Genomic DNA, 72,089 nt, shown 5'->3' on the forward strand with positions numbered 1-72,089 from the left:
TGAAAAATGGCATCGGAGCGCTCCGAAACCGGGGGTGGAATCCATAGTATTTTTGCGCAGATCAACTTTCTGCATTGGCGGCCTTCGGCAGCGCTTTTAAAAAATTGCCATGAGAGACCAAATCTATATCCGCGCAAAACACTTTTACCCACAGCACATTTTACCACAGGTACTCAACACCTTCAAAATTACAACAGCCACATGAAAATTTTCAACTTTGTTTGTAAATATATCTGGAAAGAAATACAATTTTCGATTTCCGTTTTCGGATTCTTGGTCCTGGGTCCAAAGTGCATCTTTTGACACCTCTCCCGATATTTTTGGACGAGTTTTAGTAGTTGTGAGCTAAAGTAAAAATTACCTAATAAATTTTCACATCAAAAGTAAATAAACAAAAAATGTAAACATAAACAAAGTTAGACATTTTATAACTATTTTCGAATGAAAAAACATGCAAAACGCTACTCTGATGCTTTCACCAAAATTTTTTGAATTTTTTGTCGTTTCTGCTTTTACCTGGTTATTGATTGTTTCATGGCATCAGGTGAGCGAGGCTGTTTGTAGTTTTGACGTTTATCGTTTATCGTTGACACCATAGTAAACAATGGTTGACACACTTGTATAGGTACACTATGTCCATCATTGTTTACTATATAGTTTGGCAGCTTAAGTAGAGGTTATGTTGCGAATAGAGTGGAAGGCAGTGGACTAGGCAGTCGAATATCATATAATGAAGGAATGGTGTTCGGAGTTTTTTCAAAGTTAAAAAAAAAAATGATAACAGCTGTAATATAAATAAAACTATTGTTTTAATAACAACAAAAACGCCATATATATTCTGTATACATAAATTTATAAGGAGTATCTCACTTTAAAATTTGAATTAAATAATCTAAAGTTTTTTTTTTGGAACTGAGTCGAGAACTGTGCGTGTGAATGTGCGAATTTTCACCGATCAGCTGTTAGTTGCGCTACTTGGTAAAATTTACAATGATGGTGTACCATGAAATGTAATCAATTTTTGACTGCGTTGGTTCAATGGTTTATTAATAATAGTTAAGAACTACTAACAATGAGTACATGTATCGTACCGGGTTGTATCAAGAAAAAGAAAAAAGAAAATGTTTGTTTGTTTAAATTTCCCAAGAAGGACGATTTGCTACGAAAATGGCTTGATGCAATACCGGGTATCAAGCCACCAATTAAGAGCTCTTGGCGCGTATGTCAAAACCATTTTAAAACAGAATATATCTTAAAATATTTCAGCCACATAATTGACGGAGAAGTGTATTTATTAAAAAGAGGCAGAGCCAAACTGGAAGCCAATGCAGTACCAACAGAAAACCTGCAACCACCTACGGATGTATGTAATGTGTTTATTCAAGGCTCAAAGGTATTCCAATAAAAATGTTTTTTGTCTAAGCAGATAGCAACTGAGGTACGAAAATCAAAATCTCAAAATACTGAACAGTCAGAGGATTCTACGGTTGAGGACAAGTGCACTCAAAATTCATGTCTGTCCATCGACCGTCAGTCTGACAGCATTATCCAAAGTTTGCAGGAAGTGTTTTCGCCACCACAACAGCAGCAGGGTACGGCCGAATTAATGCAAGGAGTTAATTTAGTATTTGATATTTCCAATGCAGAAATATCAAAAGAGAATATCAAAAGTGAATTGTCTTGTTCTCTCTATGAAGCAGAAGAACCATTCGAAAGTCTATTTGATAATGTTTTTGAAGTAGTATTGCCTACGACGCTTTGGGGTGTTCATCGTTCTACAAATCGAAATCGTGTAATGTTTGCATGCATTGATGAAGATCAATTAAATATAAGTAAGATGTTGGTCGTGGATGATAAAGGTAATTTGCAAATCTATATAAAAACAAAATTAATACGCGAGGAATGCTTACTGGCAAATATTTTAACCCCAGAACATATATCAGATACATTAGCGGAATTAGATGCCATGAAGTTATGCTAATGTAGCAATTTGTTAGAAGATAATTACACAAATAAATACTTATAAATATGTTGTATGTAATTAATAAGCGATGGGTGTATTTAGTATTATTGTGCCTGCTTTGCAATTTGTCATTTTGCCTGCTTATGGTTATCAAGCTGTCTGATGCTCAAATTATTAACCTCTAACTTTCCAAGACAGCCGGTTATATGTGCCGGAGATACTCGGGATTTTCCCGACCAAGGGCTGTTATATCAGTTTAACCCCGTTTAATTTGTTGCGTCCCTCTCACAAAGTTATCCTCCCAGCAGAACCTAGCAGGGGTTGCGTTTTTTTTGGTGTTGTAGCGGTGCTTCGCCCCATCCAATAGGTGCGACCGATCACAAATTGTCACCAATGTCCTCTAATGGGAGTCCGAGGAAACTGGCTGTTTCAACAGGGGTGGATCATAATGAGATGGGTGTTAGAGGCGTCGGCTCCACAATACAGTTAAAGAGATGGTTGTGTGTCATGTGGGGACACTTTACAAGCAGGACATATGTTTTGAATGTCTGGGTCGATTCTGGAAGGGTAAGAGTCTAACCTGTTACAGTATCCAGTTCGAAGTCGAGCTAGAGTGACTCGCGTTTCTCTGGGGAGTGTGCGTTCCTCTTCCGCAAGTTTTGGGTACTGTCCTTTGAGTACTGGATTCACCGGGCAATTGCGGGCATAAAGATCCGACACCTGTTTTTGGAGTTCACTGAGGACCTGCTTGTGTTTTTTGGCTTCATACGGCTGAGTTCTCAGGTGCCGTATTTCCTCCTAATGCTTACGGAGATGACTCCTTAAGCCCCTGGGCGGTGTTGGCTCATCAATCAGAGATGTCTGTTGGGATGCCCAGGTTTCTGGGTATTCAACAGGAACTGTTTAGTTAGCATTTCATTTCTCTCCCTAATGGGAAGTATTCTTGCCTTATTATGTAGATGGTGTTCTGGCGACATAAGAAGACAACCCGTGGCGGTTCTGAGGACTGAGTAGCTTCTTCCAGTGAGTAGTCTTTAGGCTTGGCGACCATATCGGGGACGCGTAGCATGCAATCGGCTGGCCAATTGCTTTGTAAGTGGTAATGAGCGTTTCTTTATCATTTCCCCAAGTACCGCCAGCAAGAGATTTAAGGATTTTATTACGGCTCTGGATTTTCGGTACAATTGCGGCTGCATGCTCACCAAAATATATATCCTGATCAAACGTCACACCCAAGATTTTGGGGTGTTAGACAGTCGGTAGCGTAGTGCCATTGACGTGGATGTTCAAAATGGTATACATTTGGGACATCCATGTTGTAAATAAGGTCGCCGATGATTTAGTCGGTGATGTCAGGTTTCGCGAGGTGGGACATCCATGTTGTGAATAAGGTCGCCGATGATTTAGCCGGTGATGTCAGGTTTCGCGAGGTGGAAAATATGGAGAGATCAGAGGGGTAGCCGTTTATTTTGTTGCAAAGCTCATCGATCTGTGGGCCTGGCCCTGGGCCATTATTGTGCAGTCATCGGCCTAGAAAACGTTAGTAACTCCTTCTGGTGGCGAAGGTAGCTTTGATATGTACAAGTTAAACAAAGGTGGTGATAGGACACCACCCTGTGGCACTCCTTGTTTAATTCTTTTTGGTTTTGATGTTTCGTTTCTAAATTGCACCGATGCTTGCCGACCACCAAGATAATTTGCGGTCCACCTTTTAAGACTTGGGGGGAAGGGTAGACCCTTCCAGGTCTTGCAGTAACGCGCCATGGTTGACCGTTTCAAAAGCTTTAGACAGGTCTAGCCTAACGAGTACTGTTCTATGGTGGGGTTTTGATTTAAGCCTCAATTTATCTGGGTGCTAATGGCATTTAGCGCGGTGGTTGTGCTTTGAATTTTCTAAAGCCATGCTGATGACAGGCTAGTTGCAAATTTGCTTTGAAATAGGGGAGCAAAATGGCTTCAAATGTCTTGGCTACTGGCGATAGGAATCTCCTATGTTAGCTGGTTTCCCAGGCTTTAGTAGAGCGGGACCACCTTGGCCATTTTCCACTTTTCGGGAATGACAAAGGTGGAAAGGGACAGGTTGAAGACATGTGAAACCCTCTTTTCCTAGGTTTAAAGCATCGGCATGGCTATGCCCTCTGGGCCCACTGCTTTAGATGGTTTAGCATGACTGATGGCATGTTGTTGTTGTTGTTGTAGCGATAAGGTTGCTCCCCGAAGGCTTTGGGGAGTGTTATGGATGTGATTGTCCTTTGCCGATAAACTGCGGGTTGAATCTAAAACTCTATAGGGCCCATTATTATGTATCTATTTTGAGTTTGTATTTATTTATTTCTTTGTTAAAGTCAACACAGACACAAAGCGGTCGACTACTGGATATATGATACAATACAAATAACAAGAAAAAAAACATAAGTGTAAAAAACAAAATTTAAAGTAAAAACTTAAATAATAAACAATCAAATTAATTAAGTTAAATTTTAATTAATACATAAATCAAATCAAAAATAAAAATTAGTTAAAATTAATATTTAAATAAAATTGACATCTTATTTAAAAATCTTTGAAAAACATCAGGCCAGGCGTGAAGGTATTTCCTTACGGATGGCAGCAATCGAATACTCAAAACTAATACAGTTGTACAGTTCATTATAGCGCGAGCGCCAATTGCGAAGCGGGCTATATTTGGCAAAATTACGCCGTAGAATGGGTAAATGAAAGAGTACATAGTGTCTTGTAGTTCGCGCAGGAACAGAAAAATTCAGTCTGCTTACAAGGTCAGTGGAGTCTATCTCACCGATAATCAGTTTATGTTGATTTGATTCCAATTAAGACCGCGTAAAGCAAAGATTAGAAACTGCTTCTGCACCGATTCAATTCGATCTATATGATTTTTATACCCCGGGAACCAAATACAGGAACAATACTCAAGCATTGGGTCTTGGTTAAATAAGGATCATCAAATTCTTTAGCCCATCTTTTAATAAATCCGATAGATGAAATCGGCATGTTAAAGCTCAATTTCACATCAAAAAGAACACCTAGGTCACATACTACAGATATACGCTCCAACGGAGCACCATCTAGCATATAGGATTTTAAAACTGGGTTGACTCTGTGAAATGTCATTAGTTTACATTTGCAGCAGTTCAAAACTAGTAGATTTACTGTACACCATAATTGAAATGAGTCCAAATCGGCCTGAAGTAAATCCAAACGGGAAGAGTCAGAAGGCAAGTATGTATAGCATAGTTTAACATCATATGCATACATTAGAGCACATGAATACGAGATAACCATTGGTAAGTCATTTATAAAGAGGGTAAAAAGTAATGGACCCAAATGGCTACCCTGAGGCACACCAGAAGTTACTTCTATCAACTCTGAGAGACTGTTTTTGAACATAACTTGTTGTTGTTGTTGTTGTGAATCGGAAACTCGTTTTTTGAAGTATTTTTTTGATGATGCTTATATTTTTCGGGTGATATATTCTATCGCTGATAGAGAGAACTCGCCTGATAAAATTTTTGGCCGTGTTTATTATTATACTCCTATCATGTTTCGAGTTAAAATTTATTAACCTCCCGGAAGCCGTAGGCTTTTTATATCAGTCAAAGGTTAGGTGGTTGTTATTTCTTATTACTACCGTGTCCAGAAACGGCAACATTCCATTATTTTCCATCTCAGATGTAAATTTTATTGAGTTATGAAATGAGTTCAAGAGGCCCAGCATTTCTTCAACGGAATCGGTTTTCACAATAGCGAATAAATCGTCAACGTACTTTGCGAGCAGACGAGGTTTGTGCCGTGATTCTTCCTCAAATTTCATTAGTAATTCCTCCATTACTATATCGGCTATTACCAGTGATGCTGGTGATCCCATAGGCATACCCGATCGTTGTTCATAAACTTTGTTGTTGTACTTAAAGTATCTGTTATCTTTTATACAGAAGCGTACAACACTTAAAAATAGCTCTTGGTTAAGGGTTGTGTGGGGTTTTATTTGGTCCCATTTGGACGATATGATCTCTATGGCATGGTCTACTGGGATACTAGGAAACAGGGACATAACATCAAACGATACCAGACTCTCATCATCACAAATATATGTATATTTAATCTTATTCTTGAACTCAATCGTGTCTTGAACATTGTACTTGGACTCTTTAGTGATATTTTTCAGAACATTAACCACGTATTTACACAAATTATACGACGGAGAATTAATGGACGAACATATAGGTCTAAGTGGAGTTCCTTCTTTGTGGATCTTTGGTAGTCCATACAATCTGGGCGCATTGGCCGTTCTGTTCATTAGTTTATATTTTTCTTTTTCATCTATCATTTGGTTTTTAAACAGCTTTTCTACGATCTCGTTATTCCTATCCTGCAATTTATTAGTGGGATCACGTTTTAAAACACGGTATGAGGAAATATCGTTAAATAATGTTTGCAATTTTCTATCGTATTCGGATTTTTCCATTACAACTGTTACGTTTCCTTTGTCTGCATTGAGAACTAAGAGATGGTTATTTTGTTTGAAGAATTTCTTTGTCTTTTGTAAGGTATCTAAAATATATTGTTACGAATATTAGCAAAACTAAGGGGTGCTGCTATCTCTAAGCCGATGCTAAGCAGTGACGTGAATTCACATCAATAATTCAATCATTATGTATCTACATAAACGAAACAATAATTGCGTCTACACATATGTACCATGTATGTATACGAGCAGCGGAGAGTCAATGCACAAACACATGCATATATCTTATCTGAGTTGTCACAAGAGAGGGCAATAATTTGTGCAAGTATTACTCAAATGAGAAATTATACATCTGTAGTTGTAGCTGAGAAATTTATAACTAAGTAAAATTCTGGAAGCGCCTAGAAGATGCCACGAAGAAATCACAGAGTATAAAAGCATCAGCGGTAGAGGCGCTATGTGCAAGTTTCGATTCAGACACTATCTAGCGAGCAATAGCAGTATTATTTTGATAGTTGAGTTTCATTTCAGCTATCAATAAGTTTGGCTATTAAGCCAGCTAGTTGCAAAGTATAAGTTTTATTTGAAGTACTTTAATAAAGGCCATTTTTCCTTTATTCAATATTGGAGTTATTTATTCAACAGTTTAGTGATTCGAACTTAGCAGAAGGGCAAATAAGAGGATTTGCAAGTAAATTCGTTACAATTGGTATCAGAAGAGGAATTGTTGAATAAATTCCGAAGATTGGGAATACAACTTGGACATGGCAAAGTTCAGTGAATTGAAGATCCAGCAACTGAAAAAGGAGTTGGAGAAACGTGGATTAAATACAACCGGCAATAAGATCGAACTTCAAGCACGGCTACGAGAGGTAATGGAGTCGCAAGGAATTGATGTGGACGAGTATGACTTTCATCTTGAAGGCGAGGAAACAACAAAAAGGGAAGAGACAGTTACGCAGACAGTTACGAGCACAGACTTGAACATGATTTTGGCTGCAATATCTGCTCAAACATCGACAGTGGCTTCTCAACTGGAATCGCAAAAGACAGATATAACATCTCAACTGGCATCTCAACTAGAAGAACAGAAAACTTATATGTCATCTCAACTAGAAGAACAGAAAACGTATATGTCATCACAGATGGAATCCCAAGAGACACGAATAACATCAAAAATGCAAACACAACTGAAAGAACAAGAGGCACGCATAACAGTACAACTCGAAGTTTTAAAATCCTATATGCTAGATGGTGCTCCGTTGGAGCGTATATCTGTAGTATGTGACCTAGGTGTTCTTTTTGATGTGAAATTGAGCTTTAACATGCCGATTTCATCTATCGGATTTATTAAAAGATGGGCTAAAGAATTTGATGATCCTTATTTAACCAAGACCCAATGCTTGAGTATTGTTCCTGTATTTGGTTCCCGGGGTATAAAAATCATATAGATCGAATTGAATCGGTGCAGAAGCAGTTTCTAATCTTTGCTTTACGCGGTCTTAATTGGAATCAAATCAACATAAACTGATTATCGGTGAGATAGACTCCACTGACCTTGTAAGCAGACTGAATTTTTCTGTTCCTGCGCGAACTACAAGACACTATGTACTCTTTCATTTACCCATTCCACGGCGTAATTTTGCCAAATATAGCCCGCTTCGCAATTGGCGCTCGCGCTATAATGAACTGTACAACTGTATTAGTTTTGAGTATTCGATTGCTGCCATCCGTAAGGAAATACCTTCACACCTGGCCTGATGTTTTTCAAAGATTTTTAAATAAGATGTCAATTTTATTTAAATATTAATTTTAACTAATTTTTATTTTTGATTTGATTTATGTATTAATTAAAATTTAACTTAATTAATTTGATTGTTTATTATTTAAGTTTTTACTTTAAATTTTGTTTTTTACACTTATGTTTTTTTTCTTGTTATTTGTATTGTATCATATATCCAGTAGTCGACCGCTTTGTGTCTGTGTTGACTTTAACAAAGAAATAAATAAATACAAACTCAAAATAGATACATAATAATGGGCCCTATAGAGTTTTAGATTCAACCCGCAGTTTATCGGCAAAGGACAATCACATCCATAACACTCCCCAAAGCCTTCGGGGAGCAACCTTATCGCTACAACAACAACAACAACATGCCATCAGTCATACTGTACACCATAATTGAAATGAGTCCAAATCGGCCTGAAGTAAATCCAAACGGGAAGAGTCAGAAGGCAAGTATGTATAGCATAGTTTAACATCATATGCATACATTAGAGCACATGAATACGAGATAACCATTGGTAAGTCATTTATAAAGAGGGTAAAAAGTAATGGACCCAAATGGCTACCCTGAGGCACACCAGAAGTTACTTCTATCAACTCTGAGAGACTGTTTTTGAACATAACTTGTTGTTGTTGTTGTTGTGAATCGGAAACTCGTTTTTTGAAGTATTTTTTTGATGATGCTTATATTTTTCGGGTGATATATTCTATCGCTGATAGAGAGAACTCGCCTGATAAAATTTTTGGCCGTGTTTATTATTATACTCCTATCATGTTTCGAGTTAAAATTTATTAACCTCCCGGAAGCCGTAGGCTTTTTATATCAGTCAAAGGTTAGGTGGTTGTTATTTCTTATTACTACCGTGTCCAGAAACGGCAACATTCCATTATTTTCCATCTCAGATGTAAATTTTATTGAGTTATGAAATGAGTTCAAGAGGCCCAGCATTTCTTCAACGGAATCGGTTTTCACAATAGCGAATAAATCGTCAACGTACTTTGCGAGCAGACGAGGTTTGTGCCGTGATTCTTCCTCAAATTTCATTAGTAATTCCTCCATTACTATATCGGCTATTACCAGTGATGCTGGTGATCCCATAGGCATACCCGATCGTTGTTCATAAACTTTGTTGTTGTACTTAAAGTATCTGTTATCTTTTATACAGAAGCGTACAACACTTAAAAATAGCTCTTGGTTAAGGGTTGTGTGGGGTTTTATTTGGTCCCATTTGGACGATATGATCTCTATGGCATGGTCTACTGGGATACTAGGAAACAGGGACATAACATCAAACGATACCAGACTCTCATCATCACAAATATATGTATATTTAATCTTATTCTTGAACTCAATCGTGTCTTGAACATTGTACTTGGACTCTTTAGTGATATTTTTCAGAACATTAACCACGTATTTACACAAATTATACGACGGAGAATTAATGGACGAACATATAGGTCTAAGTGGAGTTCCTTCTTTGTGGATCTTTGGTAGTCCATACAATCTGGGCGCATTGGCCGTTCTGTTCATTAGTTTATATTTTTCTTTTTCATCTATCATTTGGTTTTTAAACAGCTTTTCTACGATCTCGTTATTCCTATCCTGCAATTTATTAGTGGGATCACGTTTTAAAACACGGTATGAGGAAATATCGTTAAATAATGTTTGCAATTTTCTATCGTATTCGGATTTTTCCATTACAACTGTTACGTTTCCTTTGTCTGCATTGAGAACTAAGAGATGGTAATTTTGTTTGAAGAATTTCTTTGTCTTTTGTAAGGTATCTAAAATATATTGTTACGAATATTAGCAAAACTAAGGGGTGCTGCTATCTCTAAGCCGATGCTAAGCAGTGACGTGAATTCACATCAATAATTCAATCATTATGTATCTACATAAACGAAACAATAATTGCGTCTACACATATGTACCATGTATGTATACGAGCAGCGGAGAGTCAATGCACAAACACATGCATATATCTTATCTGAGTTGTCACAAGAGAGGGCAATAATTTGTGCAAGTATTACTCAAATGAGAAATTATACATCTGTAGTTGTAGCTGAGAAATTTATAACTAAGTAAAATTCTGTAAGCGCCTAGAAGATGCCACGAAGAAATCACAGAGTATAAAAGCATCAGCGGTAGAGGCGCTATGTGCAAGTTTCGATTCAGACACTATCTAGCGAGCAATAGCAGTATTATTTTGATAGTTGAGTTTCATTTCAGCTATCAATAAGTTTGGCTATTAAGCCAGCTAGTTGCAAAGTATAAGTTTTATTTGAAGTACTTTAATAAAGGCCATTTTCCATTATTCAATATTGGAGTTATTTATTCAACAGTTTAGTGATTCGAACTTAGCAGAAGGGCAAATAAGAGGATTTGCAAGTAAATTCGTTACAATTGGTATCAGAAGAGGAATTGTTGAATAAATTCCGAAGATTGGGAATACAACTTGGACATGGCAAAGTTCAGTGAATTGAAGATCCAGCAACTGAAAAAGGAGTTGGAGAAACGTGGATTAAATACAACCGGCAATAAGATCGAACTTCAAGCACGGCTACGAGAGGTAATGGAGTCGCAAGGAATTGATGTGGACGAGTATGACTTTCATCTTGAAGGCGAGGAAACAACAAAAAGGGAAGAGACAGTTACGCAGACAGTTACGAGCACAGACTTGAACATGATTTTGGCTGCAATATCTGCTCAAACATCGACAGTGGCTTCTCAACTGGAATCGCAAAAGACAGATATAACATCTCAACTGGCATCTCAACTAGAAGAACAGAAAACTTATATGTCATCTCAACTAGAAGAACAGAAAACGTATATGTCATCACAGATGGAATCCCAAGAGACACGAATAACATCAAAAATGCAAACACAACTGAAAGAACAAGAGGCACGCATAACAGTACAACTCGAAGCGCAGGAGGCGCGTATATCATCAAAACTCGAAGCGCGTATGGACGAGAAAATAACGCAGTTTGAAGAAAAAATCGAAGCCGAGGTGGATGCTTTGAGAGGTCGTATACAGGAGTTACAATTACATCGCCCAGATGTTTCAGCAAGCAATCCAAAGGTAAAAACACCATCCTTTGACGGTTCTGTTCCTTTTCAGGTCTTTAAGCTTCAGTTTGAGAAGACCGCAGCAGTGAACAACTGGAGTGCTGAAGATAAAGTTGCTACACTATTCGTAGCATTGAAAGGACCAGCTGCCGAAATCTTACAGACTATTCCAGAGTACGAACAGAACAGTTATGACGCATTGATGGCTGCTGTAGAGAGGCGATACGGAAGCGAACACAGGAAACAGATATACCAAATGGAGTTACTGAACCGCTTCCAGAGACCTGGTGAAACATTGCAAGAGTTTGCGTCGGATGTTGAAAGGCTGGCACATTTAGCGAATGCGGACGCACCCGTGGAATACACTGAAAGGGTAAAGATTCAGAGCTTTATAAATAGCATACGGGACGTCGAAACAAAGCGAGCTACATACGCAAACCCAAAGCCAACATTCGTAGAAACGGTGTCACAAGCTCTGATTCAGGAAACAGCGTCGCTTTTGTGTAAGCCAGTTTTCAAAGCACGCCGTGTGGAGGTAGAAAGGCCAGAGTGGGTAGACGCAATATTGGAGGCGCTGAAAGGATCGCAAAAGCGGAGTGAAAAAGTTATCAAATGCTTCAAATGCGGGAAGTCCGGTCACATTGCACGTCATTGCGATCTTGGCCCTGGTAGTTCCAACTTGGGTGGCCGTAAACTCAAAGCTGGAGGAGATGAGCAAGTGCAAATAAGATGTAGAGATCGAAAGCTAGCTCCAGCTATTGAATGTCCTGTGATATCTGTCTCGCAAATTGGAAGGAATTCAAGCAGTCTTACCGTCAGAGGGAATGTGGATGGCAAGGAGCGTGTTCTGACTGTAGATACGGGCGCATCTCATTCCTTGATCCGATCTGACTTGGTCAACAGGAGAGTAAAACCGTTACCTGGAGCAAGGTTGCGTACGGTCACTGGCGAGTATAACCAAGTCCAGGGAGAAGTGATATGTGAAGTCTTGATTGGAAAGGTCACGGTTCTACACAAATTCGTTGTGGCGAAGATCGTTGGGGTAGTCATATTGGGAGTGGACTTCTTGGTTGACCATGACATCCAGATCGATATGCAGAGAAGGGTGATGCGTTATGAGAACCAGGATATACCACTTAAGTTCAAGTTGGAGAAAGGGTTCAGTAGTAATCAAGTAATGGTGGAGAAGACTCGACAAAGGCCACGAAAGTCAAAAGAAAAGGTTGATGGATCGAATGGGCCAAATAAAGCGAAATTAAAAGTACCTACGAGAAAAAGACAGGCATCGACAAACCCTAATGGACGCACTAAAACGACTGAAAGAATTTTTCAGAAAGAATGCAAGGGTGGTTTCAAGCCAGCGCGCACTACTGTTGTGAAACGTCCAGACGATAATGATGATGCAAAGTCAATCTGTGAAGTGCAAGCTCTGCGAAGAAGTTCATTGGCCAAACAACAGAGTGCGAGGGAACGATCAAGGATAATGACTAGTAAGATGAAACACAGGTACGACAAGGAAAATAATTTGGAAGGTTTCCGGGAGGGATATTTGGTACTGCTATACAACCTTTACCGGCGGAAAGGTGTTCCATCCAAATATCGGTGCAGTTGGGAAGGCCCGTACAGAATTGTGAAGACGATCAGTAATGTCATCTACCGCATACAAGCAATTGGGAAATCACGAAATAGAAGAGTGGTACATTTGGCAATGCTAGCAGCGGTTAGATCGAGAGATTTGTCTGATCGGGACGATCAGACTTAGGTGGAGGGCAGTGTTACGAATATTAGCAAAACTAAGGGGTGCTGCTATCTCTAAGCCGATGCTAAGCAGTGACGTGAATTCACATCAATAATTCAATCATTATGTATCTACATAAACGAAACAATAATTGCGTCTACACATATGTACCATGTATGTATATAAGCAGCGGAGAGTCAATGCACAAACACATGCATATATCTTATCTGAGTTGTCACAAGAGAGGGCAATATTTGTTGCAAGTATTACTCAAATGAGAAATTATACATCTGTAGTTATAGCTGAGAAATTTATAACTAAGTAAAATTCTGGAAGCGCCTAGAAGATGCCACGAAGAAATCACAGAGTATAAAAGCATTAGCGGTAGAGGCGCTATGTGCAAGTTTCGATTCAGACACTATCTAGCGAGCAATAGCAGTATTATTTTGATAGTTGAGTTTCATTTGAGCTATCAATCAGTTTGGTTATTAAGCCAGCTAGTAGCAAAGTATAAGTTTTATTTGCAGTACTTTAATAAAGGCAATTTTTCCATTATTCAATATTGGAGTTATTTATTCAACAGTTTAGTGATTCAAACTTAGCAGAAGGGCAAATAAGAGCATTTGCAAGTAAATTCGTTACAACATTTATCACGCACGCTAATGTTTGTTCTATTGAGGTGGTCCCGTATTAATGTAGTCAAATTGTTCCTCTCAATCTCTTGTTGCTCTTTGTCTTTTATCGTCTGTATAAAGTCTTCGCCGTCTGCGATATTAAATAAGGGAAATTCTTTATTAGTTGTTGGTATGGAGTATTTCGGTCCCAGGGAGAGAATCCACTGTACATCCGTCGGTATACTAATATTTGTGGTATTGTGAAACCACTCGGGTACATTTTGTATGTTAAGTAATTGGGTTTGTTTGTCTTTGAGCCTCTCAAATTTGTTTATTTGTATATTTCTAATTTTGGCTCTGAGATTTTGAGACAATACTCTTTCACTATCGAAAAATACCTTAGAATCCTCCGCGTTAAGCTTTATTTGTAATCTATTGTTTAATTTATTTACCTCTCTTCCTTTTTGTTTTGAAGATCATGCTTAATTTTAATAATAAGATTTATTAGTTTTTTCTGCACAGTAGCCAAGTACGTTTCTATTGAGTTGGTGATCTTCTCTGATATCTTTCCATTGTTGGTGTTGCATTTTAAAGTGTATGAGATGTTCTTAGTAGCATTGCTAATGAAGTTGGGTATGACACCACTTTTTCTGCATCGTCCCGATCAGACTTAGGTGGAGGGCAGTGTTACGAATATTAGCAAAACTAAGGGGTGCTGCTATCTCTAAGCCGATGCTAAGCAGTGACGTGAATTCACATCAATAATTCAATCATTATGTATCTACATAAACGAAACAATAATGCGTCTACACATATGTACCATGTATGTATATAAGCAGCGGAGAGTCAATGCACAAACACATGCATATATCTTATCTGAGTTGTCACAAGAGAGGGCAATATTTGTTGCAAGTATTACTCAAATGAGAAATTATACATCTGTAGTTATAGCTGAGAAATTTATAACTAAGTAAAATTCTGGAAGCGCCTAGAAGATGCCACGAAGAAATCACAGAGTATAAAAGCATTAGCGGTAGAGGCGCTATGTGCAAGTTTCGATTCAGACACTATCTAGCGAGCAATAGCAGTATTATTTTGATAGTTGAGTTTCATTTGAGCTATCAATCAGTTTGGTTATTAAGCCAGCTAGTTGCAAAGTATAAGTTTTATTTGCAGTACTTTAATAAAGGCAATTTTTCCATTATTCAATATTGGAGTTATTTATTCAACAGTTTAGTGATTCAAACTTAGCAGAAGGGCAAATAAGAGCATTTGCAAGTAAATTCGTTACAATATTTATCACGCACGCTAATGTTTGTTCTATTGAGGTGGTCCCGTATTAATGTAGTCAAATTGTTCCTCTCAATCTCTTGTTGCTCTTTGTCTTTTATCGTCTGTATAAAGTCTTCGCCGTCTGCGATATTAAATAAGGGAAATTCTTTATTAGTTGTTGGTATGGAGTATTTCGGTCCCAGGGAGAGAATCCACTGTACATCCGTCGGTATACTAATATTTGTGGTATTGTGAAACCACTCGGGTACATTTTGTATGTTAAGTAATTGGGTTTGTTTGTCTTTGAGCCTCTCAAATTTGTTTATTTGTATATTTCTAATTTTGGCTCTGAGATTTTGAGACAATACTCTTTCACTATCGAAAAATACCTTAGAATCCTCCGCGTTAAGCTTTATTTGTAATCTATTGTTTAATTTATTTACCTCTCTTCCTTTTTGTTTTGAAGATCATGCTTAATTTTAATAATAAGATTTATTAGTTTTTTCTGCACAGTAGCCAAGTACGTTTCTATTGAGTTGGTGATCTTCTCTGATATCTTTCCATTGTTGGTGTTGCATTTTAAAGTGTATGAGATGTTCTTAGTAGCATTGCTAATGAAGTTGGGTATGACACCACTTTTTCTGCATCTCACTAGAAACTTTATGGATTGAGACAGCTTTGTGAGTTGTGTATTTTGGCGATAACGTTTTGTACACTTGTTGGTTTCTATGTCGTATTTATCTTTAACACGTCTGTAAATGTTTAATGTGTTTTTGTTGTTACGGTGTGCTCTCCGTTCCATAATTGATGTTGTTTTTATTTTTATTTTCGGCCTTTCAAAAGTTATATCAAGAAGAATTTCCGAGCTCTAGGCCACACATATATATTAGTAATAAAAATGCAATTGATTATACCATATATGTTGTATTTATTTATTTTGTCGATATTTCGATTTCAATTAGAAATCATCTTCAGGGCTGTAAAAAATACATTTTTCTATAAAAACCATAAATGCACAAACATAATCTAACACTTACACTTGTGAATGCACCTTGTCGACTAATTTAAAATTTCAATGCAGAACACAGAATATCATAAACAGAAACAAAGATGTATACAAATAATAAACAGTAATAATAAACAAAATATCTGCTAACAACAACGTATATATAAACTTATTGGACACCCTCAGCATTATTGTTGCTAACTTCTCTTCATTACCAAATGCCTATGCGTGAGCGACGTTGTCGGTGTCGCTCTTAAAATTCATGCGTATGTCATTAGGTGTATTGATAATATGTAGCATTTCGAGAGTGTACCGCTTGGAATATTGTTTTTCTTCTTGCAATATTGTAACATTCTCTAAGTCCGGAGAGTGTCCCGTGGTCTTGCAATGTTGCGATAAAGCCGTTTTGTTGTCGTTAGAGTGGTCGCGATTTTTGATGTTCGATTTGTGAGCGGAAATCCTTGCTTTAGTTTTGATTTAGTAGTACCCACATATACTTTGTTGCATACGTGGGACCCGTCGCCATTACATTTAATTTTGTACATTACGTCGGATTTCTCGTATTTTTCGATTTTGCTTTTTGTATTGCTGTATATTTGTTGTAGGGTATTTTTATACTGGAACGCGATTTGGAATTTTTCTTTGTCATACATGTTTGAATGTTTTATTCGGTTAGACAAACCAGGTGCAAATACGGCAGTCTTATATATTTTCTTTATGTTTTGTTCTTTGTTTTTATTTGTAGAATAAAATTGGTGGATATAACCATTGATAAGGTGGATCGGAAACTCGTTGTTTTGAAGTATTTTTTTGATGATGCTTATATTTTTCGGGTGATATATTCTATCGCTGATAGAGAGAACTCGCCTGATAAAATTTTTGGCCGTGTTTATTATTATACTCCTATCATGTTTCGAGTTAAAATTTATTAACCTCCCGGAAGCCGTAGGCATTTTATACCAGTCAAAGGTTAGGTATTCTGCACAGTAGCCAAGTGCGTTTCTATTTAGTTGGTGATCTTCTCTGATATCTTTCCATTGTTGGTGTTGCATTTTAAAGTGTACGAGATGTTCTTAGTAGCATTGCTAATGAAGTTGGGTATGACACCACTTTTTCTGCATCTCACTAGAAACCTTATGGATTGAGACAGCTTTGTGAGTTGTTGTGTATTTTGGCGATAACGTTTTGTACACTTGTTGGTTTCTATGTCGTATTTATCTTTAACACGTCTGTAAATGTTTACTGTGTTTTTGTTGTTACGGTGTGCTCTCCGTTCCATAATTGATGTTGTTTTTATTTTTATTTTCGGCCTTTCAAAAGTTATATCAAGAAGAATTTCCGAGCTCTAGGCCACACATATACGTTGACGATTTATTCGCTATTGTGAAAACCGATTCCGTTGAAGAAATGCTGGGCCTCTTGAACTCATTTCATAACTCAATAAAATTCACATCTGAGATGGAAAATAATGGGATGTTGCCGTTTCTGGACACGGTAGTAATAAGAAATAACAACCACCTAACCTTTGACTGGTATAAAAAGCCTACGGCTTCCGGGAGGTTAATAAATTTTAACTCGAAACATGATAGGAGTATAATAATAAACACGGCCAAAAATTTTATCAGGCGAGTTCTCTCTATCAGCGATAGAATATATCACCCGAAAAATATAAGCATCATCAAAAAAATACTTCAAAACAACGAGTTTCCGATTCACCTTATCAATGGTTATATCCACCAATTTTACGCTACGAATAAAAACAAAGAACAAAACAAAGAAAATATATAAGACTGCCGTATATGTACCTGGTTTGTCTAACCGAATAAAACATTCAAACATGTATGACAAAGAAAAATTCCAAATCGCGTTCCAGTATAAAAATACCCTACAACAAATATACAGCAATACAAAAAGCAAAATCGAAAAATACGAGAAATCCGACGTAATGTACAAAATTAAATGTAATGGCGACGGGTCCCACGTATGCAACAAAGTATATGTGGGTACTACTAAATCAAAACTAAAGACAAGGATTTCCGCTCACAAATCGAACATCAAAAATCGCGACCACTCTAACGACAACAGAACGGCTTTATCGCAACATTGCAAGACCACGGGACACTCTCCGGACTTAGAGAATGTTACAATATTGCAAGAAGAAAAACAATATTCCAAGCAGTACACTCTCGAAATGCTACATATTATCAATACACCTAATGACATACGCATGAATTTTAAGAGCGACACCGACAACATCGCTCACGCGTACAGACATTTGGTAATGAAGAGAAGTTAGCAACAATAATGCTGAGGGTGTCCAATAAGTTAATATATACGTTGTTGTTAGCAGATATTTTGTTTATTATTACTGTTTATTATTTGTATACATCTTTGTTTCTGTTTATGATATTCTGTGTTCTGCATTGCAATTTTATATTAGTCGACAAGGTTTAAGCGATGCGTCGGACTCGGGCAGCGATAGTAGTGCTGATTCAATGAACTCCGTGTTGGAGAAGCACACAAATGAAAACGGAGTAGAAGAGTGGAGAAGGGTACGGAGCAGAGGAAGTAAAAGAACTCTCTCGCAGTACCGTGCAGCACTAAGAATTGTTCAACGCTTGGGAGCAGTGGTCGACCCAACAGAAGTGGAGATCGAGCGCTTGGAATGGGCCCATGAAGCGGTAGAGGTAGGTCGAAGGCAGTTCAAAAGGTTTGCTGCGAGAAACCCTCGGTTCTGCAACCGGTAGAAGGAGGAAGAAGCGTCGAATGGCAGAATGAAGAGGCAACGTTCGGCGGAAGGCGACAAGCCTGCTTTCAAGAGGCATAAAGGACCCAGTCCTAGAGCCGCGAGGCAGGGCAGTCGCATAGACAAGACAAGTAGGCCCAAAGCTGTAAGACAGATGGGCTCCAATAGCGAGGTAGCAACTACCTCGAAAGCTGCGAGTCAGAGGGAAGTTCTAATTAAGGAAGTAGCCAAAGGGAGATAACGCTAAGACTCCGGCTTTCTCGGAGGCGATAAAGGGAGTTAACGCTAAGGCTTCGGCTTTCTCGGATGATGCGGGAACAACCAAGTAAGCCCCTTCCAACCTTTGATTCGGGGGGATGGTATAACGGTGTGAAGATGATAGCGTGCGACAACATCGCGAGCTTGCAGTGGCTGGAGGAAGTGGTTCCAAACCTCCAAAGGCAAGGCACGAAATCGCGGTTTGAGGTGTTGGATAAAGCGCAAATCCCCACGGTACCAAAAGTTAAGTTATGGATACCATGCGTGATGAAATCGGAGGATACACTGCGACTTCTGCAGAATCAGAATCCGAACATACCGACACAGGATTGGAAGGTACTTACTGTATCTCGGCCTACCGAGGATGGTCGGTTCTACATCTTCCAAATAAACAAGCAGGCGGAGGATATTTTGTACACGCAGCTTGGTAAAATGTCCTTTGGCACTGGCAAAATTTACATGCGACTCAGGAAAAGAAGTCCCGAGGATAAAAACCCTAACACGCTAGAGGTGGGCGAAGTCGAAAAGGACCTCAAAAGCCTAAAGGAAAAGACAGGTGGAGGTCCCCGACGTCACCACGAACGTGCTAGAAGAGGACCAACCGGTAAATGGTGCTGTGACTCACACAGAGGAACACCCTGCACAACAGTCACGAGAGGCTGAAGGGGGCCTCGAATACTCTAAACCAAAAGGGCAAGGGGAGGACGACGACGTCAAGACGAAGGTGCTGGAGGGGGACAAACAGCCCAATGGTGCTGCGAGTCCTACAGATAAACCTCCAACACAGTAAAGTGGCGTCGAGCGAACTCCTCCTAACCCTTGAGGAGGATTCGTTTGACGTGGCGCGCGGGTTTGGCGTTTACTACGCGCAAACGGAAGGACGGGTGCGAGCTGTAGTAATGGTAAGGAAACAGCTGCATTCATATATGCTGCCTACTTACACCACTGAGGATCTCGTAGCGGTGGCCGTTGAGCAAAAGAATAAGCAGGCATTTATCCTGGCGTCCTGCTACATGGCCCATGCTGCGGAGGTCCCACCGATGGAGTGCAAAAGGCTAGTACAGGAGGAAGGGCGCAAAGGGCGGTTGGTCATAGGCGCAGATGCAAATGCGCACCACAATGCGTGGGGAAGAGCAGATACGAACGAGAGAGGCGAATCTCTGTTTTGTTACTGTTGAAGACATGGATGAAAATTTGATCCAATTTGATTAACTTACCTGTAAAAATACTGACCTGTTAAATACTTACCTTAAATTGCATTGCTGAAGTTACACTAAAATTTGAATTTTATACTTACCCTTTATATCCACATTTACCCTAAAATCCTAATGTAAAACTCTTAAGAAGAGGTTGGAAAGCTACCGCTTCTTTTCTATTTACTTACCTTTGTATATGTTGATTTGTATGCTCACTGCACAGCTCAACGAGCGGTCATCGATGGCCGCGCAGACAGTTGTCTTTTAGAGCGCGCGGTTGAATTACCTAGTAGTGGTTCAAGTTAAAGTTTATAAAGTTTATTATATTATAGTACAATCCTATACTCAACCACAACCTATTGTGCGTAAGAAAAATAAAAAATCTTGTGAACTGAAATAAAGTTTGTGAACTAAAATTGTGAAACAAGAAACTAAAACTAGATTAAAATTAATTATTATTGTATGAAATTAGAAACCATATCGTGTTCTTATTTAGCAAGGAAAGTGCCTGCCAGTGGTGAGTGCCCCTACTCCCTCCCATTAATGTGAATACTTGAACATGGTCCTTCGGTGCCAAAAAGTGAACCAGCGAAAAAACCTATTATTTGTGTGAAAAAAAAGCAACATTTTAAATTGAAACTTGTGAAAGAATTTAAGAAAAAAATTTAAGCAAAGTGAACATCACAAGCGATCAAGTGTACAGTTCACAACCAGCTTCACTAGGGTGCTCTTAAAAAACAAACAAACCGATTTGAAAGTGACATAAAAAACAAAAAAAACTGGCAAGTGTGCTAAATAAGAAAAAATAAGTGAAAATAATCGGGAAGCTGGAAAGAGAAAAAAGGTTTAAAAATATTTGAGAAATAAAAATCCTGAAAAGAAAGGTGGAAAACAAAAAACCTGAAAATAGAAAATATATATAAAATTAAACAAAGGAAAAAAGCGATATAGGTGCTCCAAAAAACCTGTAAGTAAAAAGCCAGAAAATCAAATAAAATACAAAGCTATTTCGAAATCTGGTGCAAAAAGCAAAAGCGGTTGCTACATTAGGGTACCCAAAAACCTAGAAAAAAATTAATTAAACAGTTGAAAATTTTTTTTAAAAAACATAAAAATAATAATAATTGGAGTATTGAAAAACCTGCAAAGAAAAAAAAGAAGGTCGTTAAAAAAGAAATTAAAAAAGGCAATTATTCGGAAGATTATTTATAAACTTTAAAAATTATTAAGGGAAACTTACCTAAACTGAAGCATAAACTGGTGAAATTATAACCGCTTGTTAAAGTGCAAAATTTTCGCAAAACCCAAAAAAAAAAAAAAACCCAACAACAAAGTACAAAGTCCACCGAGGAAAGTGAGGTACAGTCAACCCAAAAGCAGCAGCAGGAACAACCACAACAGCAAAAAACCAACAGCCGTCACCAGAAACCCCCGTTGTCGAGAAAAGCAACAAACGCTCCATAGGACAAAAACAGGTAGTCAGTTACCAGGACAAAGTAAGTTCCGTTTAAAAACAGGTTCCTCATACACATACATAATACATACAGATTCAGATTTATATAGCTTAGCGGGGTTTTAAGGCAATAGATGAGAAACCTCTCAAGTTCTCGATCTATACTGTCATAAAAAAAGCTCTTATTTATATACTCAATCCCTCTAGTCGCTAAGACATATAAATCAAATTTCATATTTATATACATATTGATAAACTCAATATTTATATATACACACATCGCCTTTTCACCTTACCCACGTACCACAGACGATCCGCTATTAGTTCACAAACCTCACAGCCATATAAAAACCCCGCTATAAGACAACGCCGTTAAATATTTTACCCTATAAGCACATAGGCACGTATCCCTTATAGAACGAGCATATGAAGTAGCATACCTGAACCTCACGGATGAACGATCCATTGCATCTCTGGAAGAAAAATATGACACAGCGATGGGAACAAACATCAGCACGAAAGCTCGAATAAATGAGCTTCTCGCAACGTTGGAACCAACATCCAGCATTCAAATCCAGTCCCCACCTGTAGTAGCCCTGAATAACCGGGAACCCTACCTCAAAGTCCCCGCGTGTGATACAGAAGTGTTTCACGGTGGTTATGAGACATGGCCGTCCTTTAGGGATATGTTTACGGCAGTATACATAAATCACCCTAAATTGTCCCAAGCCCAAAAACTTTACCATCTGAGACAAAAAACCAGAGGAAAAGCAGCCCTCGTAATTCAAAAATACGCCCTCAATGACCAAAATTTCGAGCTAGCCTGGGGTGCACTCAAGTCTAGGTACGAGAATCGAAGAATTCTTGTAGACAGTCAACTTAAAACTCTCTTTAATATGCAACCCGTATTCTATGAAAGTGGGGAAAGAATTCAAGAAATTCAAACCACAATAAACAATTGCCTCTCTACCCTTAACACTAATAACGTACCCACTAGTAATTGGGACCCTATGCTTATTTATTTATGCTCTTCAAAACTCCCCAACGAAACTCTGGCTTTATGGGAACAATCTCTGGAGTCCAGAAAGGAACTACCACTTTGGTCGGAAATGGATAAATTCCTCACGACCAGATACGAAGTGGTAGAGCGACTAGGTACATACAGGCCAATCAAACCTCGAAACTCAAACTCGAGCTTCACCCCTCGATCATCGACACCTCAAAGTCAATCCAACTTTAAAAATAAATCTCACTCCTTTCATAGCGAACAGCTCCGACAAGTCTCATGCAAGTTGTGTAATTCAAACCACTCCATGATGAACTGCGTTAAATTCAAGGAACTCAGTGTGTCAGAGCGCAACAAGTTCGTAAAAGACAATAATTATTGTAAAAATTGTCTAGCATTCTCCCATTTAGAAGCCGAATGTTGTAGCAACTTCAAATGTGTATATTGTCAAAAGCGACATCACTCTCTGCTACACTATCAAACATCTCGGCCAGCGAATCCTAACACGTCCCGACAGGATCAGAGAAGAAATCAGTCCAAGACCCAAACCAATGATCAAGAAAATCCCTGTACATCAAAACAGGCAATGCAGCTCCAAGAATCACAAGCCCAAAACTCTACAAAAACGCAAGATTCAGGCAACAAAGTTCTATCTCACTTCTCCAGTAACAAAGAAAGAACGTTATTGCCCACGGCAGTGGTCCCGATACTCCATCGAGGAGAAACTTTCAAGGTACGGGCTTTGGTGGACCAAGGCTCCCAAAAGTCATTTATAACCTCTCGAATACAAAAATTGCTAGGTCTACCAACCAAGAAGACTAATTACCAGATATTAGGGATGGGCGGACAAATAGTCCAAAACTCCAATAAAATTTGTTCGATAACAATATGCTCTCGGGATTTAACGACACGAATCATTACCCAAGCCATAATTTTACCACAGTTAACACACTTCCTCCCTTCTTCCAAAGTGGTGATCGAAAATCTTGAACAGTTCTCCTCGTTAGCACTAGCTGACCCCAATTACTGTTCTCCAGGGAGAATAGACATGGTAATAGGTAGCGACATACTCCCACAAATCCTTCTGCAAGGCCTCGAAACCAACGTCGCAGGAAGCCTCATAGCTCAAAACACCATATTCGGCTGGATTTTGAGTGGCCCAATAACTGAACAAATTTCAACGTTTTCAACCCGCATAATTGAAAACCCCGACGACTCTCTAAATGAACTCCTTAAAAAATTTTGGGAGCAGGAAGAAGTTCAATCCACCACACCGCTCACAGATGAAGACACCTTTTGTGAAGATCTCTACAAAGGAAGCACCACCAGAAAAGAAGATGGTCGCTACATGGTAAAACTCCCATTCAAACAAAATTTCCCGGAAACATTAGCCCTCGGTCACTCACGACCCGCTGCTCAACAGCAGTATATTAGCATAGAAAGATCATTGGAAAAGAAACCAGAGCTAAAAGAAAAATATTCTGAAGTACTGGAAGAATATCTAACCATGAATCACATGGAACCCACTTCACCCCTCGAAATTATCAAGGAAGGCAAATACTACTCATTTTATTTGCCCCATCATGCTGTCATAAAGCCCGACAGCAAAACAACAAAAGTACGGATCGTTTTTAATGCCTCAAAACTCTCGCATTCCGGAAGTTCGTTGAACGACGTACTACACACTGGTCCGACCCTGCAGAACGACTTGATGCTGGTAATCCTACAATGGCGCCTCTACAAGTTCGTTTTTAATGCCCACATCGAGAAGATGTACCGCCAAATACTCATACACCCAGAAGATCAGGACTATCAGCGAATCATAGTACGCAGATCTCCAAAATCACAGCTCGAAGATTTTAAACTGAAAACAGTTACCTTTGGTGTGAACTGTGCCCCCTACCTAGCAATCCGCACCCTCCATCAGCTAGCAGCAGACACCAAAGATGAATTCCCCCTCGCCAGAAATGTTCTTCTAAACGAGACTTATGTAGATGACATCCTCTCTGGCGGATATAACCTACAGTCCACAATAAACTCCATGACCCAAGTTATCGAAGCTCTGAGATCAGGCGGTTTTCCTCTGAAGAAAATAACGGCTAATCACCCCGAAATGCTCAAATCCATCCCAAAATCTGATCTCCTCGATGCAGATTTTCTAAAATTCCATGATGTCAGCTCCACAAAGACCCTTGGAATAAAATGGAACGCTATCAACGACTCATTCTCATACTCATATGACCCTCTACCAGCCGCCGACTCAAGGACAAAGCGACAAATATTATCAGCAATAGCGAAATTGTTTGACCCGGCAGGATGGCTAGCGCCAATTATGATATTAGCCAAGGCTCTCCTTCAACAACTCTGGTTGGAAGGAACGGACTGGGACGAAGAGATCAAACCTCTGGCCTTACACAAATGGAACACCTTTCGGGGAAATCTCGCAGCGATAGGTGACATAAAAATCCCCCGATGGGTCGACTTTTCTCCCGACAAACCATTTCAAATACACGGATTCTCTGATGCCTCAGAAAAAGCATTCTGCGCATGCGTTCACCTCAGAGTGCAGAATAGCGATAATGATTTCACTACAAATTTGTTAGTAGCAAAGAGCAAAGTAGCCCCTTTAAAAACTGTAAGCCTCCCTCGCCTCGAATTGTGTGGGGCAGTACTACTCTCAAAATTAGTCAAACAAATATGCTCTCATTTAAAACTGCCCCCACATGAGCTAAGTCTCTGGTCAGACTCCTCAATCGTGTTAGCGTGGTTGGAAAAACCACCTTCCACCTGGAAGACATACGTAGCAAACCGCACTGCGGAAATTCTCAAAAATGTCGGCAATGTTACTTGGCGCCATGTGTCAAGCGGCGACAATCCAGCAGATCTTGGAACACGCGGATGCAAACCCCAAGAGCTAGCTGAATCCTCCCTATGGTGGAAAGGCCCGGAGTGGCTATCCAAGTCTCCCGATTTCTGGCCCAAAGCGGTTCCTCAAAACTCCAGTCCACCAGAACAAAAACGGGTCGAAGCATTACACACCGGAGAGGCCCTGGATCCCTTAGAACGTTTCTCTTCGTTCGCTAGGGCCCTCCGCGTTACCGCGTACATGTATCGGTTCATCCACAAAGCGAGAAAACAACAAGTCCCTTCAACACATTCTCTCTCTCCAGAAGAGATTTGCCATGCAAAGGAACGCCTTATCATCGTAACTCAACAGATGTACTATGCGGAAGCAATCTCTTTATTAAAAGCCTCTAAGCCGATAGGTAGGAAGAGTCCGCTACTGCCATTGAACCCGATGTTAGACCAGAAGGAAATATTGCGCGTGAATGGACGTCTAAGTTATGCCCCACTTAGTGATAATGAACGTCATCCGATCATCATTCCCGAGTCCTCAAAATTTTGTACCCTCTTCCTCGACTTTACTCACAATCGTCTATTTCACGCAGGAAAGCAACTCATGCTTCGGATGGTACAGCAAGAATATTATATTCCGCGCTTGAAACAAAAGATAAAGTCATATATTTTCCACTGCAAGACTTGCACGATCCACAAGCAGAAGATGAATTCCCAGATCATGGCAGCGTTGCCAGCCGAACGATCAACGTATACTGTCCCGTTCCACACGACAGGAGTCGATTTTGCTGGACCATTCCTCGTCAAAACCTCTACTCTACGACGCGCTTCCTACTCCAAAGCCTACGTCTGCATCTTTGTTTGCTTTTCAACTAAAGCCATACATCTTGAGGTCTGTTCAAACTTGACCACCGAAGCGTTTAGAGCAGCCTTTGCGCGTTTTGTGGGCCGTCGCGGAATGCCGCACAAAATCATGTCCGACAACGGTAAGAACTTTATCGGCGCTCATCGAGCGATGCAAAAGGAAATCCCTCTTTTTCTCCAAGAAGCAGGTCAAGGCATCGCCGAAAAATATGCTCCTCAAGGCCTTTCTTGGCAATTCATACCACCATACGCTCCTCACATGGGTGGGCTATGGGAAGCAGCAGTTAAAAGTTTTAAAACCCATCTAACAAAAGTAGCCGGTAATCATAAGTTCTCCTTTGAAGAATTAACGACCCTCATCGTTCGCATTGAAGGAGTCCTAAACTCCAGACCTATTTCTCCCATGTCGGAGGACCCTACAGACCTACTCGCGCTAACGCCAGGACACTTTCTCCGTGGTGCCCCCCTGCTGTCCCTGCCGGAAGCCAATGCAGAAAATCTAAATCCAACTCGTAAATGGCAATTACTTAAAGTCTTACACCATCAATTCAGCAACCGCTGGAAGAATGAGTATCTTCAACAACTGCATAAACGACAAAAATGGAAAATATCTCAGGCGAACCTGAAAGAAGGCGACCTAGTCGTTGTTAAAGATGATCTGTTGCCACCCAATGAGGGGCGCCTCGGACGCATTTCAAAACTGCATGCAGGTCCCGATGGAAATGTTCGCGTCCTCGATATTCGTACCCAAAATGGATTAATAACGCGGAACATCACCAAAATCTGTTTATTGACCCCATCCTAATTCTCTTGCCCCTTTTCTTCCCAGCTAGAATTATCCTATCCTCAGTTCAACCTCAATTTACCCTAATGCTGAGTTTCTTTTCTCTTTTTTCTTCTAACGCTTTTCTCCACAGATCTAATCATGGAATTGGGAAAATGCCGCCTATGTTGCCGCCAGCACGCTTTGCGCCAATGCCACGCATTTCTAATAATGACTCCTGCAGAGCGATATGAGTCAGCACGCGCCCATCGCTACTGTGTCAACTGCTTGGCCACGTCACATACCACCGGCGAGTGCAATTCCGCCGGCAGCTGCCGCCACTGCGGCCGAGCTCATCATACTTTGTTGCACCGTTCGTCCGTTCCTACGTCAACACGCAACCGACATTCGAGGTCTCCGCCACCCGCGCGTCATAGGCGCGAGGAACAACGAAGAACGCGACACCGTACAATTGAACGTCCAGCCGCTCGTTTGCAGAGCCGTAGTGGTAGCCAACGTAACATAAGGAAGCTGGTTAATCAAGCAAAAGTTACTTTACAGAAACTGCAAGAGCTTCTAAATTTGTCGACTCCGCAGGCCGGCCGCCATGTTGAAGACATGGATGAAAATTTGATCCAATTTGATTAACTTACCTGTAAAAATACTGACCTGTTAAATACTTACCTTAAATTGCATTGCTGAAGTTACACTAAAATTTGAATTTTATACTTACCCTTTATATCCACATTTACCCTAAAATCCTAATGTAAAACTCTTAAGAAGAGGTTGGAAAGCTACCGCTTCTTTTCTATTTACTTACCTTTGTATATGTTGATTTGTATGCTCACTGCACAGCTCAACGAGCGGTCATCGATGGCCGCGCAGACAGTTGTCTTTTAGAGCGCGCGGTTGAATTACCTAGTAGTGGTTCAAGTTAAAGTTTATAAAGTTTATTATATTATAGTACAATCCTATACTCAACCACAACCTATTGTGCGTAAGAAAAATAAAAAATCTTGTGAACTGAAATAAAGTTTGTGAACTAAAATTGTGAAACAAGAAACTAAAACTAGATTAAAATTAATTATTATTGTATGAAATTAGAAACCATATCGTGTTCTTATTTAGCAAGGAAAGTGCCTGCCAGTGGTGAGTGCTTTGGTAATAAACCAAATATTTATTTTATTTTTAAAAATTTATTTTTGTTTATTTTTGAGTTTAGATATTTTAATACTAATTAAAATTTTCTTTTTTTTTGAAGTTATTCAAAATTTTAAGTTAACACGAAAACTCAATTAAAATTATTTTAAAAATTAAAGTAAAGAGTACAAAGTAGTTAACACTATATTTTTTACTTTAATTTTTAAAATAATTTTAATTGAGTTTTCGTGTTAACTTAAAATTTTGAATAACTTCAAAAAAAAGAAAATTCTAATTAGTATTAAAATATCTAAACTCAAAAATAAACAGCAGGATCGCCAATATATTTGGTAATAAACCAAATATTTATTTTATTTTTAAAAATTTATTTTTGTTTATTTTTGAGTTTAGATATTTTAATACTAATTAGAATTTTCTTTTTTTTGAAGTTATTCAAAATTTTAAGTTAACACGAAAACTCAATTAAAATTATTTTAAAAATTAAAGTAAAGAGTACAAAGTAGTTAACACTATAAGTGCCCCTACTCCCTCCCATTAATGTGAATACTTGAACAGTTACATCCTGCAAACCAATTTGCAGATAGCCAACAGGGGAAATGTCCCTACATACATTGGTCCAACATCCAGCAATGTTCTGGATATTACATTGAGCTCCGAGCGTGATATATCAAGGTATGATTGGATGGTTCTTGATAGACCATCCTTCTCCGACCATGCGTATATCAGCTTCAACATCCCCCTAAAGAAGGTAGAGAAGGGAGGAACCTTTAGAAACCCTAGGTCAACGAACTGGACTAAGTTCCAGAAACATGTAGAAACAAAACTGGGACAACCCAAAGAGGTAGCTAATGTAGAGGAACTGGAGGAGTCGAATGAATTCCTAACAAGGACGCTTATGACTGCGTATAACAAAGCTTGCCCTCTAAGAATATTCAGAGGAAAAGCAAAGCCGCCATGGTGGAGCAATGAGCTGAGTCTTCTAAGAAGACAGGTTAAAGAAATATTTAAGCTCGCAAAAACCGCGGAAAGCGAAGCGTGTCGGGACGAGTACAGGGATCTACTGAGGATCTACAAGCGTGAAATTACCAGGGCGAAGAGAAACTCATGGAAAAGTTTCTGTACGGACATAGAGTGCTCCAGCGAAACAGCACGGTTGAAAAAAGTCCTAGCAAAGGGAAACATAGTCCAGGGACTAATAAAGAAAGAGAACGGGGAATGGTCACGTAATAGTGAGGAATCCCTTGAGGTGCTTCTCGATAAACATTTCCCATCGGGAGACGGTTTAGAGGAGCCAGCAGACATCACTCACACTCCGATCACGGAGCTAGTAGTGCCGGGCTTGGTGACCGATACCAAGATCGAGTGGGCAGTGAAGACGTTTTCTAAGTTTAAATCGCCGGGCCCAGATGGTACATTCCCGGCCATGCTACAAGTCTCAAGTAGGGCGGTCGTGGAATGGCTTAAAATAATATTCGATGGGTGCATACGACTGAATCATGTACCGCACTCTTGGAGAACTGCTCGTGTAGCTTTTCTACCAAAGGCGGGGAAGATCGGTCACATGTATTCCAAAGACTATAGACCCATTAGCTTAACATCATTTCTGCTCAAAACCTTTGAGAGGCTGATAGATGTGTACATAAAGTCCAACGTGGATGAAAAGCTGCTCTCCACAACACAGCATGCGTACACCAAAGGCAAGTCGGTAGACACCGCATTGCAGAGGGTGGTAATAAGCATAGAGAAATCCCTGAAATATAAGGAGTATGCTCTAGGAGTCTTCTTGGACATTGCCGGGGCTTTCAATAATGTTGCAAAATGGGCGATTATGGATGGTCTTAATTACATTAAAGTACATCCTGCCTTAATCAGATGGATCGGGTGCATGCTAAATTGCAGAAAGATTACATCACAATGGGGATTGTACGAGGCCACGAAATCAGTGGTCAGGGGCACGCCGCAGGGAGGGGTGCTATCACCTCTGCTGTGGACGCTGGTCATCAACCAACTGCTCAGGCAATTCGATGAGGGACCCGTAAAACTTACGGCTTACGCAAATGACGTTGCAATTGTCATAAGTGGAAAGTGCCTTCCAACGATTAGTTCTTTGATGGATCGGGCGCTTCGCGATATTCATACCTGGGCATCTAATGTCGGGTTGAAAGTCAATGCGGAGAAGACGGATATGGTCTTGTTTACAAAGAGGTACAAGGTCCCAAATTGGACCAGGCCTAAGTTAGGAGGGGTGACCTTACAGGAGAAACCTTGCACAAAATATTTAGGAATCATCCTAGACAGTAAGCTGTCATGGAAGCTCAACGTGGAGGAGAGGGTCAAGAAGGCCTCAACGGCGCTCTACGCATGTAAAAGAATGCTGGGGTGTATATGGGGCCTATCGCCCTCTCTTTCTCATTGGGTTTTTACAGCGATTGTAAGCCCTATTCTATACTATGGAGTTCTTATTTGGTGGAAAGCCACACAAAAAACAACATACCTCAAAAAATTAGAGGGGGTATGCAGACTATCGATGCTTAGCATTACGGGAGCCCTGAAAACAACCCCGACGGCTGCACTGTATGCCATTTTGCACATCCCACCTGTAGACCTGGTAGCAAAGAACAAAGCGTTAACGACCGCAACCAGGCTCGGTGCTTCGGGGCAGCTTGAGCGCCGACCATATGGCCATAGTAGTATAGCGTCATCAATCACAAGACGAACAGACTACATGATTCCCTATCTGCGCTTCGAGGGAGATCTTAAAGCCACAATAAAGGTGGACGGTTGGCGCAAGGGTGCGCAAATGGCGGACGAGGCGATACATGTGTACACCGATGGTTCCAAAGTAGAGGAAGGAGTAGGGTCTGCGGTATACTGCGCTGATCCGGAAATAAGCAGATCCTACAGGCTGCCGGATTACTGTAGCGTTTTCCAAGCGGAATATTAGCCGTAACCAAAGCAGTAGAAACCCTGGAAGAGAATAGCTTAAGCTGCAACCGTGTTAACTTTTATATTGACAGTCAAGCAGCAATTAAGCAAATAATCTCGCATAGCACAGCATCTAAATGCGTGTTAAAGTGTAAGCAGTCTCTGGAGAAAATCGGGACAGGGAGAAGCATACATCTATATTGGGCCCCAGGGCATATGGGAATAGATGGGAATGAAAAAGCGGATGAACTAGCTAAAAAGGGCGCATCCCTTGAAGCTTGCTCCGTAGATGTCCCAATTAGATTGGGCGAGATTAAGCGAAGGCGAGAGGTGCACATGATCGACCAAGCGGGAAAGGCGTGGGTTCAAGCGCGGGGCTGTAAAGTGTTGAAGATTATGTGTAGGTCTTACAACCTTAGACTAACACAGTTGCTCCTATCATTAAAAAGAGAGGACTGTAGACTCATGACGGGTATTCTGACTGGACACTGCCTTCTGGCGTCACATGCCTTTAAACTAGGCTTGGTCAGTGATAGCAGATGTAGGAAGTGCGGGTTGGAGGAGGAAACGATCGAGCACGTTCTGTGCTCGTGCCCTGCACTTGCCAGGCTAAGACTCCAGCTATTAGGAGTGATACAGCTGTCAGATCTAGAAGCAGCAAGTGGCTTAAGTCCTAGGAAGCTTCTAGTATTTGCCAAGAGGACGGAGTTATTTTATAACATAGGTCCTGGTTTTTGATAGGGTTTTTCAGTTTGGTCGTTAAAACAAACTTCTGTTAACACTACGGACTCAATCAGTCTATGTGAGGTCCTCATGGACCGGCCAGTTCAACCTACCTACCTATATTTTGCGTCAATAGACCAATACAATTACCATGTTTCATTCCTTTTTTCGTATTTGGTATATAATTATGGCATTTTTTTCATTTTTCGTAATTTTCGATATCGAAAAAGTGGGCTTGGTCATAGTCGGATTTCGGCCATTTTTTACACCAATACAAAGTGAGTTCAGATAAGTACGTGAACTGAGTTTAGTAAAGATATATCGATTTTTGCTCAAGTTATCGTGTTAACGGCCGAGCGGAAGGACAGACGGTCGACTGTGTATAAAAACTGGGCGTGGCTTCAACCGATTTCGCCCTTTTTCACAGAAAACAGTTATCGTCCTAGGAACTAACCCTCTACCAAATTTCACAAGGATTGGTTAATTTTTGTTCGACTTATGGCATTAAAAGCAACCTAGACATATTAAATGAAAAAGGGCGGAGCCACGCCCATTTTGAAATTTTCTTTTATTTTTGTATTTTGTTGCACCATATCATTACTGGAGTTGAATGTTGGCATAATTTACTTATATGCTGTAAAGATATTAACTTTTTTTTTAAAATTTGAATTAAAAAAAAATTTTTTTTTTAAAAGTGGTCGTTCTCCGATTTTGCTAATTTTTATTAAGCAGACATAAAGTAATAAGAGTAACGTTCCTGCCAAATTTCATCATGATATCTTCAACGACTGCCAAATTACAGCTTGTAAAACTTCTAAATTACCTTCATTTAAAAGTGGGCGGTGCCACGCCCATTGTCCAAATTTTACTAGTTTTCTATTCTGCGTCATAAGCTCAACTCACCTACCAAGTTTCATCGCTTAATGCGTATTTGGTAACGAATTATCGCACTTTTTCGATTTTTCGAAATTTTCGATATCGAAAAAGTGGGCGTGGTTATTGTCCGATATCGTTCATTTTAAATAGCGATCTGAGATGAGTGCCCAGGAACCTACATACCGAATTTCATCAAGATACCTCAAAATTTACTCAAGTTATCGTGTTAACGGACAGACGGACGGACGGACGGACATGGCTCAATCGAATTTTTTTTCGATACTGATGATTTTGATATATGGAAGTCTATATCTATCTCGATTCCTTTATACCTGTACAACCAACCGTTATGCAATCAAAGTTAATATACTCGTGAGCTCTGCTCAACTGAGTATAATAAAACGAGAACATCTGTGAATATTCGTCTACTATTCATTAACCTATTCAAATAGCTACTCAACTTAATCAAACATCCAAATTTCAAAATCTTGCGGAAATATATGCAATATTAACTATTTCTATATATATGTAAATATAAACAAAGCTAACGAAATATATTCAAATTGCGTAAATTTGACTATGTATATTGATAACTAGGTTAGGTTAGGTTGAATTGGCCGGTCCATGAGGACCTCACATAGACTGAATAAGTCCGTAGTGTTACCAGTGTTGTGTTGTTTTAACGACCAAACTGAAAAACCCTATCAAAAACCAGGACCTATGTTATAAAATAACTCCGTCCTCTTGGCAAATACTAGAAGCTTTCTAGGACTTAAGCCACTTGCTGCTTCTAGATCTGACAGCTGTATCACTCCTAATAGCTGGAGTCTTAGTCTGGCAAGCGCAGGGCACGAGCACAGAACGTGCTCGATCGTTTCCTCCTCCAGCCCGCACTTCCTACATCTGCTATCACTGACTAAGCCTAATTTAAAGGTATGTGACGTCAGAAGGTAGTGTCCAGTCAGAATACCCGTCATGAGTTTACAGTCCTCTATTTTTAATGATATAATATTGATAACTAAAACATGTAACAAACTTCTCTTGAAAATTGGAAAACTATTACAAAACTGCAAAAAAAATTTGCAACAAAGATAATCATACTTCAATTTATATAAAACTACAATCAAATTCAACCAGTGACTACTTCAGATAAACCCCAAAAAATTTCAACATTGCGGAACGAATAACGTGAACGCCATTGCTAATCATTTCAACAATCAAAATTTAAAGCATTTGTAATTTAAAATAAAATAAATTTTATTACTCTTTAAATATTATTAATTTAAATATAAATATATATACATTAGCATATTTATATACATATATATAATTTTTTTTTTCAAATGTTCAATATTCAACAAAATTAATAATTTAAATTTCCATCTTTTAACAATTTAATATTATCTATTATCTGCAATCTTACTATTAATTTCTTGTTAACTCCCTTTCTTGAGAAAGGTTACTCTCGTGAAACGGTGTTAAATTACGTAATATCGAGTTGGAAAGAAGAATTAAATCAAAAGAAAAGTATACTAGCGGTTTTTATCGACTTAAAGAGAGCATTTAAAACTATAGACAGAAGTAGAATGATTACAAAATTAGAAAAAATGGAATTAAGGGCAACGAGCTGCAGTGGTTTCAGAGCTTTTTAGGTAACCGAAGACAAAAAACAGCCATTGAGTCGGTTGTCTCGGATGAGGTAATGACAGAAATTGGATTGCCACAAGGATCGCTTTTGGCCCCGGTCCTATTTAACATGTTCGGCGTTAAAACATAGTAAAATAAGGCTGTTTTCGGATGACGCATTACTCGAAGTAACTGAAACGGATATCTTGTTAGCTAGGAGCAAAATCCAGGAAGACTTGAACTCCCTATACAGGTGGCTTTGTAACAATAAGCTGAAACTTAATGTTAATAAAACCCATTTTATGGTCATATCCAGAGCAATGAACAAAGAATCTTATAAAAGCTAAAAATAACGAACTCAAACATTAACGAAGTAAAAACTTTCAAGTACTTAGGAGTTCAGATTGATAACAAATTAAAATTTAATGATCATATTGTTTATATAGTTGCCAAAATAGGCAAGAAAATTGGCTTTTGGAAGAGGTCATGCAAATTTATCAGTAGAAAATACAAGCTGAAAGTGTATAAATCCATCATAGAGCCGCATTTCATATATTGCCCCACAATATTCTTTTTTGCCAATGAAACTCAGGTAAATAAGCTACAAATTATGCAAAATAAAGCTGTGAGATTTATACTAAACATGAGGTATGATACTCCCATTAATAACATGATAGAAACACTAAACTGGTTGAGTGTAAAACAGCTTATATTCTACCACAGCATGAAATTTGTATTGAATATCAAGCACGGTAGATTACCAACATACCTCAGTGAAAAACTTATATATGTAAATGATACACATTCATACGTAATCAGAGAAAATAATAGTTTTAGATTACCTCTTTTCAAAACAGAAGTGGACAAGCAAAATATATTGGGACGAATATTAGTGACACTAAGTGATACTCACATCACTAATCTGATACTAAGTAAATAAAGCCACAACAACAATAAAGCAGCTTGAGATATTTTTTTCAAACTCCACCCCACACATGGAAGACGTGAAATAAAATTTTCAACCCTGAAGACGGTTACCGTAGAGTAACCGAAATATATTGGTATCCAAAAAAACAACTTTTCGTTTTATTGTGAAAAACCTGACCTCGAGCCAGCATAACTACATAAAACTACATAAAACAATAAAGCAAGCTGCCACACTTGTATGTACGTAAACAAAATTATCATCATGTACACACATACATACAGCAGCAGATACTCACAAACGCATGTCATCATCAGCTACTACTTCGCTCACATATACACGCATATGGTTACACACTACAAATACACGCGCGTATGGCTGATGACCAGGTAGAGGATTCTAGAAGAAAAAACGTCTAGACATTTGGGCAGAGAGTATAAAAGCAGCAGAAGCTGAGTAGTCCATAATCAGTTTGATTTAAGCACGCTATTGGTTGCGAAGTATAAGTGTTATTGTGCAGTACTATCAAAGTAGTCTAATAAAGGCCATTTTTGCATTATTCAATATTGGAGTTATTTATTCAACAGATAAGTGATACGAAGGTTAGTAGAAGGTTGCAAATAAGCGGAATTGCGCTAAATACGTTACAATTGGTGCCAGAAGTGGGATTGTTGGATAAATTCCGAAGATTGCGAATACAACTAGGACATGGCAAAGTTAAGTGAATTAAGGATCCAGCAATTGAAAAAGGAGTTGGAGAACCGGGGGTTGCGTACAACCGGTAATAAGATCGAACTTCAAGCACGGCTACGAGACGCTATGGAGTCGGAAGGAATTAATGTTGAACAGTACGTCTTTCATCTTGATAGCGACGAGACAACAACAAAAATGGAAGAGACAGTTACGCAGACTTTTACGAGCACAGACTTGAACATCATTTTGGCTGCAATATCTGCACAAACGTCGACAGTAACATACAAGATAGAAACTCAAGTGGAAGAACAGAAGACATATATGGCATCCCAACTGGAATCGCAAGAGACACGCATAACATCCAAGATGGAATCACAAAAAGCGCGTATTTCAGAAATGTCGACACAGATTACATCCAAGATGGAAGCACAAGAGGAGCGCTTATCAAATGTCTTCGCAGTTAGAAGCACAGGAAGCAAGGGTAACATCAAAGCTGGAAGCGCAGGATACAAAAATTGTACAGCTCAAGGACAAAATTGATGCCGAGATAGAAGCTTTGAGAGGTCGTATACAGGAATTGCAAATAAATCGCCCTGCAGTTTCAGCGAGTAATCCAAAGGTAAAGACACCATCCTTTGATGGTTCTGTTCCTTTCCAGGACTTTAAGCCACAATTTGAGAAGACGTCAGCAGTGAACAACTGGAATGCGGATGATAAAGTTGCTGCATTGTTCGTGGCATTGAAAGGGCCTGCAGCTGAAATCTTACAGACTATTCCAGAGTACGATCGGGTCAGTTGTGAAGCATTAATGGCCGCTGTCGAGAGATGTTAAAAAATTTAAAGAGACTTTGCAGGAGTTTGCTTCAGATATTGAAATATTAGCTCATCTTGCAAATGCGGACGCACCCGTGGAATACACTGAAAGGGTAAAAATCCAGAGCTTCATAAATGGCATACGAGATGTGGAAACGAAACGAGCTACATATGCGAATCCAAAACTAACATTTGCTGAAACGGTATCCCATGCATTGACTCAGGAAACTGCCTCCCTATTGAGTAAACCAGCATACAAGGGTCATCGTGTGGAAGTAAAAAGACCAGATTTGGTGGACACAATTTTAGAAGCACTGAAGGGATCACAACAGAAAAATGCCGGAGTTATGAAATGTTTCAAGTGCGACAACCCAGATCACATTGCACGACAACGCAGCACCGGTCCCAATAGTTCCAACAATGTGGGTGGCCGTAAACGCAGAGCTGAAGGAGATGAGCAAATCTCCAAGTCCACTCAATCGTTAAACTAAAGCGGGTCAGCCGCAAGGGGCGACAGTTGGCTCTCTCAATTGAATGCCCCATAATCTCTATCTATCAAAATGGAAGAAGGTTAAACAATCGGGGGACACGTGGATGGAAAGGAACGTTTACTGACTGTAGATACGGGTGCATATCATTCGATCAGATTTAGTCAACAAGAAGATGAGACCATTGCTTGGAACAAGATTACGTACAGCCACGGGAGAGGACACCCAGGTAATTGGAGAAGTAGCACAATTTTATAGTGGCAGAGATTGTTGATGAAATCATAATTGGAGTGGACTTCTTAATCGACCAAGGCATCAATCGATATAAGAACATGGATGTGCCACTTAATTTCGGCTACGAGAAAGGCTACAGCAGTAAACGAGTGCTGGTGGAAGAAAGTCAGCAAATACCAGCCAAATCAGAAGTAGTCATCTAGGCAAAGGCTGATGGAGATTGTGGGACACACAAATTATGGGTTGTCGAGGCAGCAAACAGATCAACACCGAACGTACTTGTAGGAAAAACCCTGGCTATGACAAAACAGGATGGACGTATTCCGGTAAGAGTACTCAATGAGTTCAAGTCACCACTCAAACTGACCAAAGGAGCTATTTTAGGAAGATGCCAAGAGGCTGTAGTAGTTATTAACTGTGAACAGCTCCAGGAACACGTTTCATCTAGTAATACTGATCTTTCAAATGACATCACGGCATGGACGGAGGGACTAGAGGAAGCCTATCAGAGTAAGGCAAAACAACTGCTCCTAAAGTACGCCAACATATTTGACCAAGATGGCTCCAAACCAGGCCGCACCAACGTTGTGAAACATCAAATTGACACTGGAGATGCGAGGCCAATCCGTCAAGCTCCTCGTAGTGTTCCACTGGCGAAGCGGGAAGTTGTGAGTCAAATCGTGCAAGAAATGAGCGACAGCGGCGTCATCGAACCATCAGCTAGTCCATGGAGCTCACCTGTGGTACTTGTGAAGAAGAAGGATGGAAAAATTAGGTTTTGCGTGAACTATCGAAAGTTGAACGACGTTACGAAAAGGATAGCTACCCATTGCCAGGAATTGACGACACATTGGACTCGCTATCTGGTACGAATTGGGTTTCCACACTGGACTTAAAAGCGGTTACTGGCAAGTGGAGGTGAAGAAGGAAGACAAAGAGAAAACAGCCTTCAGTGTCGGTGATAGTCTTTGGCAATTTATAGTGATGCCTTTTGGACTTCGTAATGTTGTTCGGACAACAGCTACTTTTGAGAGACTCATGGACCAGGTACTGAAAGGACTACATTGGAAAACAAGCTTGGTGTACCTGGACGACATCATCGTGTTGGGCAAGAACTTTGATGAATATCTTAAGAACTTGGAGGAAGTTTTCCAGAGAATAACTGGCGCTGGTCTGAAACTAAGTCCCAAAAAGTGTGCGCTGTTTAAAAAGGATGTAAATTATTTGGGTCACAAGATAACTGTTGTATTAATCCAAGGATTTTCAATGGCGCATAAATTAATTTAGCCAAATAAGAATTGCAGTATTCATTCGCTTTTATAAGAAAAGAAAAAAGAGTGCTTTACAAAAGACCGATGATATATGCATAACTGGATCAACTAACTGAACTAACTTAAATAGCGCAAAAACCTGCTGAGTCATATATATGTATGTATAAAAAAAGGTTGCCATAAATGTTGAAATTGTATTTGACAGTGATATCTCAACAGTAACGACAGAGGGCATCTGGCCTGCGAACGAAAAGATAGAGGCTGAAAAGGATTGGCCAGACCACAGAACCTACATTAATTGAGAAGTTTCCTTGGGCTGTGCACATATTACCGCCGATTTGTACCAAATTTTGCCAGCGTAGCCCCTAGCCTCTATGAGCGTACAAGAAAAAAAGGACGTGTGGCACTCGGGGACTGCCGCGGTAAAGCTATTGCATATTATCAATTTATGCAATTATAATATTTATGCAACATTTTGTTTTCTTTGATATTAATTCAAGTTTTGTCTTAAACTTTAACTTTAATTTTATTTTTAATTTTAACTTTCACTTTAACTTTAACTTTAACAATTGTTTTGGTTTTTATCGGCCTATTGATAAATATTTCAAGGTTCGATTCGAGCTCAAGGCCTGAACAATAATTTTTTTCTAATGATAATTATTGTTATTTTTTAATTTTTCTAAATTTGAAAAATTGTATTTTGTTTTTGGAATAGTAAGTAGAAAAATTTTTCAGACAACCTGCCATAGCTACGCAGATAGATCCGTTTCGAAGGGTGCTAAGCCTTCATCATCAGTACGCTTTAGGCATGCTGCTCTAACCATTTAGCTATACAGTGGTGGTTTGTTTGACTGGCAAATTTGCTACTTCTATTCCTTTTTACCAACTATATTTATTCAGTGTTGCGCCATCTTGTGCAAATCACTGATAATGCTGGATTTTTGTTTATTGTCAATTACTTTGACATTCACAAGTGCTCATGGTTTATTAACAATTGTTTTTGTTTTTATCGGCCTATTGATAAATGATTCAAGGTTCGATTCGAGCTGAAGGCCTGAACAATAATTTTTTTCTAATGATAATTATTGTTTTTTTTTTAATTTTTCTAAATTTGAAAAATTGTATTTTGTTTTTGGAATAGTAAGTAGAAAAATTTTTCAGACAACCTGCCATAGCTGCGCAGATAGATCCATTTCGAAGGGTGCTAAGCCTTCATCATCAGTACGCTTTAGGCATGCTGCGCTAACCATTTAGCTATACAGCGGTGGTTTGTTTGACTGGCAAATTTGCTACTTCTATTCCTTTTTACCAACTATATTTATTCAGTGCTGCGCCATCTGGTGCAAATAACTGATAATGCTGGATTTTTGTTTATTGTCAATTACTTTGCTTGACATTCCCAAGTGCTCATGGTTTATTAACAATTGTTTTTGTTTTTATCGGCCTATTGATAAATGATTCAAGGTTCGATTCGAGCTCAAGGCCTGAACAGTAATTTTTTTCTAATGATAATTATTGTTATTTGTTAATTTTTCTAAATTTGAAAAATTGTATTTTGTTTTTGGAATAGTAAGTAGAAAAATTTTTCAGACAACCTGCCATAGCTGCGCAGATAGATCCATTTCGAAGGGTGCTAAGCCTTCATTATCAGTACGCTTTAGGCATGCTGCGCTAACCATTTAGCTATACAGCGGTGGTTTGTTTGACTGGCAAATTTGCTACTTCTATTCCTTTTTACCAACTATATTTATTCAGTGTTGCGCCATCTGGTGCAAATCACTGATAATGCTGGATTTTTGTTTATTGTCAATTACTTTGTTTGACATTCCCAAGTGCTCATGGTTTATTAATAATTGTTTTTGTTTTTATCGGCCTATTGATAAATGATTCAAGGTTCGATTCGAGCTCAAGGCCTGAACAATAATTTTTTTCTAATGATAATTATTGTTATTTTTTAATTTTTCTAAATCATCAGTGATTTGCACCAGATGGCGCAACACTGAATAAATATAATTGGTAAAAAGGAATAGAAGTAGCAAATTTGCCAGTCAAACAAACCACCGCTGTATAGCTAAATGGTTAGCGCAGCATGCCTAAAGCGTACTGATCATGAAGGCTTAGCACCCTTCGAAATGGATCTATCTGCGCAGCTATGGCAGGTTGTCTGAAAAATTTTTCTACTTACTATTCCAAAAACAAAATACAATTTTTCAAATTTAGAAAAATTTAAAAATGACAATAATTATCATTAGAAAAAAATTATTGTTCAGGCCTTGAGCTCGAATCGAACCTTGAATCATTTATCAATAGGCCGATAAAAACAAAAACAATTGTTAATAAACCATGAGCACTTGGGAATGTCAAGCAAAGTAATTGACAATAAACAAAAATCCAGCATTATCAGTGATTTGCACCAGATGGCGCAACACTGAATAAATATAATTGGTAAAAAGGAATAGAAGTAGCAAATTTGCCAGTCAAACAAACCACCGCTGTATAGCTAAATGGTTAGCGCAGCATGCCTAAAGCGTACTGATCATGAAGGCTTAGCACCCTTCGAAATGGATCTATCTGCGCAGCAATGGCAGGTTGTCTGAAAAATTTTTCTACTTACTATTCCAAAAACAAAATACAATTTTTCAAATTTAGAAAAATTTAAAAATAACAATAATTATCATTAGAAAAAAATTATTGTTCAGGCCTTGAGCTCGAATCGAACCTTGAATCATTTATCAATAGGCCGATAAAAACAAAAACAATTGTTAATAAACCATGAGCACTTGGGAATGTCAAGCAAAGTAATTGACAATAAACAAAAATCCAGCATTATCAGTTATTTGCACCAGATGGCGCAGCACTGAATAAATATAGTTGGTAAAAAGGAATAGAAGTACCAAATTTGCCAGTCAAACAAACCACCGCTGTATAGCTAAATGGTTAGCGCAGCATGCCTAAAGCGTACTGATCATGAAGGCTTAGCACCCTTCGAAATGGATCTATCTGCGCAGCTATGGCAGGTTGTCTGAAAAATTTTTCTACTTACTATTCCAAAAACAAAATACAATTTTTCAAATTTAGAAAAATTAGAAAATACAATAATTATCATTAGAAAAAAATTATTGTTTAGGCCTTGAGCTCGAATCGAACCTTGAATCATTTATCAATAGGCCGATAAAAACAAAAACAATTGTTAATAAACCATGAGCACTTGGGAATGTCAAACAAAGTAATTGACAATAAACAAAAATCCAGCATTATCAGTGATTTGCACCAGATGGCGCAACACTGAATAAATATAGTTGGTAAAAAGGAATAGAAGTAGCAAATTTGCCAGTCAAACAAACCACCGCTGTATAGCTAAATGGTTAGCGCAGAATGCCTAAAGCGTACTGATGATGAAGGCTTAGCACCCTTCGAAATGGATCAATCTGCGCAGCTATGGCAGGTTGTCTGAAAAATTTTTCTACTTACTATTCCAAGAACAAAATACAATTTTTCAACTTTAGAAAAATTAAAAAATAACAATAATTATCATTAGAAAAAAATTATTGTTCAGGCCTTGAGCTCGAATCAAACCTTGAAGCATTTATCAATAGGCCTATAAAAACAAAAACAATTGTTAATAAACCATGAGCACTTGGGAATGTCAAACAAAGTAATTGACAATAAACAAAAATCCAGCATTATCAGTGATTTGCGCCAGATGGCGCAACACTGAATAAATATAGTTGGTAAAAAGGAATAGAAGTAGCAAATTTGCCAGTCAAACAAACCACCGCTGTATAGCTAAATGGTTAGCGCAGCATGCCTAAAGCGTACTGATGATGAAGGCTTAGCACCCTTCGAAATGGATCTATCTGCGCAGCTATGGCAGGTTGTCTGAAAAATTTTTCTACTTACTATTCCAAAAACAAAATACAATTTTTCAAATTTAGAAAAATTAAAAAATAACAATAATTATCATTAGAAAAAAATTATTGTTCAGGCCTTGAGCTCGAATCGAACCTTGAATCATTTATCAATAGGCCGATAAAAACAAAAACAATTGTTAATAAACCATGAGCACTTGTGAATGTCAAACAAAGTAATTGACAATAAACAAAAATCCAGCATTATCAGTGATTTGCGCCAGATGGCGCAACACTGAATAAATATAGTTGGTAAAAAGGAATAGAAGTAGCAAATTTGCCAGTCAAACAAACCACCGCTGTATAGCTAAATGGTTAGCGCAGCATGCCTAAAGCGTACTGATGATGAAGGCTTAGCACCCTTCGAAATGGATCTATCTGCGCAGCTATGGCAGGTTGTCTGAAAAATTTTTCTACTTACTATTCCAAAAACAAAATACAATTTTTCAAATTTAGAAAAATTAAAAAATTACTTTAACTTTAACCTTAACTTTAACTTTGACTTTAACTTTAACTTTGACTTTAACTTTAACTTTGACTTTAACTTTAACTTTAACTTTCACTTTAACTTTAACTTTAACTTTACTTTTAACTTTCGCTTTAACTTTAACATTCACTTTAACTTTAAGTTTAGCTTTAACTTTAACTTTACCTTTAACTTTAACTTTGACTTTAACTTTAACTTTAACCTTAACTTTAACTTTAACTTTATTTTTAACTTTAACTTTAACTTTCGCTTTAACTTTAACATTCACTTTAACTTTAACCTTAACTTTAACTTTCACTTTAACTTTAACTTTAACTTTCGCTTTAACTTTAACATTCACTTTAACTTAAACTTTATGATCCGGGGTGGGCGTGAGCTTAGCACTTGCTAACAAGCCAACCTAATATAAACGCACGCAAGTCATTTTCTGTGGTGGTTTGTTTGACTGGCAAATAGAATAGAAGTAGCAAATTTGCCAGTCAAACAAACCACAGCTGTATAGCTAAATGGTTAGCACAGCATGCCTAAAGCGTACTGATGATGAAGGCTTAGCACCCTTCGAAATGGATCTATCTGCGCAGCTTTGGCAGGTTGTCTGAAAAAATTTTCTACTTACTATTCCAAAAAGAAAATACAATTTTTCAAATTTAGAAAAACTAAAAAATAACTTTAACTTTAACCTTAACCTTAACTTTGACTTTAACTTTAACTTTAACTTTGACTTTAACTTTAAGTTTAACTTTAACTTTAACTTTAACTTTAACTTTAACTTAAACTTTAACTTTAACTTTACTTTAACTTTAACTTTCACTTTAACTTTAACTTTATTTTTAACTTTCGCTTTAACTTTGAGATTCACTTTAACTTTAAGTTTAACTTTAACTTTAAATTTACCTTTACCTTTACCTTTAACTTTAACTTTGACTTTAACTTTAACTTTAACCTTAACTTTAACTTTATTTTTAACTTTAACTTTCGCTTTAACTTTAACATTCACTTTAACTTTAACTTGAACTTTAACTTTAACCTTAACTTTAACTTTAACTTTAACTTTCGCTTTAACTTTAACATTCACTTTAACTTTAACTTTATGATCCGGGGTGGGCGTGAGCTTAGCACCTGCTAACACGCCAACCTAATATAAACGAACGCAAGTCATTTTCTGTCAAAAATTTCTCATGCACATACAACTTGTATGAGAGCAACTCAAATTTAATTTGCTGCGTGAAAACCTAACTCGATTTCCAATTTTTGTTCTGCGTGACATTTAGATTTGACGTATGCACACATGCTTTACATTGTCGCAACGCACGCTTATTTCGGTTAGGGCAAAAAACGCCGATTGTTTGCGTGCGCTAAAAAAAACGCAGTGCGGTTTTATTAGGTTGGCTTGTAAGCGACCATATATGTATACGATAAGCGATAGCACAATGGCTACTTCGTGAAAATCAACGACTTCTCTCTTTTAGCATGGATTAGATTGATACGAATCTTTTGCTTACGCTCTCATATTTTCGCTCTCACGAGGGATTTATCTTCTAGTTGTTGCTAGCAACAATCACAGATAAATCCCTCGCGCCAGCTGAAGCGGGTGCCAGAACAAAAAATATGCCAGCCAAAACGAAAAACGTGCCTAAAATTTTGGTAAACTTTAGTTTGACCTACAACTGTAGAATAGCGTTCAAAAATTATGGGAAAAAGGATAAAAATACTTGTTTTAGTGTAAGTATTATTAGTTCGAAGGCGGAGGGTAAATATTATTTCCCATTCAAAAGTTATCACTAAAAATATGTTTTGTAAATATGAACTCCCGATGCAACCAATCCATTTTGATCACAGAACCTGGAACGCCAGACATGTAGGATAAGCCCTATCCATTAAAAAATGTTAACTATTATATCATACGTCCAATTTACTGAAATGTCAAAAGAATATATGGTTTTCACTGCGAGTTAAATGCGTTAGATTTGTTTATATTTACCTCTAACTAGTCGTATTGTTGTAAAATGACTTTAAGGAAATAAATATTTTACGACTATCATTTTATTAAATGATTGAAACTATAATCGCCGAAATGTATGTCAAAAATCCCCATTTTCAGATCTATTCATTTTTGTTTGAAGTGGCATCATTGATAAATGTTATAAAAAATGTGCATTTTGACAGCGCTCTCTCGAAACAAAGAGTTGCAAATCCATTCATCCATGGCGGAACGATACAAGGTGGCAGCATGGTGACATACCTACAAACATAAATAAAAGTTCCTTGTGCTTTGTTTTTGTAAATTCGATGGACAAATGTCAAAATCGTACTGCACCGGAAGTTGATGTATCAAATCAAATAAAAAAAGTTCATAATTAGCTGTCCCATGCTGCCACCTTGTATCGTTCCGTCATGCATTCATCTATGCTTTTAGCATAGATTAGGTTGATACGAATCTTTTGCTTACGCTCTCATATTTTGGCTCTCACGAGGGATTTATCTTCTAGTTGTTGCTGGCAACAATCACAGATAAATCCCTCGCGCCAGCTGAAGCGGGTGCCAGAACAAAAAATGTGCCAGCCAAAACGAAAAACGTGCCAAAAGTTTTGGTAAACTTTAGTTTGACCTACAACTGTAGCATAGCGTTCAAAAATTATGGGAAAAAGGATAAAAATACGTGTTTTAGTGTAAGTATTATTAGTTCGAAGGCGGAGGGTAAATATTATTTCCCATTCAAAAGTTATCACTGAAAATAATAATATTAACTCCCGATTCAACCAGTCCATTTTGATCACAGAGCCTGGAACGCCAGACATATAGCATAAGCCCTATCCCCCTACAAGAACACTGACTATCATATGACTATCATCTGATTGTCAGCAATGTCAACCTAACGATCAGCGCCTCATACAAACTTTATATCACAAACTTAAGGGGGCTTGCGCAAATGTGATGTAAACAAATGTGTACGTGTGAGTTTTTGCCTCCTTCTTATACACCAACATGGCCTACTGATTAAGTATATAGCCGTACTGCTCACTCTCATTCCTTTTCCTGAATCAGTGCTGACACTCTAACTATCAAAAAGTGTCATAAATGATAGTTTACTGTAGATATCAGGTTTGACTGTTATACTATCATAAATGACCATTGTTATATTCCGCCAAAAATGAAACAATGCTTTTTGCTTTTTATTTACTTTATTTCATTACGTTTTTAATTTTGTACGTGATAAAAGCATACGTTTTTCTTATTTGTTTAAAATAAATAGTTTTATAAGAATTCGAGTTCAAAATGTTCAATTTAAATTCAGAAAATAACAAAACAACAGAAGAGCGCTTTCCTCATGCGGAAACACATTTAAAAATGAATCACCACTAACCACTATTATTTTTCGCGTATAAATTTTTTGAGTGCGCCCCATACATTCCGCCAGCTTTTGGTATTTTTTAATATTATTTTAGATTTTTTTTTTCTTTTAGCATGGAGCTTTGAAATGCTCTCTTTTTCATTTTTTAAACTTATTTTTTATATGGTTTTCGTCGGTTGAAAATGGCGGAATTTAAAAAATAACAAAACAACCGTGATAATCATTTGATTGTCATATGACAGTCAGTAGTGACAACATGATTAAATCGGATAATCTGTTCTCGCATACATAAAATTCCGTTGAGAATTATGTATCTGTCTCACATGCATTATGGTATCTGCTGTATGTTCTTTTGTTCTGTACCAGGTGTCCGAAGCCTTCCCAGTTTCAGTCCTTTTTCATGATTATAGGCTGTCGTTGGGAACATGCGGACATGCGTGAGCGAACAAAGGAACATACATAAATTTGAGTATCAATGTTTACGTCATCGCAGGATCAGCATTGTCAATTACAAGTGTGAGTGTATTAGTAAAACTATCAGCGTTTCTTGTAGGGCCATTAAATAATGTTAACTATTACCCTACAAGAATACTGACTATCATATGACTATCATCTGATTGTCAGCAATGTCAACCTAACGATCAGCGCCTCATACAAACTTTCTATCACAAACTTAAGGGGACTTGGGCAAATGTGATGTAAACAACTGTGTACGTGTGAGTTTTCGTCTCCTTCTTATACACCAACATGGCCTACTGATTAAGTATATAGCCGTACTGCTCACTCTCATTCATTTTCCTGGATCAGTGCTGACACTCTAACTATCAAAAAGTGTCATAAATGATAGTTTACTGTAGATATCAGGTTTGACTGTTATACTATCATAAATGACCATTGTTATATTCCGCCAAAAAATGTTATATTCCTGACAAAATTAATTTTGTACGTGATAAAAGCATACATACGTGTTTGTAGGGCATTTAATAAAATGATAGTCGTAAAATATTTATTTCCTTAAAGTTATTTTACAATAATACGACTAGTTAGAGTTAAATATAAACAAATCTAAGTAAAATTTACATTTCGATTAAATTAATTAGTCAAATATTGTAACGCATTTAACTCGCAGTGAAAACCATATATTCTTTTGAAATTTCAGTAAATCGGACCTATGATATATATATATGATATATCATGATTGAAACTATAATCGCCGAAATGTTTGCCAAAAATCCCCATTTTCAGATCTATTCATTTTTGTTTGGAGTGGCATCATTGATAAATGTTATAAAAAATGTGCATTTTGACAGCGCTCTCTCGAAACAAAGAGTTGCAAATCCATTCATCTATGCTTTTAGTTTGATTTCGATGGTCGTACGATGAAGAAGCGTCGCACGCGCGCTTAAAACAGAGTACCAAAGAGTGCGTTTGACACGTATTCATCGTTCAAGCATTGAAATCAAACTAAATAAATAATTGATTTTGCTTTCGTGCTCGCTACGCGTTCGTGTTTACTAACACATTCTCAATTTGGTAACCGTGTAAATGTAGTGGTGCCCACCGCTGTTTATGATAGAGATCCAATTTTATGTATTTGGCCTGTTGCTAACACTGAACCTTTACGAACCTTTTCGAACCTTTTCGAGCCTTTTCGGATCTTTTTTGACAAATATCCGTTACGGTTTTTTTTTATTTAGTCGCCAAGCCCGCGATAAAATCTATGCAAGGTGGACCAGGGGTGACCCTAGAATTTGTTTGTACAATATGGGTATCAAAAGAAAGGTGTTAATGAGTATTTTAAAAGGGAGTGATCCTTAGTTCCATAGGTGGACGCCGTTTCGAGATATCGCCATAAAGGGGGACCAGGGGTGACCCTAGAATTTGTTTGTACGATATGGGTATCAAATTAAAGGTATTAATGAGGGTTTTAAAAGGGAGTGGTGGTAGTTGTATAGGTGGTCGCCTTTTCGAGATATCGCCATAAAGGTGGACCAGGGGTGACTCTAGAATGCGTTTGTACAATATGGGTATCAAACGAAAGGTGCTAATGAGTATTTTAAAAGGGAGTGGGCCTTAGTTCTATAGGTGGAAGCCGTTTCGAAATATCGCCATAAAGGTGGACTAGGGGTGACTCTAGACTTTGTTTGTACGATATGGGTATCAAATGAAAGGTGTTAATGAGTATTTTTAAAAGGGAGTGGGCCTTCGTTCTATAGGTGGTCGCCTTTTCGAGATATCGCTATAAAAGTGGACCAGGGGTGACTCTGGAATATGTTTGTACGATATGGGTATCAAATTAAAGGTATTAATGAGTATTTTAAAAGGGAGTGGGCCTTAGTTCTATAGGTGGAAGCCGTTTCGAAATATCGCCATAAAGGTGGACTAGGGGTGACTCTAGACTTTGTTTGTACGATATGGGTATCAAAAGAAAGGTGTTAATGAGTATTTTTAAAAGGGAGTGGGACTTCGTTCTATAGGTGGTCGCCTTCTCGAGATATCGCTATAAAAGTGGACTAGGGGTGACTCTGGAATATGTTTGTACGATATTGGTATCAAATTAAAGGCATTAATGAGAGTTTTAAGAGGGAGTGGTGGTAGTTGTATATGTGAAGGCGTTTTCCAGATATCGACCAAAATGTGGACCAGGGTGACCCAGAACATCATCTGTTGGATACCGCTAATTTATTTATATATGTAATACCTGCCAAGATTTCAAGGGTTTTTTATTTCGCCCTGCAGAACTTTTTCATTTTCTTCGACTTAATATGGTAGGTGTCACGACCATATTACAAAGTTTTTTCTAAAGTTATATTTCGCGTCAATAAACCAATCCAATTACCATGTTTCATCCCTTTTTTAACACGCTTTTATTAGCTTGGCCTGTATGTAACGGAATCTTTGAGCTTAATTTTCGCCGGTTTCTAGAAGTCTGATTAATTTGAAACTTTGCATACGTATCAGGGACCAATGGCAATGCATTAATGTGGTGGTGTGGTGACATAAGGTCAACGGCCATAAGGTCAATTGGCCTTATTACCACTTTGAATGGCCATAGGTTTGATTGAAACTTTGCACACGTATCAAGGCTCAATGGCAATGCATTAATGTGAAGGTGCGGTGACATAAGGTTAATTGGCTTATTACCACTTTGAATGGCCAAGTTTGATTGAAACTTTGCACACGTATCAAGGCTCGATGACAATTCATTAATGTGCACGGTGTGGTGATATAAGGTCAACGACCATAAGGTCAGTTGGCGTTATTACCACTTTGAAAGGCAATAAGTTTGATTGAAACTTTGCACACATATCAAGGCTCAATGAAAATGCATTAATGTGATGGTGCGGTGACATAAGGTCAACGGCCATACGGTCAATTGACCTTATTACCACTTTGAAAGGCCATAAGTTTGATTGAAACTTTGCACACGTATCAGGGCTCGATGACAATGCATTAATGTGATGGTATGGTGACATAAGTTCAACGGCCATAAGGTCAATTGGCGTTATTACCACATTAAAAGGCCATAAGTTTGATTGAAACTTTGCTCACGTATCAAGGCTCGATGGCAATGCATTAGTGTGATGGTGCAGTGACATAAGATCAACGGCCATAAGGTCAATTGGCCTTATAACCACTTTTAATGGCCATAAGTTTGATTGAAACTTTGCACACGTATCAGGGCTCGATGACAATGCATTAGTGTGATGGTGCAGTGACATAAGATCAACGGCCATAAGGTCAATTGGCCTTATAACCACTTTTAATGGCCATAAGTTTGATTGAAACTTTGCACACGTATCAAGGCTCGATGGCAATGCATTAGTGTGATGGTGCAGTGACATAAGATCAACGACCATAAGGTCAATTGGCCTTATAACCACTTTTAATGGCCATAAGTTTGATTGAAACTTTGCACATGTATCAAGGATCGATGACAATGCAATAATGTGATTGTGGGGTAACATAATATATATGACCACCCCAAATGACCATAGATTTGAAACCTTGCACATAATGCGAACAACGCATTCCTTTATTAATGATAGAAGTGGATGCATGGCACATCTACGAAAGAGCATACTGGAGCCCTTTTTAACACGCTTTTATTAGCTTGGCCTGTATCTATCTGTGTATCTATGTACCCATGTATGTATGTAACTGAATCTGGAGTGCAGCCGAGAGCCCCGGTAATGCAGAGCTCCGAACTCCGTTGCACCTTTTGAAGCATTTTAAGATAGGTACATTTAACTAGTGCAGGCCAGCAGACCAAGGCACCATAAAGAAGAATCGGGCGCACAATGACTGTGTAAATCCAGTAGGTCACCTTAGGGGAGAACGCCCAGGAGGTGGCAATTGCCCTCTTGTACATGAACAGCTCTGCTGCTGCCTTCTTGGATCGCTCCACTATATAGTCACTCCATAATAGCTTCCTATCCAGAATGACTCCCAAATACTTGACTTGATCGCTAAACGCTAAGAACGTACCCCCAATTCTTGGCGGTGTAAGATTTGGTACTTTGTACCTCCTCGTGAAGAGGACAAGCTCGGCTTTATCGGGGTTGACTTCCAAACCTGTGAAGGGTTGTACTCCTGGAGCAGCTCCAGGATGTCAGCTGGGTCCGTTGGCGTCACTGGAACCCAGGCTATAGCCCTTGGTCGTGAGGGGATATCACGCTCCTCCACTACCTTGAGACGCGCGCCCGGATATACCACCCCTGTCAACGTGACGGCGGCCTTATAGAGGTTTACCGACCTGGCGTCGTCACAGGCAATTAGCTTGACATTTCCCTAGAGCCACCCTGCATCGGTGTAAGATGGCGGTGGACCAAGGTTGTCTTTCTTAACCATAACGGCCACCGTAGCGAGCGCGGCCTCGATCCACTTCCACTGTTGTTTCGGGATCCTGCCATCTTCGCTGATCTCGTCTATAATGCCAATGATCTGCCGACCCTTGGAAATTTCGGCGAAAGACCGCGTCCAGCCTCCCTGCGTCTTGGCCCTCTTCGGTGCCGTGGGGTTGGTTTCATCCATGGACGCTGGCGTTTCGAGGTTTCATCACTTTCGACTAAAACTTTTAAAATTACTTGAACTAAAAAATTAAAAATAAATAATAGTTTAAAACAAGTAAGGAAGGTTAAGTTCGGGTGTAACCGAACATTACATACTCAGTTGAGAGCTATGGTGACAACATAAGGAAAAATAACCATGTAGGAAAATGAACCGAGGGTAATCCTGGAATGTGTTTGTATGACATGTGTATCAAATGAAAGGTATTAAAGAGTATTTTATGAGGGAGTGGGCCATAGTTCTATAGGTGGACGCCATTTAGGGATATCGCCATAAAGGTGGATCAGGGTTGACTCTAGAATTTGTTTGTACGATATGGGTATCAAATGAAAGGTGTTAATGAGTATTTTAAATGGGAGTGATCTTTAGTTCCATAGGTGGACGCCGTTTCGAGATATCGCCATAAAGGTGGACCAGGGGTGACCCCAGAATTTGTTTGTACGATATGGGTATCATATGAAAGGTGTTAATGAGTATTTTAAAAGGGAGTGATCTTTAGTTCTATAGGTGGACGCCTTTTCGAGATACCGCCATTAAGGTGGACCAGGGGTGACTCTAGAATGCGTTTGTACAATATGGGTACCAAACGAAAGTTGTTAATGAGTATTTCAAAAGGGCGTGGGGTTTAGTTCTATAGGTGGACGCCTTTTCGAGATATCGCCATCAAGGTGGACCAGGGGTGACTCTAGAATGTGTTTCTACGATATGGATATCAAATTAAAGGTATTGTAACGAATTTACTTTCAATCCTTTTATTTGCAACCCTCTGCTAAGTTCGAATCACTAAACTGTTGAATAAATAACTCCAATATGTAATAATGCAAAATGGCCTTTATTAAAGTACTTCACAATAACACTCAAACTGTGCAACGAATAACTTGCTTAATAACCAAACTGATTGATAGCTCAAATGAAACTCTACTATTCAAAATAATACTGCTCTTGCTCGCCTGATAGCGTCTTAGTCGAAACTGCTTGACAAGTCAAATCTAACTGAATTCCAGCGCCTCTACAATTGCCGCCTTTTACCCTCTTTGATTTCAACCTTCGCGTCTTCTAGGCGCTTCCAGAATCTACTACTATAGTTTTTCTCATTGCATACTTATAGGAGTATCTCAGATATATGCATGTGTTTGTGCATTGACTCTCCGCTGCTCGTATACGTACATGGTACATATGTGTAGACGCAATTATTGTTTCGTTTATGTAGATACATAATGATTGATCAATGGATGTGAATTCACGTCACTGCTTAGCATCGGCTTAGAGACGATAGCATCGCTCAGTGCTGCTAACATTCGTTACACTGCCCTCCACCTAAGTCTGGTCGTCCCGATCAGACAAATCTCTCGATCTATACGCTGCCAGCCTTTCCAAATGAACCACTCTTCTAATCCGTGGTTTCCCAGTGGTTTGTATGCGATAGATGGTATCACTGATCTTCTTCACAACTTTGTACGGGCCTTCCCAACTGCACCGAATCTTGGATGGAACACCTTTCCGCCGGTGAGGGTTGTATAACAGTACCAAATCTCCCTCCAAGAAACCTTCCGAATTATTTTCCTTGTCGTACCTGTGTTTCATCCTACTACTCATTATCCTGGATCGTTCCCTCGCACTCTGTTGCTTGGCCAATGAAGAACTACTTCGCAGAGCTTGATCTTGACAGTAGTGCGCTCTGGCTTGAAACCACCCTTGCATTCTTTCTGAAAATTTCTTTCAGTCGTTTCAGTGCGCCCATTAGGGTTTGTCGATGCCGGTCTTTTTCTCGCAGGTACTTTTAATTTCGCTTTATTTGGCCCATTCGATCCATCAACCTTTGCTCGATCTACTTTCCTTGACTTTCGTGGTCTCTGTCGAATCTCCTCCACCAGCACTCGCTTACTGCTGAACCCTTTCTCCAACTTGAAGTTAAGTGGTATGTCGTGGTTTTATAGCGCATAATTTTCCAAAGTCCACTCCCAATATGACTTCATCAACGATCTCCGCCACAACCAATTTGTGTAAAACCATGACCTTCCCAATTAGGACTTCACATATCACTTCTCCCTGGACTTGGTTATACTCGCCTGTGACCGTACGCAACCTTGCTCCAGGTAATGACTTTACTCTCCTGTAGACCAAATCAGATCGAATCAAGGAATGAGATGCGCCCGTATCTACAGTCAGTACATGTTCTTTGCCATCCACATTCCCTCTGACGGTAAGACTGCTTGATTTCCTTCCAATTTTCGACACAAATATCACAGGACATTCAATAGCCGGGACAAGTTTTCGTTCTTTACATCCGACACGCTCTTGCTCATTTCCTCCAGCTTTGCGTTTACGGCCACCCCCATTGTTGGAACTATTAGGACCAAGATCGCAATGACGTGCAATGTGACCGGACTTCCCGCATTTGAAGCATTTGGTAACTTTTTTACTCCGCTTTTGCGATCCTTTCAGCGCCTCCAATATTGCGTCTACCCACTCTGGCCTTTCTACTTCCACACGGCGTGCTTTGAAAACTGGCTTACACAGAAGCAACGCTGTTTCCTGAATCAGAGCATGTGATACCGTTTCTGCGAATGTTGGCTTTGGGTTTGCGTATGTAGCTCGCTTTGTTTCGACGTCCCGTATGCCATTTATAAAGCTCTGAATCTTTACCCTTTCAGTGTATTCCATGGGTGCGTCCGCATTCGCTAAATGTGCCAGCTTTCAACATCCGAAGCAAACTCTTGCAAAGTCTCATTAGCTTTCTGGTAACGGTTTTGCAATTCTATTTGATACATCTGTTTCCTGTGTTCGCTTCCGTACCTCCGTTCTACAGCAGCCATCAATGCGTCATAACTGTTCCGTTCGTACTCTGGAATAGTCTGTAAGATTTCCGCGGCAGGCCCTTTCAGTGCCGCGAACAGAGCTGCAACTTTATCTTCAACATTCCATTGGTTCACTGCTGCGGTCTTCTCAAACTGTAGCTTAAAGACCTGAAAAGGAACAGAACCGTCAAAGGATGGTGTCTTTACCTTCGGATTACTCGCTGAAACTGTTGGGCGATTTATTTGCAACTCCTGTATACGACCTCTCAAAGCTTCTATCTCGGCATCCATTTTGTTCTCGAGCTGTACAATTTTTGTATTCTGTGCTTCTAACTGCGAAGACATTTGTGCCACCTGCAATGATAAGCGCTCCTCTTGTGCTTCCATCTTGGATGTAATCTGTGTCGACATTTCTGAAATTCGCGTTTCTTGTGCTTCAATCTTCGATGTTATTTCTGACTACATTTCTGCAATACGTGTCTCCTGTGATTCCATCTTGGATGCCATATATGTTTTCTGTTCTTCCAGTTGAGTTTCCATCTTGGATGTTATACGTGTCTCATGTGATTCCAGTTGAGATGCCATTGTCGATGTTTGAGCAGATATTGCAGCCAAAATCATGTTCAAGTCTGTGCTCGTAACTGTCTGCGATGTTTCGTTTTTTTCTTCAATTTTTGTTGTTGTCTCGTCCCTATCAGGATTAAAGACATACTCGTCCACATCAATTCCTTGCGACTCCATTACCTCTCGTAGCCGTGCTTGAAGTTCGATCTTATTGCCGGTTGTATTCAATCCACGGTTCTCCAACTCCTTTTTCAGGTGCTGGATCCTCAATTCACTGAACTTTGCCATGTCCTTGTTGTCCTCTGGAATTTATTCAACAATTCCTCTTCTGACACCAATTGTAACGAATTTACTTGCAATCCTTTTATTTGCAACCCTCTGCTAAGTTCGAATCACTAAACTGTTGAATAAATAACTCCAATATGTAATAATGCAAAATGGCCTTTATTAAAGTACTTCACAATAACACTCAAACTGTGCAACGAATAGCTTGCTTAATAACCAAATTGATTGATAGCTCAAATGAAACTCTACTATTCAAAATAATACTGCACTTGCTCGCTAGATAGCGTCTTAGTCGAAACTGCTTGACAACTCAAATCAAACTGAATTCCAGCGCCTCTACAATTGCCGCCTTTTATACTCTTTGATTTCAACCTTCGCATCTTCTAGGCGCTTCCAGAATCTACTAGTCCAGCAGCTCTCAAACTTCTCAGCTGTAACTACAATTGCACAATTTTATAGTTTTTCTCATTGCATACTTATAGGAGTATCTGAGATATATGCATGTGTTTGTGCATTGACTCTCCGCTGCTCGTATACGTACATGGTACATATGTGTAGACGCAATTATTGTTTCGTTTATGTAGATACATAATGATTGATCTATGGATGTGAATTCACGTCACTGCTTAGCATCGGCTTAGAGACGATAGCATCGCCCAGTGCTGCTAACATTCGTTACAGTATTAATGAGGGTTTTAAAAGGGAGTGGTGGTAGTTGTATAGGTGGTCGCCTTTTCGAGATATAGGCATAAAGGTGGACCAGGGGTGACTCTAGAATGCGTTTGTACAATATGGGTACCAAACGAAAGGTGTTAATGAGTATTTTAAAAGGGCGTGGGTCTTAGTTCTATAGGTGGACGCCTTTTCGAGATATCGCCATAAAGGTGGACCAGGGGTGACTCTAGAATGTGTTTGTACGCTATGGGTATCAAATTAAAGGTATTAATAAGGGTTTTAAAAGAGAGTGGTGGTAGTTGTATAGGTGGTCGCCTTTTCGAGATATCGGCATAAAGGTGGACCAGGGGTGACTCTAGAATGCGTTTGTACAATATGGGTATCAAACGAAAGGTGTTAATAAGTATTTTAAAAGGGCGCGGGGCTTAGTTCTATAGGTGGACGCCTTTTCGAGATATCGCCATAAAGGTGGACCAGGGGTGACTCTAGAATGTGTTTGTACGATATGAGTATCAAATTAAAGGTATTAATGAGGGTTTTAAAAGGGAGTGATGGTAGTTGTATAGGTGGTCGCCTTTTCGGGATATCGGCATAAAGGTGGACCAGGGGTGACTCTAGAATGCGTTTGTACAATATGGCTATCAAACGAAAGGTGTTAATGAGTATTTTAAAGGGAGTGGTCCTTAGTTATATAGGTGGACGCCTTTTCGATATATCGCCATAAAGGTGGACCAGGGGTGACTCTAAAATGTGTTTGTACGATATGGGTATCAAATTAAAGGTATTAATGAGGATTTTAAGAGGGAGTGGTGGTAGTTGTATAGGTGGTCGCCTTTTCGAGATATCGGCATAAAGGTGGACCAGGGGTGACTTTAGAATGCGTTTGTACAATATGGGTATCAAACGTAAGGTGTTAATGAATACTTTAAAAGGGAGTGGGCCTTAGATCTATAGGTGGACGCCTTTTCGAGATATCGCCATAAAGGCAATCATCGGTGGAAGTATCACTCACATATACACGCGCATATGAGAAGCTATAACGTGCATCTGTAGTTATAGCTGGTAAGTTTATAGCTGGTGTATCATTATGCATTACCCCTTTTTATGCCAATGCACTTCAGTATGTGCATCATGACCTCCAATGTGAATGCATTCTTATGCATATTTAAATACCGACCACACACAGTCATATTGCACTCACATTACAATGTTGACCCACATAAATTATGTTCACCCCAACACAGCGGGAGTTCAACGTCATATGAATGCCCACAACACAAGCATATCAATTTGCATTTGTTTGTAAACCCTTGCTCAATGAGTCACACTGACAAGCACACGTGCCAGTGTCTGTTTGTCAATGTGACTTCCAAAATATTATTAGTAGGTTATAAGAAATATTTGCTGACTTGGCACATATGAAATAGAATGTAGTTATTTCTAGTATGTAAGTATGTATATAATATTTGTAATAGTATTGTAAGACCGTTTACCATAAAAGAGAAAGTATTTCAGTAATAAAGACAATGATATTCTGACGCTCAACCTTAGCGTTTAATTTCAATTCATATGGTAATAGTTCACTGGTTAACAAATAGTAAATTCTAGAAACGCATCGAAATATGCAAACGAGGAAACCGAATAGTATAAAAGCAGCGCCAGCTGAGGAATGGCAATGAGTTTGATTTAAGCACGCTATCTGTTGAGAAGTAGAAGTGTTATTGTGAAGTACTTTAATAAAAGCCATTTTGCGTTATTGAATATTGGAGTTATTTATTCAACAGTTAGTGATTCGAACGTAGTAGAGGATTTTGAATAAGCGGAATTTCCCTAAATTCGTTACAATATTTTACAAAGGCCTGAAGTATTTCAATGAACTTCCGAATCACATAAAAAATAGTAATAACTTGAACACTTTCAAAAAAAGTTTACTGGAGCACTGTAGAACCCTTCCAATGAGATAAAGTTTTTATACTCAGCGTGTTTTGCACACAGAGTATATTAACTTCGATTGGATAACGGTTTGTTGTACAGGTATAAAGAATCGAGATAGATATAGACTTCCATATATCAAAATCATCAGCGTCGAAAAAAATTTGATTGAACCATGTCCGTCAGTCCGTCCTTCGGTCCGTCTGTCCGTTAACACGATAACTTGATTAAATATTGAGATATCTTCACCAAATTTGGCACACGAGCTTATCTGGGCCCAGAATAGATTGGTATTGAAAATGAGCGAAATCGGATGATAACCACGCCCATTTTTTATATATATAACATTTTAGAAAACACAAAAACCTGATTATTTAGTAAATAATCCACCTAGAATGTTAAAAGTTGACGTGTGGACTGATATTGAGACTTTTGATAAAGATTTGAAAAAAAAAATTTTTTAAATGGGCGTGGCACCGCCACGTAACAAAATTGGGCAGAGAGGCTGTTTTCTTAAAAGGGTCGTGGACGAATAAAATAAGCTATATCTTTGCAAAAAAGAGCTTTATATCAATGGTACTTCATTTGCCAAGTGGAAGAACTTCAAATTTAAAAAAATGGGCGTGGCACCGCCCCTTTTATGACTAAGCAATAGCCATAACTCGAAGAAAAATTAACGGATCGTAATAAAATTGGGTACTCAAATTTTCCCTATAGCAGGAAATATTTCTAGAAAAAAATGGACGAGATCGGTTAAAGACCACGCCCACTTTTATATAAAAGATTTTTAAAAGGGTCATAGACGAAAATAATAAGCTATGTCTTAGCGAAAAAGAGTTTTGTATCAATAGAATTTTACTTTTTAAATTGAATTATAACATTAAATTGGAAAACACTAAAATTTTTGAAAATAGGTGTGGCACCGCCCTTTTTATGACTAAGCAATATTCTTTGTTTCGGGAGCCATAACTCGAAGAAAAATTAAAGGATCGTAATAAAATTGAGTACACAAATTTTCCCTATAGTAGAAGATATTTCTGGTAAAAATGGACGGGATCGGTTAAAAACGACGGCAACTTAGATATAAAACAAGTTTAAAAGGGTCGTAGACTAGAATAATAAGCTATAACTTAGCAAAAAATAGTTTTGAATCAATGATATTTCAGTTATCAAGTTTTATTTTAAGAGGAAATGGGGAGAAATTTTTTTTAAACGGGCGGTGCCACGTGTTATGTAGAAAAGTAATTTATCTGAAATGAAATGTACAATTGAAGCTCACGTTGAGTATATAATGTTCGGTTACACCCGAACTTAGATGCCTTTACTTGTTTCTTTATTTTTAGATTGCATATCTGATACGAGAGCGGGAAAAGGGAATGGTAATAGCGGAAGCATCAAAATGCAATGCATCCGGCCCTGGGGAAAGGAAGGTCGGTCGACAACTATAACTCCAGACCGTTCCAACAACTAATTTCGCCGGAATTCGGTACTTTCAGCCGATATTTACTGTTGCGGGGTGATTGAATACACGTTATATCCAACATCCAAATACATGTTTAACTGTGTTGATCGGAGACTAATACATTCCTACTTTGAATTTATCTACTTTCAATTTATATTATTTATTTCATGAAAATTTTTGATTCTTCAAAAAATTTAAATCTTATGCCAATTTCACACTGAGGCTTAATGAAATAATTAGTTAAGTTTTGTATATTAAAGCGCTAATTGAACTCAATCTTCCATACAAAATACAAATTCTTAATTATGACATTATTGGTTTATTGAATGCCTAATCGAGTGAAAAATCCAGTCGGTTTTGCTTAGTGCTTCAAATTTTATTGGCAATGTAACAAATGACAATCAAAAATAAATTATTTTCAATAATTTACGAAAAATAGAAAAACACGAAAAAATTCAAAATTTAATTTTCGTTGCATTTTCTGAAAAAGGTAAAATAGGCACATATTTGGTTAGATGCAACATCTATGGGTAGTTGCGCATGCATTTTATTTTGATTGTATTTAACTATAAAGAAACAGGAAAGGACGGGACTGTCTTCGGCTGTGCCGAAGACTTCATACCTTTCATGAATGGAGCTGAACAATAAACTTATCCCGTTCGTAATCTCCGAATAATCGGATGTATAAGATAAGAAATATCTAGTGAACAGATATACATACCTAAACGATTTTTAAGATAAATATAAAATAAAAAATACTTTGTGTGAGGATGCAAAGTTTCAGTTGTTTTGTGGTCTGCGTGTAAAAACTATGACTACGAATCACGTATTTCAACAATATATGACGTAAATGTAACTATTTGATGAAATGTTTTGAATTTTGAAGCTTCTAGCCGTAAAAAAGGGGCAAAAAAATACAGTTTATATGGGGTATATAATATATGTACCACCGATCTCTATGATTTTTTCAGACAACAATATATGCTATATACGTAAGCATTTGGTGAAATTTGAAGCTTCTAGCTGTTAAAACGGGGCAGAAATTGCGCAAAGTTTCTTATCTGAACAATCGGTTATATGCGATATATACTATATATACCACCGATCTCAATGATTTTTTCAGACAACAATATGTACTATACACGTAAGCATTTGGTGAAATTTGAAGCTTCTAGCTGTTAAAATGGGGAAGAAATTGCGAAAAGTTTCTTATCTGAACAATCGGTTGTATGAGATATATACTATATATACAACCGATCTCTATGATTTTTTCAGACAACAATATATGCTATATACGTAAGCAATCGGTGAAATTTGAAGCTTATAGCTGTTAAAATGGGGTAGAAATTGCGAAAAGTTTCTTATCTGAACAATCGGTTGTATGAGATATATACTATATATACAACCGATCTCTATGATTTTTTCAGACAACAATATATGCTATATACGTAAGCAATCGGTGAAATTTGAAGCTTATAGCTGTTAAAATGGGGTAGAAATTGCGAAAAGTTTCTTATCTGAACAATCGGTTGTATGAGATATATACTATATATACAACCGATCTCTATGATTTTTTCAGCAACAATATATGCTATATATGTAAGCAATCGGTGAAATTTGAAGCTTATAGCTGTTAAAATGGGGTAGAAATTGCGAAAAGTTTCTTATCTGAACAATCGGTTGTATGAGATATATACTATATATACAACCGATCTCTATGATTTTTTCAGACAACAATATATGCTATATACGTAAGCAATCGGTGAAATTTGAAGCTTATAGCTGTTAAAATAGGGTAGAAATTGCGAAAAGTTTCTTATCTGAACAATCGGTTGTATGAGATATATACTATATATACAACCGATCTCTATGATTTTTTCAGACAACAATATATGCTATATACGTAAGCAATCGGTGAAATTTGAAGCTTATAGCTGTTAAAATGGGGTAGAAATTGCGAAAAGTTTCTTATCTGAACAATCGGTTGTATGAGATATATACTATATATACAACCGATCTCTATGATTTTTTCAGCAACAATATATGCTATATATGTAAGCAATCGGTGAAATTTGAAGGTTATAGCTGTTAAAATGGGGTAGAAATTGCGAAAAGTTTCTTATCTGAACAATCGGTTGTATGAGATATATACTATATATACAACCGATCTCTATGATTTTTTCAGACAACAATATATGCTATATACGTAAGAAATCGGTGAAATTTGAAGCTTAGGGCTGTTAAAATGGGGTAGAAATTGCGAAAAGTTTCTTATCTGAACAATCGGTTGTATGAGATATATACTATATATACAACCGATCTCTATGATTTTTTGAGACAACAATATATGCTATATACGTAAGTATTCGGTGAAATTTGAAGCTTCTAACTGTTAAAATGGGGCTAAAATTTGCGAAAATATATATATATATATACTATATATATATACTATATATACCACCATATATATACTATATATACCACCGATCTTTATGATTTTTTCAGACACCAATATATGGTATATACGTAAGCATTCGTTGAAATTTGAAGCCTCTAGCTCTTAAAATAGGGCAGTAATTACGAAAAGTTCCTTATCTGAACAATCGGTTGTGGGGGATATATACTATATATACGACCGATCTCATAAATTTTTTCAGGCAACAATATGTGCAATATACGAAAGTATATGGTGAAGTTTGAAGCTTCAATCTGTTAAATTGGGTAAGATATTACAAAAATCCTCTCTTTCTGAAAAATCGGTTGTATGGAGGATATATGCTATAGTGGTCCGATCCGGTCGGTTCCGACAAATGTCTAATCGGACACCCAAATACACCCGCTCACCAAATTTTATCAAGATATCTCAAAAATTGAGGGACTAGTTTGCATACAAACAGACAGACGGACAGGGCTAAATCAACTCAGCTCTTCAACCTGATTATTTCGGTATACTTAATGGTGGGTCTATCTATTTTCCTTTAAGGACTTACAATTTTCGGTTTCGTGACGAAATTAATATACCATTTCATTTTCATGAAAGGTATAAAAAGAAGGAAACGGCTGCTTCCCATTTTAACTATGTTTTGTAAAAACGAAATATTTTTTTGGGACTGCTGACAGATGTTCGTTTAATGAAGCAAAAGGCCCTGTATGAAAAGGGAAAATTTATTATTTCATTAAATACTATTGTAATTCGATTAAGTTTCTGTGTGAAAACGGTATTAGAATATTAAAAAAAATAACAATATAATAAAAAAATTATTTCAATAAATAAAGATTTTTAAATAGTATAATTCAAACCAGGGCCGCCGAGAGAAAATCTGGGTCCGGGGGCAAAAAATACGGGCCTCCATACTAAAATGAACAAATTCTCAAAACCAAATTACCATCTTTTACATATTGTCACGGATATTAGCATCACTAAGCTATACCATCACTAAGGCGATGCTAAGGCCATGCCAAGCAGTATTTACGTCAATAATCAAATCAAGTATACACATATATAAGGCAGCCCAGAGAGATGTCACACACAGATGCATTTACTTATACGCCTATGTGTACTCGAGAGACTGTAAACTACAAACATTACATCAATAATTCAATCATTATGTATCTACATAAACGAATAAATAATTGCGTCTACACATATGTACGTATACGAGCAGTGGAGCGGAAATGCACAAACACATGCATATATCTTATCTGAGTTGTCACAAGAGAGGGCAATAATTTGTGCACGTAGTTGTGGCTGGCGATTTTGTAGCCGAAACTAATTAGTAAGTTCTGGAATGGAAAAGCCTAGAAGTATGCAATTAGAAATCAAAAAGTATAAAAGGCGCGACAGTAAAGGCGAGGAGTTTGAGTTTGATTTGAGTTGTCAAGCAGTTACGACTAAGACGATATCTAGCGAGCAATAGCAGTATTATTTTGAATAGTGGAGTTTCATTTGAGCTATCAGTTTGGTTATTAAGCTATTCGTTGCACAGTTTGAGTGTTATTGTGAAGTATTTTAATAAAGGCCATTTTTCCATTATTCAATATTGGAGTTATTTATTCAACAGTTTAGCGATACGAACCTAGCAAAAGGGCAAATAAGAGGAATTTGCAGTAAAATCGTTACAATTGGTGTCAGAAGAGGAATTGTTGAATAAATTCCAGAGGACTACAAGCACATGGCAAAATTCAGTGAATTCAAGATCCAGCAACTGAAGAAGGAGTTGGAGAGCCGTGGATTGAATACAACCGGCAATAAGATCGAACTTCAAGCACGGCTACGAGAGGTAATGGAGTTGGAAGGAATTGATGTGGACGAGTATGTCTTTTATCCCGATGTAGAAGAGCCAGCGACTAAATTGGAAGAGAAGATAGAGACTCCGAATCCATTGGCGAGTGTAGACACTAACGCGATACTAGCAGTGCTGAAGCAAATGTCGTCACAAATTGTGGTATTTAATATATAAATCACTATTTAATAATAAGCACTATTTATTTTTATAAAATATTTTTATTTTACCGCTCCTAAAAGTATGTTACAAAACGTTTTTAAATATTTCAACCGAAGGAAAATTTTTGAAAGACAATATTTTACAATTGAAAAATAAAAATTAACAAGAACAAAAAAATTCAATTTATTTAAAGTAGGTACATTTAAAGTTTAATATAAATATAACCCTACAATACTCCCCCTTCCGGAGATTTAATGTTAAATAAATTAAAAGTAACTTTCTTTTTTGTTTTTGTGTTAGGTATCTGTATTTTATCAATCATTGCTGGTTTTAAACGATCAATAGGAATAGATTTAATTTCATTGTTTATTTCAATTTTAAAGTTTTTAATATCTTCTTCAATAACTCTATAAGGACCTTCATACGGATGTTGCAAGGAATGTTTGTTTATTACACGTACAAAAACAAAATGACAATCTCTTAAATCTTTTGGAACAAAAATACCACTAGAATTTTGATGATGTTCCAAATTTGATTTAAAATTTTTAAAATGTTCACGCAAACTACTTAAAACATCCGTTGAAGTTATATTCTCTGTAGTTGAAACAAATAATTCACCAGGTAATCTTAAATTTTGTCCATAAACCATTTCAGCCGGTGTTGCTGAAATATCTTCTTTAAAAATCGATCGCAAACCCATAAGTACTATTGGTAACTCTTCATACCAATCTCTGGATCCATTCCTAGCCATTATTGAAGATTTAAGCTGTCTATGAAAACGTTCTATCATTCCATTAGCTTGGGGATAATAAGGAGAAGTTGTTATTTGATGACTTCCAAGAAGTTTCGTTAATTCTGAAAACAAGTTTGAAGTAAATTGAGATCCCTGATCTGTTGTTATTTCTAATGGAACTCCAAAACGTGAAATATATTCTTTAAAAAATTTATTTACAACCGTAACTGCAGAAATATCTCTTAGTGCGAATGCCTCTGGCCAACGTGTAAATCTATCAATTATAGTTAATATGTAACGACATCCTTTTGAAACAGGTAAGGGTCCAACAATATCTAAGTGAATGTGTTCAAATCTAGATTTTGGAATTGGAATTTTCATAACTGGAGATTTTGTATGACGATGTACTTTCGATTTTTGACAACTTATACATTCTTTAGACCAAGTATTAATATCTTTATTCATTTTAGGCCAAAAATATTTCTTAACTATCAAACGACGTGTAGCTCTACTACCAGCATGTGAAATCCCATGTAACATATCAAATATTATTTTTCTTAAATTGTTTGGAATGAAAGGCCTAGGATTTTCTCCTGACACTTCGCACCATATATTAAAGTTAAGAACAGGGATTTTTATTAGTTTCAAATTTAAAAATGTTTGCTCTGAGGTAAGTTTGCTTAATTCACTGTCTTGTTGTTGTTCACTTTGTAAAATTTTTAAATTAATGTCCGAATTATTAATCGCTTCTACTTCAAACGCACGAGATAATGTATCAGCTACAACATTTTCTTGTCCTTTAATATACCTAATGTCATTCGTAAACTGAGCAATGAATTCCATATGTCTAGTCTGTCTTGGACTGCGTTCTGTTTTTGAATTTAAAGCAAATACAAGAGGCTTGTGATCTGTGAAAACTGTAAATTCACGTCCTTCTAGAAGGTAACGAAAATGTTTAATGTTCAAATAAATAGCTAATAGTTCCCTATCAAATGCACTATATTTAATTTCGGATGGAAACAATTTCTTTGAAAAGAATGCAAGTGGTTCTGACTTATTATTAAACGTTTGATGTATGACACCACCTATTGCCGTATTGGATGCATCTACATTTAAAGAAAGTTTTGCATCTTTGTTAAAATGATTTAACAATATCGCAGATGCAAACTTTTCTTTAATGCATTCGAAAGCTTTATTAGATGTATCGTCCCAAATTAAAATCTTGTCTCGTTTCTTATTTGTTCTATTAATTAAATCATAGATAACTATCGTAAACTCTGCTAATTTTGGTATATATCGATGGTAATAATTAACCATACCAATAAATTCTTGTGCCTGCTTAATAGATTTTGGACGATCAAAATTTCGAATGGCTAAAACTTTTTCTTCTGAGGGTCTAATTCCCGTTTCAGAAATATTATGTCCTAAAAAGTCAACATTTGTTACGCCAAAAGTACATTTACTTGGTTTTATATTTAAACCGTGCTCCGTTAGGCGCTGAAATAGTACGCGAAGATCTTTGAAATGTTGTTCCTAATTTTCGCTTGCCACTAAGAGATCATCAATATATGTAAAAACAAAGTCTAAATCATTAACTACTTCATTAATAAATCGTTGAAAAGTTTGCGCGGAGTTCCTAAGCCCGAAGGCATTCGTACAAATTCAAACATGCCAAAAGCCGTAGTGATTGCAGTTTTATAGATATCCTCTTCTGCCATTGGAATTTGGTGATAAGCTCTTACCAAATCTAATTTTGAAAATATTTTCTTATTTCTTAGATTCATGTTGAAGTCATGAACATGGGGCAAAGGATAACGATCAGGAACTGTTACGACATTTAATCTTCTAAAATCTCCACAAGGACGCCAGTCATTTAACTCCTTCTTGGGTACAAGATGTAAAGGAGATGCTACTGCTGAATTAGAAGGTCTACATATCCCTGTCTTTACTAAAAAAAATCGAATTCAGTTTTAGCTACTTTGAATTTAATGGGGTCTAAACGTCTTGGTTTAGAAAATGGCAAATTTCCTTCAGTGACTAATCTGTGAACTGTTGTATGTCTAACTGGTTGTGAATAATCTGGTTCAGAAAATAAAGAAGGAAATTCTTTTAGTAACTTTGTAAATTTGTTAGCAACAGCGAAAACTTTTGGTAGCGAAAATTACAAACACATGAAATTGTGTTAACTGAAAGACTTGTTATCGGATCTACTAAGCATTTGCGTTTAACATCAACTAAGAGACCATATGTACACAAAAAATCAGCACCGATAATTGGTTTAGCTATATCCGCTATTAAAAACGTGAACGGAAATTCGCGACGCAGTCCTAAATTAATATTTAAAAGTTTTTTATCGTATGTCGAAATCGTTGAACCGTTAGCTGCAGTTAAAATAATATCTGATGACTTTTTTGAACTTGAAGATTTTGAAACCGGAAGCACTGAAATTTCTGCTCCACTACTATTAAAAAATTAAGTTTGTTTGTTTTATCAAAAATAAATAAGCGACGTGTAAAGGTGTCTAAATGTCCGTTGTTTGTCGCCGTAACAACGGATAACTTTAGTTTGACGAACTATTATTTTTAAAAACGCATGGTTGTTCGCACTTCAAAGCCTGATTACCAAACTTATAATGATACCTACAAAGCTAATTTGGGTTGTCACGAGACTTTGATCGATATCTAGAAGGACTTCTAAAACGATTCCTACTAAAAGATCGGGACCTTGAATAATTTTGACTCATCTGATTTTTAATTTCACTGATCTCTAATGACAATTTTTCAAAATTTTTGCACATCATGTTAGTTGTTTGAACCAAATTTGAAATAATTGCATTTTCGCTTTTAGAATTTGGAAAATTACTAACTGAGGCTATTTCATTTTTATTATAAACTTCCCAAATATTATCGGCTAATTTAACTAATTCACTTATTTCATTCAAATTCGAACTAGTAAGAATAATACTTAAATTTTTGGGCAACTTCCTTATCCAAAGCTTTTTAAGAATTTCTTTGCTAAAATTGTTTCCAGAGAGTAGCACTAGAGACCGATAAAACTCAGAAGGTTTACGATCTCCCATTTCTGAATCGGATAACACTCGATCTAATTTGGCATTCTCACTTAATGAGTGCCGTTCAATTAAAATTTTCTTTAATGCAGAAAATTTGTCATTTTCAGGAGGATTTTGAATAAAATCAAGAATTGTCATAATTACATCCTGTGGAAGTGCAGTTATGACATATTCATATTTTGTCCCTTCCTGAGTAATGTTCTTTCGACTAAATTGCATTTCAGCATGGATGAACCATGCTTCAGGGCAATTAGTCCAAAATTGGGGAAGTTTTACCGATGTAGCAAAGATGTTATTATTTTGATTCACATATGGATTTGGTAAATCATTTTGATAATTTTCATTATCCAAATCAATAAGTGAATCGTTTACTTGATTTCGTGGTGTAGATGTACGTATATTATTTGATGGTGAATGAAACATTGTTAATAGAAATAACTACAAAAATTATATTATAGGAAGAAATAAAAATGTCCGGAAAGGAGCGCTTACAAAACCCAAATTATTAATCTATTTTGATACATATAAATATACATATAAATAATATTAATACTAGATACAGCTCACCAAATATTTGTCGCAATGGTTTTAAAATTGATTGATGAATTTAGACAATGTATTGTGCAATGGCTTTAAAATTGATTGATGAAATTGGACAATGTATTGTGCAATGGCTTTAAAATTAATTGATGAAATTAGACAATATATTGTGCAATGGCTTTAATTGTTTTGTATTTGTAGCTTTTGTTGTTGTTGCTCTTGCAATGTTTGATTGAAAGGCTGATGTTAATGATGCAGCGGTAACGCCTGAAATAAAGACAATCCAAAAATACGACGAAGACGACGTCGTGCAGAAGTGAATCTAGTTTTTGGACCACCACGTCTACGTCAAATACGCGTTAGAGAGGGCTCTTGTGATGTTCACGATATATTTGGTATATATTTTCAACTTGTTTTTCAGATAATTCTTCGAGTAGTGAGGACACTTCACACTAGTTTAAAGGTACGAATTACAAAACTTTTAGCGAGTTAGAGCTGGACGTTGCAAGATGTTACGCACTTTATTTGAAAGTGAATTTAAATAAATCTCTTCGCTGGTCTTTTGTAAATCAATTAAAGTTTGTTCAAGTGCACCACCTTTAACAATTTGTTTAAGAATTTGTTGATAAAAACGTAATAAGTTGGATATAGTAAACAGAACTATGGTATCGTTTTCGGAAGTCAATATGGTTTCCACTCGCATAATATATAACTAGGAAGAGAATAAATCGATTTTTGCTGAATATCAACTGGTGGCGTTATTATTTCATACAGCATACAAGAATTAAAATTTGATTCGTTGTTTTTTGAAGGACGGTTTTTATGTTTGGCTGGCTAGATCGCCAATGTGGTATTTAATATATAAATCACTATTTAATAATAAGCACTATTTTTATAAAATATTTTTATTTAACCGCTCTTAAAAGTATGTTACAAAACGTTTTTAAATATTTCAACCGAATGAAAATTTTTGAAAGGCAATCTTTTACAATTGAAAAATAAAAATTAACAAGAACAAAAAAATTCAATTTATTTAAAGTAGGTACATTTAAAGTTTAATATAAATATAACCCTACACAAATATCAACCAATATGTCAACACAGCTCTAAGTGCAAAAGACAGATATAACATCTCAACTGGAATCGCAGGAGACACGCATAACATCAAAGATGGAAAAACAACTAGAATCACAGGAGAACCGTATAACATCGAAGATTGAGGCACAAGAAACGCGTATGTCAGAAATGTCGACACAGATAACATCTAAGATGGAAACACAATTGGAAGAACAGAAGACATATTTGGCATCTCAACTGGAAGCGCAAGAGGCACGTATATCTGAAATGTCGGCACAAATTTCGGAACAGGTATCATCGCAGCTCTTTGTGAAACTGGAAGAGCAGGATGCAAAAATTTTACAACTCGAGGACAAAATTGATGCCGAAATAGAAGCGTTAAAAGCTCGCATGGAGCACTTACAACTAAACCGCCCAGCTGTTTCAGCAAGCAATCCAAAGGTAAAAACACCATCATTTGACGATTCTGTTCCTTTCGAGGTCTTCAAGCTACAGTTTGAGAAGACCGCAGCAGTGAACAACTGGAATGCGGAAGATAAAGTTGCTGCACTGTTCGTGGCATTGAAAGGACCTGCAGCGGAAATCTTACAGACGATTCCAGAATACGAACGGAACAGTTATGAAACATTGATGGCTGCTGTAGAACGACGTTATGGAAGCGAGCATAGGAAACAGATATTCCAAATTGAGTTGCAAAACCGTCACCAAAGAGCGAATGAGACTTTGCAGGAGTTTGCCTCGGATGTTGAAAGGTTAGCTCATCTCGCAAATGCGGACGCACCCGTGGAATACACTGAAAGGGTAAAAATCCAGAGTTTCATAAATGGCATACGGGACGTGGAAACGAAGCGAGCTACATACGCAAACCCAAAGCTGACATTTGCTGAAACGGTATCACATGCATTGACTCAGGAAACGGCCTCACTATTGAGTAAACCAGCATACAAAGGTCATCGTGTGGAAGTAGAAAGGCCAGAGTGGGTAGACACAATTTTGGAAGCACTGAAGGGATCTCAACAGAAGAATGCCAGAGTTATTAAATGTTTCAAGTGCGGCAACCCAGCTAACATTGCACGTCATTGCGATCTTGGTCCTAATAGTTCCAACAATGTGGGTGGCCGTAAACGCAAAGCTGGCGGAAATGAGCAAGAGCGTGTCGGATGTAAAGAACGAAAACTTGCCCCGGCTATTGAATGTCCTGTGATATCTGTGTCGCAGATTGGTAGGAAATCAAGCAGTCTTACCATCAGAGGGAATGTGGATGGTAAAGAGCGTGTACTGACTGTAGATACGGGGGCATCTCATTCCTTGATTCGATCTGATTTGGTCTACAGGAGAGTAAAGTCATTACCTGGAGCAAGGTTGCGTACGGTCACAGGCGAGTATAATCAAGTCCAAGGCGAAGTGGTATGTGAGGTATTCAGCCCTATTCTGCATTTCGACTTGGATTGGAATTTTTTCGATTTGGCAATTTTGGTATTCTGTGTTCCAATCTCTTTCGATCCAACTTCGAATCGTTCGATTTTGTGTATTCTGCATTTCGATCGTAGTTCCGTTTTTCTAAGTTGCAAATTAGTTGGCGGAAAAATATTTTCTTTTTAGTTTTTTATTAATTTATAACAGAATTTTAGCAAAAATGTAAGTAAACCTTTTTGAGAAACGTAAAAAGCTTGATGATGATTGTTTTTTATATGTTTCCAGGCCAAAAACAACATGTCGATGTCGAAGTCCCTGGACGTATTTGCTCCGCAAAAGTATCTAACACATACTTGAAAGCATCCTTATTAAGTCGAAAATTTTTTGTAACCTAAATAAGAAACTAAGTCATTAAACTTTACCACTTTTATGTTAAATTTCTTGCAATTCGTCACTCATCTCAAATGGATTACACAAATCTCGCAATATTTGCCTTTCGATTCTCGCCTGGCCATTTTCGTATGCGTTGCTTTCCAACTCAACAAATAATGCCGCGGCTGTTGATTCCATTATAATAGACAGCTATAATTTGTGTCTGTTGTTGTTGCTGTTGTAGCGATAAGGTTGCTCCCCGAAGGATTTGGGGAGTGTTATCGATGTAATGGTCCTTTGTCGGATACAGATCCGGTACGCTCCGGTACCACAGCACCATTAAGGTGCTAGCCCGACCATCTCGGGAACGATTTATGTGGCCACATTAAACCTTCAGGTCATCCTCTCCCTCCCCACCCCCAAGTTCCATGAGGAGCTTGGGGTCGCCAGAGCCTCGTCTGATAGTGAAGCAGGAGTGGCCGCGGATAGATAAGGTTGACAATTGGGTTTGGAGAAGCTGTATATTGCGCTGGCAACCTGAATAGTTGCGTTACACAGCCCCTTGAATCTGGAATTTTAGTCGCCTCTTACGACAGGCATACCTACCGCGGGAATATTCTGACCCCCTAACCCGCTGGGGTATTTATGTCTGTTGTTGTTGTTGTTGTTGTAGCGATAAGGTTGCTCCCCGAAGGCTTTGGGAGTGTTATCGATGTGATGGTCCTTTGCCGGATACAAATCCGGTACCATAGCACCATTAAGGTGCTAGCCCGACCATCTCGGGAACGATTAATATGACTACATCGTTAAACGTTATAGGCCACACCGCTCCCTACACCTTGAATCCCAAACGCCTTTCACTCTAGCTCAACTTTGATATAGATACAGGTTAAACTCTTACCTATCTACCAATTGCAATGTGAAACCAACGCCTCTAACACCCCTCTCGCTCCGGTCCACCCTTGTTGAAACTGCAAGCTTCCTTGGACTCCCGTTGGAGGATATTGATGACAATTTTTGAGTTGTCGCACCTATTGGATGGAGCGAAGCGCTGCTACAACAACAACCTAGATTTCAGGGTATTGCGGCCTCAC

The 72,089-nt window shown here is 38.0% G+C and overlaps 1 protein-coding gene across 1 annotated transcript; it reads left to right on the plus strand.

The window, feature by feature from the left end:
- Positions 1–971: 971 nt before the first annotated feature.
- LOC137249404 (uncharacterized) lies at positions 972–59,949 on the plus strand. Its single transcript, XM_067780849.1, has 3 exons — positions 972–1,363; positions 1,427–1,859; positions 59,224–59,949. The coding sequence occupies exons 1-3, from the start codon at positions 1,073–1,075 to the stop codon at positions 59,349–59,351; spliced, it is 852 nt and encodes a 283-aa protein (XP_067636950.1). The 5' UTR covers positions 972–1,072; the 3' UTR covers positions 59,352–59,949.
- The last annotated feature ends 12,140 nt before the right edge of the window (positions 59,950–72,089 follow it).

Source organism: Eurosta solidaginis, chromosome 4 (genome assembly GCF_040869045.1).
Source record: "Eurosta solidaginis isolate ZX-2024a chromosome 4, ASM4086904v1, whole genome shotgun sequence".
Lineage (NCBI taxonomy): Eukaryota > Metazoa > Arthropoda > Insecta > Diptera > Tephritidae > Eurosta > Eurosta solidaginis.

What these genes read in the sequence shown, in the direction of transcription:
- LOC137249404 (XM_067780849.1), top strand. Translation starts at nt 1,073, where the DNA reads ATGAGTACATGTATCGTACCGGGTTGTATCAAGAAAAAGAAAAAAGAA. An exon ending in ACCTGCAACCACCTACGGAT is followed by an intron (nt 1,364 to 1,426) that starts GTATGTAATGTG and finishes TTGTCTAAGCAG; the next exon opens with ATAGCAACTGAGGTACGAAA. An exon ending in GTTGGTCGTGGATGATAAAG is followed by an intron (nt 1,860 to 59,223) that starts GTAATTTGCAAA and finishes CTTTATTTTTAG; the next exon opens with ATTGCATATCTGATACGAGA.